We start from the raw sequence: 72,089 nt of genomic DNA on the forward strand, positions 1-72,089 counted from the left end.
ATATAAATTTATATGTATATCCTAATGCATTTCAACAAGTCATGAAAATTCGACAATGAGAAACAACACCTTGGTTCTGAGTACTGCATCATCATCATGGAAAATTAATCACAATTTTCATTTTAGAATTATCTCAAGAGTAAAATACAATCTAATAAAATTTATCATTGGCAAAAGGATAACAGGTGATGAGCATCTAAAGAAAATCATACAATAGAAGAACGAAAAGAACACTTTTCTTACGATAAATTCTTCCTTACTTAATCATCAACTAGGAAAATACCAAAATTCTACTTAACACAGAAACACGTAAATTTCATAAAACAATCAATCTGTCAAACACCATCAATCCGCGATTTAAAACATAAGAACAAAATTAAATTTCATAAAACAACCCAAAATACTCAAAAATTGATTCTCTAGGGATTCCTACATGTTCATTCTAATATCTAAGCGTGAGTAACTCATCCTTTACCTCCAGGGAGTCGCTCAAGTGTTCTTCGTTAGCAATGATGACGTTTCTGGTGCTCTCTAGAGCTCATCCTCCGGTTGCTTTGTTAGGATTCTTGTGCACTAGAAGAAGAAAAGAGAACATAATGTATTTTTGTAAAAGCCACTATGGGTTAAAAGTTAGTTTATATAGTGGGGGAATTGATGACATAATCTTATTTTATTTATTTATTTAAAGGAAGTAAAGGGGCGGTTGTTACAGCAGCACCTCTTACTGAGATTTCCAAGAAAAATGTAGCATTTAAATTGGGGGGGGGGGGGGGGGGACAAGAACATGCATTCACTGCACTTAAGGGAAAAATTGATGCATGCACCAATTCTTGCATTACCTAATTTTGACAAATCCTTTGAAATTGAGTGTGATGCGTCTAGGGTTAGGATAGGGGCTGTTTTAATGCAAGAAGGACATCCCATTGCTTACTTTAGTGAAAAACTGAATGGGGATGTCCTTAACTATTCCACATATGACAAGGAGTTGTATGCATTGGTAAGGGCATTACAAAATTGGTAGCATTACCTTCTACCTAAACAATTTGTCATACATAGTGACTATGAATCCTCGAAGCATCTTAAGGATCAAGGCAAATTGAGCAAGAGACATGCCAGGCGGGTGGAGTTTCTTGAACAATTCCAATATGTCATCAAGTACAAGAAAGGTAAGTCCAATGTTGTTGCTGGTGCACTTTCAAGAAGGTATGCCTTATTCTCTACTCTTGAAACTAAATTCATTGGGTTTGAGCACATTAAAGAATTGTATGACCATGATCCAAATTTTGCTTCTCAATATTCTGCATGTGTACATATTGCTCAAAATGGGTTCTTTCGGCATAATGACTATTTGTTCAAAGAAAAATGAATATGTGTGCCTAAAGGGTCCATGAGGAGATTGCTTGTGAAAGAAGCCATGCGAGGGGGATTAATGAGGCATTTTGGGGTTCAAAAGACTTTAGACATGTTGCAGGACCATTTCTATTGGCCGCATATTAAACATGATGTTCATAAATTTTGTGAACAGTGCATTGTTTGTAAGCACTCAAAATCTAGGGTCATGCCTCACGGACTTTATTCTCCTTTGCCTGTTCCTGAATCTCCTTGGACTGATTTATCTATGGATTTTATTTTAGGTTTGCCTCGGACAAGGAATGGTAAGGACTCTATTTTTGTTGTGGTTGACAGGTTCTAAAAAATGGCACATTTCATACATTGCAAGAAGAATGATGATGCAAGCCATATTGCTAATTTATTTTTCAAGGAAGTGGTGTGTCTTCACGGACTACCAAGAAGCATTGTTTCAGATCGAGACACCAAGTTCCTTAGTCACTTTTGGAGAACATTGTGGGGGTAAGGTTGGAACAAAGTTGCTCTTTTCCACTACATGCCATCCTTAAACTGATGGCCAAACTGAGGTAGTAAACAGAACTTTGTCTTCTCTTCTTAGAGTTGTGATTAAAAAGAATATAAAGAGTTAGGAAGAATGTCTGCCTCATGTTGAATTTGCATACAATAGGGTTGTACATAGCACTACACAACACTCTCCATTCGAAGTAGTGTATGGTTTTAATCCCTTGACTCCTCTTAATTTGTTACCATTGCCTAACATTTCTAATTTTAAGCATAAGGATGCACAAGCTAAAGTTGAGTATGTGAAAAGATTGCATGAGCAGGTGAAGGCTCAAATTGCAAAGAAGAATGAAAGCTATGTCAAGCAAGCCAACAAGAACAAGAAGGAAGTGGTACTTGAATTAGGTGATTGGGTTTGGGTACACATGAGGAATGAGAGGTTCCCTAAACAAAGGAAGTCCAAACTTCAACCTAGAGGAGATGGACCTTTCCAAGTACTAGAGAGGATCAATGACAATGCTTACAAGATTGATATTCTAGGTGAGTATGGAATAAGTTCTTCATTTAATGTTGCTGACTTGATTCTATTTGTTGCAGGTGATGATTCTGAACATTTAAGGGCAAATGCTTTCCAAGAAGGAAGGAATGATAAGAATCCTGAAACTACTCAAATAGAGGGACCTATGACTAGGAGTAGGATCAAACAGTCAGTGGATACCCTCCAATAAATGGTAGCAGACATACTTAACAAGGTCCAAGTGGAGAAGGATGAAGGCCCAGAAGCAGAGGTACTACAAAGCATATTAATCGTTGCTAAAGACCCATACTAATTTGAAGACCCATACCAAATATGTTCTATTTTTTATTTATAATTTTTTCATTGCAATTTTGGCCCAAATTGATTTAATGGCCAATGTCTATTTCTATCTTTCGTTCAAATACAGTATATGTATGGATTTCATTTTCAATAAAGGAACTTTTGGCATTTGATAAAATTTGGTGAGAACTTCTCTCTGGGTTCCTTGTTGAACCAATTTCAGACTTATCAAGACTTATCTTCCCTCTCCGGAAGTGGCGTCTACTCTGACTTATCTTCCCTCTCCGGAAGTGGCGTCATCCAAAACTCTGTAGCCTGTATCAAGCGATTCACTCCTAGTAAGGATCACATCAATTTGTTGAGATGCTTAGGAAACAAAAGACCAACCTTAGTTCTGATTCATCATTGTTACAACTTATTCTATGTGCTACTTCAACCAAAATTATGCATTTTCTAAATGGCATGTGCAAACTCCAACCTAGAGTGATGGTGATTAATGAGCAAAAATCAAATGTTAATGGTTCTTTGACAGAAAGAGTTGACAAAGTATTGGACTTTTATGGTGCATTGTTTAGTTTCTTGGAATCAACTGTTTCAAATACACAACAATTAGAGAGAATCTTAATGGAGAGGACTCTACTAAGGGAAGAAATAAAGAACATTGTTTCATTTGAAGGAGCTGAGAGAAAGGAGAGGCATGAGAAATTTTACACTTGGGTTCCAAGGCTAGAAATGGATGGGTTTGAGAAGGGACATATTAGCCATCATGGGATAAGGCAAGCAACAAAACATGGTTTAGAAATGGTTGGTTATGGAAATGGATATAAGCTTGTTTGTCTGGAGAATAATTGTTTGTTTGTCTGTTGGAATGATAAGCCACTTTTTTCTGTATCAACCTGGACACTTTAGAAGATCAATAACATGGTTATGTAGTGTGAAAGTGAATTACTATGGCATGCACATTTGATAAGCTACATTGGGGTTCAGTTATTCGCTAAAGTGTGTGAATCTTCAAAACTTGTTTTATTATCATATCTATATCTATGATTTTATATAGACTTAATTGCAAATTTTACAACTCAATTTTTATTATTTTGCAAATTTTATTATCGAAGTTTTATTTCTGCAAATTTTTTCACTCAGGTTTTCAATTTTTGAAATTTTACCACCATTGACGAAAGATAGATGATTTTGACTTTTGACATCGGTTGTAATTATCACCAATGTAAAAAGTGACTTTTTACATCATTTTGTTAGTGTGATAGAAAAATGCACAAAAGTAAAAAAATTTAGATGATAAAATTTATGGAATGTTGAAAGTTGTATGATAAAATTCCTGGAAAAAACTTCAGTTATAAAATCCGCGAAATTAGGAAAGTTGGGCGGTTAAATTCGTAAAATAGTGAAAGTTTGACGATAAAATTTGTAATTAAGTCTTTTATATATTGAAAATAAAGAAGTTTAACTGACCCTTTGCCATGTGTTTAGGAATTTGTGTAAAGGGTTTCATGTTTTCTTAATTTCACTTCATGTGTTCAGTCAGGAAAATCAACCTACCCGTGTCTGTCAGGCAATTTTCTTCTATTATTTAGGTGACTCAATTTTAGCAACAAGCTAGTTTTATAATTAGGCCGATTTATAGTAATAGAAATTTGCAAGATGCTAATGCTATGCTATGTATCTCTTAGTATATATGCATAAACTGAACCAATAAATAAAAAACACACCTATGAGGAGTGAGAATCTACTTATGTCAAGCAACACGTGTGAAGAAAAGCAAGATTCAATGAGAATGAAGAGTGCAAAGACATAAGGTAAAAACAAACCAACTTGTCTACCTCATGTTGATTATTTTTCAATAAACCTTATAAAATACCAAATGAGCACCAAAACACATTACGTCAGATTATCAAGAGATTTTAAGGAATACCTGAATCCATAGAGAGCTTGATCAACACGCAACGGAATCTTACAGTGGTCACGGACAATTGGTTTAATGAACTTCCTCAACCAAATCACCTTCTTCCTTATGGGACCTTCGTTTTCTCTTTAGATGGGGAGAGGGGAAACTGCTTATTGATTTGGTGTATTAGGGACCATGACCATGTCTTATGTTTTAAACCTATGTGCCAAACTGGTTTCCGCTCATTAAGCCCATATCAATTTTCTGTTGGCAGTCTAATGGGCTCACTTAAATAGATCACTTTATATTGAACCCATTTAAATGTAAATAACTAATATAAATGTTATAATATAATATGTAGCCCATATTAATTAATTAGGAATTATAAAATTCCTAACAATCTCCTACTTGGGCTTCATATTAACCTTAGACATTTATATCACAAAATTCTTTAGGCGCACAACCGTATGTTATTTACTTTTAGACTCCTTTTATACAATCTGGTCCATCTCATATAGCAACAGGAAACCACTGCAGTTTTCATCACAATTTAGCTTGACTAAGCCACAATGATCACCACTGTTACTCATACTCGATTACATAGATCAAATATGGATAAACGGCATGGAAATTACATACAATGTGATCTTAATCATGTCTATTTCCAACTAGTCCAAACTTTATTCTTTATAGAGATCAATCCAAAATGCAATATAAACATTGCACACAAAACAAACTCAAAATAAAATGATAAACATCAACTTTATTTCTGCAGAAAATCCAAATAACAAAATGTTTGTAAACTGTAAGATATAAAACATGAGTAAGACTCTCACTAAACTAAGGTACTGTCAGGAATTATACCCATATGAGCAGCGTGCTCGTGAAAAAAACTTTAGTGTCATACATTTAGTAAGTGGATCAACTAGCATGGAATGAGTTCCTATATGTTCTATACAAATATGTATTTTCTAAATTCTTTATTCAATAACCAAATACTTTATGTCAACAAAAAAAATACTTTTACTTAGTTGAATCCTTAACAAGGCTGCTAAGATATTGTCTCAATAAACACCTGATGGCTACTTAATGTTGGCGACAACAGGAAAGCCAGTTACAATAATTTAGCAATCATAAATTCTAGTATAATGTCCCATAGCAAAATATTAACTCCACCAACATGGTCAAATGTGAATCCTTATGTGAAGTGATTGCTATTAAGACATTCTGAAATAATCGAAGTCATAATACCCAATGATCTCTAAACTTCTAGACTTTCGATATGAAAACATGTAGTTCCTTGTTCTCTTCAATTAATGCATAATTCACTTTACTACTTTCTAGTGTTGCATACCAAGATTACTCACATATCACCTTAGGACTCCCACAAAAATAATTTCAAACTCTAAATTTTATACATGCAGATTTGGGATTCACATATGAGTAATTTAAACCATAGTAGTAATAACAACAACAATTAAAGAAGAGAACAATAAACATGTAATGCACAAATAATCTTTATGGTAAATTTCAAGACCCAAACAAGATACCTAACACACCATTAATCCTTAATCTTTGGATTGAAAAAGACTAACTTCAAATGGAATGCATTGATGAAACATTGGTGATAAGTCCCGTCAAACAAAAGTTGTCTTTGGACACTCCATTGCTCACATGGAAATCTTATATGATGATTATTCCGGTCAAATAATGATTGTCTTTGAACATTTCATTATTCACATGGAAAATCACACTATTTATAATCACCATATGTTTACCATTAAAAGCATGTAATTATTTTGTCAAATTGTGTCATCCTTTGGGCCGAGCATACTTCACATGAATAATTCCATGAAACATCCATGTAAATTCAATCAAATTAACTTATGCAACAGAGGTTACTTTGGCAGTATGTTGTTTCAATCAATTTAACCCAAAAATACAAGACAAATTAATATAACAAATGGGAGGTCTTAAAATTACACAAATTTTCTTAAAATTACACATTTTAACCAAAAAAATCCTTTAAAGATACTGGAGAAAAGGTTTCTTTATAGTCAATGCCTTCCTTCTGAGTAAAGTCTTTAGCAACTAGACAAGCCTTATATCTCTCGATATTACCCTTTGAATCCTTCTTGGTTTTAAATATCCATTTACAACCAATAGGTTTCACACCTTCAGGCAACTCAACTAGATCCCAAACTTCATTGTCATTCATAGACTTCATCTCATCCTTCATGGTGTCAATCCAATTTTGAGAGAAGTTGATTGGATCATCCTCTGTTAAACCAACACCATCCTCATGTTCTTGGAGAAATATAATATAATCATTTGAGATTTCACTTCTCCTCTCTCTAATGGACCTCCTTAATGAAATTTCTTGAGGTTGTTGAGGTTGCTCTAGAGGTATTTGAGGGAGAACCTCATTGTTGTCTTTTTCTGGAACAATGTCAATAGTTTGAATATTGTCTTTTATTACTGGAGTTGTGTCTTGAACAGTAATAGGTACGAGGTAAATAACAGGTTCTTCCTCAAAGACAACATTCCTTATGTTCTCTTCCTTCCCAAACTCAACTTCCTTAAGAAATCTCGCATTTCCTATCTCGAAAAAGGATCTTAAGGTGAGATTGTAAAATTTATAGCCCTGAGAGCGTTCAACATAGCCAACAAAATAGCAACCAATTGTTCTTGAGTTCACCTTTCTTTCATATGGCCTATAAGGCCATGCCTCAGCTGGACAACCCCAAATGTGCAAATGTTTAATGCTTGGCCTTTTACCAATCCAAATGTTTAATGCTTGGCCTTTTACTTGGCACCCTATTAAGGATGTAAACTACGGTCTTTAAGGCTTCTCCCTAAAGTGACTCTGGCAAAGAGGAATGACTAATCATACTTCTCACCATATCCTTAAGAGTTTGGTTTCTTTGTTATGCTACACCATTCATGCTAGGTTAGTGTATTACGGAACAATTCCACACTCTTTGAGGAAAAGCGCAAAAGGTCTTGGACGTTGTTCTCCTGATCCATCATATCTGCCATAGTACTCACCATCACGGTCAGATTTGACAGCCTTAATTTTCTTTCCAAATTGAAGTTCAACCTCAGCCTTAAAAGTCTAAAAAACGTCTAGGGATTGGGATTTCTCATGTATCAAATATAGGTAACCGTATCTAGAGTAGTCATCTATGAACATAATGAAATATTGTTGTTCATTCCAAGAAGTTGTAGGAAAAGGACCACAAATGTCTGTATACACTAGTTCCAAGACGTCTTTAGCTCTTTCGACACCTAATTTCCTTATGTTTGTTCGTTTTCCCTTTATGCATTCAATACAAACCTCAAAGTTTGATAAATCCAAAGGGTCAAGAATTTCATCCAACACAAGTCTTTGAATTCTTTGTTTAGAGATATGGCCCAAACGCTTATGCCATAAGGTGGCTGAATTCTCATTCAATTTTCGTTTTGTACCATGTGAACTTATTTGCAGTATTTCATTATAGGAACTAACAACATGAAGCATGTAAAGATTATCAATTAAAGAACCAGAGCCAACCATATTTGAATTTTGGTAGAGACTAACTTTATTATTTCCAAATGAAAAAGAAAAGTCAAATTTGTCCAAACTAGAAATAGAAATCAAATTTCGTCTAAAAGACGGTACAACAAAAGTCTCAAACAAATCTAAATAAAATCCATTTTTTTAACTGTAATCTAAAAGTTTCAATAGCTTCCACTGCAACCTTCTTGCCATCACCCACAAAGATAAATCTTTCATCATCACTTGGTAGTCGACTCCACAGGCAACCCTGCATAGTCATACTTATGTGAGTAGTAGCACCAGAATCTACCCACCAAGTATCTTTAGGTACAAAAGCCAAATTAACTTTTGAAAAAACTATAGTAAGAAGTAACATGTAAATTCCTCATTCTTATTTTGTTTCTTTTGTTGAGAAGTCCCTTCCGCAGCACCCTTAGTCTTCTTCCTTTTCTTATTCTGAGAGGTCAAAGTCAAGTGAGCACTTTCAGTCCTATCTCTCTGTAGCCTCTCCTCCTCTTGCACACAGTGAGATATAAGCTCATTGAGGGACCATTTGTCCTTCTGAGTGTTATAGCTCACTTTGAATTGCCCAAAGTGTGTAGGAAGCAAGATCAAAACCAAGTGCACGAGCAGGTCTTCACCAAGCTCTAACTTAAGTGACTTGAGTTTTGATGCGATATTGGACATCTCCATAATGTGCTCCCTTATGTTTCCTTTTCCTTTATACTTCATGGAAATGAGCTTAGCCAAAAGGTTACTCATCTCCGCCTTTTCATTTTTGGTAAAGTATTGCTCAATTTCCTCAAGGAATTTCTTTGCACTTTGACCCTTAGAAATAGAGCCCTGAAACGCCTTTGGAATAGAGCGCTTCATGATCATGAGGCACATTCGGTTGGACCAATCCCACTTCTCAATTTTTACCTCAATAGAGGTTTCCGGAGTGGAAATGGGTCGTTCCGTCCTCAATGCCAAGTCCAAATCCATACAACCAAGAACAATTTCTACGGCTTCCTTTCAGACCTTAAAATTTGTCCCATTCAACATTGGGATAGAATTCACTTGGGCAACATTTGCGGCACTGGTAATATTAACTAAAGAGAGAACAAAAATAATAACATGTTCACAAATAATCAAACAAGTCATATAAAGTATATATATAACAAGACATACAAATATTTCCCATAACAGATCCATCACAAAATACCCAGCACAACATTAATTCTAGTCTTTGGACAGAGAAATTAATTTGTAATTGATACTCTCAACACAATGATCAAATATTGAAAATTAGTTCTGTCAAATAATAGCATTTCTTGGTATCGACTATTATTAACAAAAAAAAACTTTATAATTGTCACATATTTGTCATTGAAAGTATGTTATTATTTGGCCAAATTGTGTCTTCCTCTAGGCCCATCACAATTCGCATAAATAATTTCATATTAACATCCATGCAATTTAATTAAATTAATTTATGCAATAAAGGTTACTTTGGCTACATAATGGTTCAATAAATTTAATTAAAATTGCAGGACACACAAATAAATGGAAAGGACTTGTAATGGTTAAATTTGCACCAAATTGTGATAGCAGTAAATGTTTGAAAAACTACATCATGGTAAACTAATTACGCACCTGAAACAAACATATCACAGTATTATCACAAATTTATACTAATCACATGAATAACATAAATTATCAGCTTATCACCATTTCATGAAAAAAAAAACAGTTGGCCAAAAATAATAATAATAAATTATTCATATAAGACAAAAGACCATTGTCTTATTACTGATTCATATAAACAAAAAAAAATATATTTTTAAAATTGTGCCACATACTAAATGCCAACACCAGATACGTAGAACCTTTATCCCCAATAGAATAATATGACAACAAATGTGACATAAATAAAAAAAAAGTGTACAACCGCGTAAATCAAATGTAGAAGCCTTTTATTAATTCTAAAGAGGAGAAAAACTTTATGGCCATAACAGATAAATTTAGGGGTTTTACAATTTTATTGATCAAAATAGTTTCTCCCCAAAATAAAATTAGGGTTCATATAACTAAAATAATCCAGATATAATACATATCAAATAGAGCTTTAAATCCCAATAATCTAACAGTAATGGTGGCTTTGATATCACTTGTTGGTTATTTTTCAATAAACCTTATAAAATACCAAATTAGCATCAAAACACATTACGACAGATTATCAAGAGGTTTTAAGGAATACCTGGATCCATAGAGAGCTTGATCAACACGCAACAGAATCTTACAGTGGTCACGAACAATTGGTTTAATGACCTTCCTCAACCAAATCACCTTCTTCCTTATGGGACCTTCATTTTCTCTTTAGATGGGGAGAAGAGAAACTGTTTATTGATTTAGTGTATTGGGGACCATAACTATGCCTTATGTTTTAAACCTATTAGAGTTCTCATTATCCCCTAATGAGTCAAACTGGTTTCTGCTCATTAAGTACATATCAATTTTCTGTTGACAGTCTAATGGGTTCACTTAAATAAATCACTTTATATTGAACCTATTTAAATGTAAATAACTAATATAAATGCTATAATATAATATGTAGTTCATATTAATTAATTAGGAATTATAAAATTCCTAACACCTCATACTCAAATAACAAATGAAAATACTCTGAATTTTATTAACAAAGATGATAAGAATTCTATTAATTAGTTTTTAAACAAAACTTCATAAAAAGCCAACACCAAAATCAAGTTTTACTTGTAATGTGAGAATTACCCTTACTTATGTATATTTTAATATGAATATATCATTGGTTGATATAGGATTTTCAATACATTTCTTCACACCAAAAACTGAATATCTTGAACATAAAATTTATAGAACTAAATATTTGTGTGGTCTGAACTGCTTGATAGCAGATGACCCAATCTATCCAACACTAATAGTTAGGATGAACTCTGTTATCATCTTAGAATGTGAATTTTAACCTAATTCAATCCTTTAAAAGTAGCAATTAAGATAAGGATTATTTTCATTTAATTTGTCCATATCACTAGTCGAAATGAGATCTCCTACAATTACAATGATTCAGATGTTAATGTTGGCCCTTTTGATCTTAGCAGTTCTGTGAGAGCAAACACCACGTTGAATGGTTTACCTAAACCGATAGATATCTATGCTTCTTAGATTGTTGTGAACAACTAGTTTTCTTATGCTTCTTGGATTTAGAAGTACCAAAGTGTTATCTTTTGTTCAACCGGGAAATTGAAATTTGAAACAGAGGAATCTGCAGTTGGGGGTATATTGAATCGGCTGAAGAAAGACAGAATTTATTGATCAGTTTGATTTATAATACACTATGAGTCTATGACCGTAAAAACCATTCAGTAGAATTTAGATGGCTCTTTAAAGAGAATGTTTACAAATTAAACTGTTTCTTTTACCTTTGGATTCACAGAAGAACAAGATTGATTTGTAAGGGTACATTCAAGTTTCGTCAAAATCTGTCCTACACTCCTACTCCCTATACTTTAAAAAAAAAAATTACTCTTCCTATTTTATAATTGCTGAATTTCATCTATCACCTTAATATATTAAATTTTATAAAGAGAGACAAAATTCACAAGAGGAAGGATCAAAGTTGCTCCAAAGTCACTCCAAAAGAGTTATTTTACATTCTCATTATTTATCTTCAAATGTAATAGTTTTAATGAATAACTATAATCTTAACCATTAAGTTTTTTTTTTTTAAAAAAAAATGAATGACAAGAATGGGTGGAATAACTTGGTTCTTCAATTCACAAATTATGACCAAAATCCTAGATATTATTCCTTCCAAAAATGATGAAGAAAAAAAAAATGAAATCATAGAATATTGAATGATGATTAAAAGTGCATGTCGCAATGTAATCAGCTGAAATTGTTGAACTACTCAATACATGTTTGATTTGCACTTAAAAACAAATACAAGAAATAAAAATCCCAATACCGATACGCTAACAAAATTACTTTTAGGTTGACACAAGTTAGACCATATCACTTGCTACTTCTAACTCTAGGTGCCACAAGGCATACATACTCCCATGGTCTCACTACAAACGGCTACAAAGGGATATAGTTCGGATATTTGAACAGAATTATAAATTCTCTGGTATCATATTTTATTTTTATAGATAAAAAAAAAACACACTAGCCATGCCACACTGTAACATTGTACTCGACAACAAAATGTTGAGGGGTAGAAACGGAATTAACGCTATTAGCAATGGCATAGCCAGTGGCAAATCTAAACACGCCAGTGCCACCAACAATGGGCAACTCCCTATTCTGCTCCGATATGGGATTCCTCCCAAGCATGCTCAACGTGCTTCCAGCATAAGCTCCTTCGGTGAAAGCGAAATTGGTGAGCATGAACATCCCAAGGTCCTGAAGAGAGGCCAAGCCAAACAGCCCCTGGGCTCTCCCAACGTGCTTCGAGCTCAGCTCTGGTCCTTCGGTCATCGCATCGTCCATCACGAAAGTAGACCCGAACCCGTTCGGAACGTTCTTTGGGGTGTCCACGATTTGCACAATGGTGGGGTTTTCGTTGTCTCTTATGTCGTGGTAGTAGAAGTGGAGATTGGACAGTTTTTGTAAAGGGTTAGGGTTAGGGTTGTTGTTGTTTGAGGGTAGTTCGATGTGGGATTGCTCGGAGAATGATGATGAGAAGAGAGTGAGGGTGAAGAGAAAGAAGAATTGAAGAGGAGCAGCCATGGTTAGATGCTCAATGAGGACTGGTAATTTTGGTGAGTATAGGACTAAGGGTTCCATTTTAATGCTGTTGCATTTAATTATTATTATTGTACGTTGCTGTTGAATTTTTTTATTACCCACGTCGATCACGAGGGACCTAAAATACAAGATGTATTGCTTTTGGTTGGGAGATTTATTAAGTGGCAATAGTTGAAACACGTGTCCGGAGTAAAAACATACGTATACATATAAAATTTATTTATAATCATTATAACAATTAAAATAGTATTTATGTATAATAATGATAAAAATAATAATTTTTCACATTAGTGTTATAAGGATTAGTAACATGTTTTACTCAATCAATTTAACATATAAAAATTGTACTATAAGAGCAACATATGCTTTATGCAAATTAATGTTATTAGAAGTTTGTCGGCTAATATAATTTTAAAAAGGTTAAAACATGGTTTTAGTTTTTATAAATATAGAAATGTTTAAAATTTATTATTGTAAAATTTTTGGTATATTTTTTGTTCTCATAAAATTAAAATATATTATTTTTTATCTGGAGTTAAATTTAGATGAATCTAAACTTAAGTATTTAAGTTTGGTGCATGATGTATTTAATGAATTTATAATAAATTTTGATATTATCTTAAAATGTAAATTTAAATATAATTCAATCCTAAAAATTAAATCATGAGTTATCCTCACTTATAATATATTGATGTTATTTCTTACCAATGTAGAAGTGTGAATTTTCTCAATAAAGTGACTCAAATTTAAAAAAAATTGTAATTTAAGTGAATTATAAATAAAGGTAGACATAGATGGATGGAGACGAGGAGCACGCGTTTGCTGTCCTGCTAGTCTTGAATTCTCGAGAGTCCCATTCCGCTCGAGCGCCTCGTGTTGCAACAGATAATATAAAATATAGAAACATCATTGATTCGAAGCAAACTAAAACGAAAAGCATCTCTACAAATAAGTGCTTTATTGGCATTAGATGGCATGCCACAATGGTTGTCCCTCTTAGGCACTTTCTTGTTTTCTCTCTCACCCTCATATCCATCATCTTCCACACCCATGGAGCGTTCTCTGAGCAATCAATAATCAAGTTACCCACAGACCAACCAAGGGTAGAGAAACTGACCCACTTGCATTTTTTCTACCACGACATCTTAGAGGGCAAGAACATCACGGTGGTGAAAATCATCGAGCCATCAGCGAGCGAGGTTCGTGAAGCAACTGGGTTTGGAACCACTTTCATGATGGACAATGTTTTGACCGAGGGTCCAGAGCTGAGCTCGAAGCACGTTGGGAGGGCTCAGGGGCTGTTTGGCTTGGCCTCTTTGGAGGACCGTGGAATGGTGATGCTCATTAACTTGGCTTTCAGTGAGGGTGAGTATGCTGGCAGCACTCTCAGCATGCTTGGGAGGAACCCTGTTCAGGACACTGTTAGGGAAATGCCCATTGTTGGAGGCACGGGCGTGTTCAGGTTTGCCAAGGGCTATGCCATTGCCAAGAGTCTTTGGGAAATTTCTGACAATGAGCATTTTGTGGTGGAGTATCATGTCACTGTTTCTCATCCTTAGATCTTATATGTCTTTTGTTAAGAGTAATAAATTTTAGGCTTAAATATCTTCAAGATGGTATGATAAATGAATAAATTTTATTGAGTTTTAAGTAGATTTGTTGTTGTTTTGAATGTTTGATATATTCAAAATTTTCTCGAGTTCTTATAATTAATTAACTGTTAATATATTATCTTATAAATTGATTTTTTTTATATTATGAATGATTATAATAATATCACGCTATTACTTGATTGACGACGTTAAATTTTTAAAATAAAAATTTTAATATATTAAAGACTCAAGTTAAAAAAAATATTTATTAGAATATTTTTAATGTTAAATCTTAAGGATAAATTTAAGTTCAAGAACATTTTTAATGTTTGAAGATCCCACTATCCCCAACAATTGGCATTTCTTTAACACTTTGCGACATAGGGTTCCTGCCAAGAACACTCACGGTGCTACCATTATATATGTCCTCATTGAAGAACAAATTCATCACCACACTACTAAAAAAAGGCATTCTACATCGGTTCTAATGGTCTTTCTACATCGATTATGACGCGTGATGGTAACACAGTGTCGTTGAATACCAACATAGATTGGAGAATCGTCTTTGAAGGGCGACCTTTCTACATCGGTTGTGTAGTTCAATCGATGTAGAATGTGAGCTTTCTACATCAGTTCTAAGGTTGGAACCGGTGTTGAATGGTAGGGTTTCTACATCGGTTATCAGTCAACCGATGTAGAATGGGTAATAATGACAAGGTTTCTACATTGGTTATAAGTCAACCGATGTAGAATTTGAAGGATTTCTACATCGTTTATTACTGAAACGATGCAGAATTGATAGGAATGACAAGGTTTCTACATCGATTATAAGTCAACTGATGTAGAATTTGAAGGGTTTTTACATCGTTTATCACTCAACTGATGTAGAATAATGAATTTTTTTTATTATTTTTGTGAAATTTATAATTTCCCCTTCAAATATTGATATGATGTTAAAGTGCATGATTGTGGTTTACTAAATGTAAAATACAGATATTTGAGCCAGTAATAGAAAAATCACAAACTACGTGCTAATTTAACTTACTAGAGCTAATTACTATCTTAAATTGTATTAGTATATAACTACTATATATATATATAATTATATATTGTGCATTCTTCCTAATATTTCAACTTTTCAACTCAATGCTAATTTAAAAATTAAAATTCTATACTAGGAAATAATAGCCACGTACGTTATCTAACTTTCAAACCAAACTATTCTATGAATAAATTTATTAACCTAAAAATCCAGCATCTTCACATAATAAATTAAACTACCAAATCACCAATAGTCTTCAAACACTAGTTAACACGAAACTAGCAAGGGGTCTAGCTAACTCAAATAATACCATTAACTAATGACGTAACAATTATAATTCATTGACTAACCATAAGAAAAAATTGACAGGACATAATCACGTGTTTTGTTTTTCGTAATATGTTCTTTAAATCCCATCATGCAAGCGTAAATAATGAGGATTCCCTACCCATGTTCACGTTAAAAGAAAAGCCCAATTGAGGCATTATCAAACAAAACTATACCAACAAAATTTGCTTATCAAACAATTCTAAATCACGGGCATAATGATTTTCATATCTGAAAAATACCATTATGATGGATCCTTAATATTTATCATCAGAATGAAGCATCCTGCTACGAAAGTGCAACTGACTTGGTCAAGATCTTTAGCAACCACAGTGTTTCTAAGTGCCGCAAAGAAAGCAAGCTTCATTCTTTCATCTTGAACATTCACTAAATCAAAAAGGCGTGGAACCCCCTCTAGAGTGCTTACATTCTTTTTCAACTTCAGAAGAAGATCAACTTGCTTCTCCTGAAAAAAGAAATGATATCCTAATTATATTTATCAAACAAACATCCATTTTAAGTATTATCAGCACACCAAAAACATTACCGAACCAAATAGATCATCAATCATTGGCAAATATTATTCAATCAAGGGTATTATTACAGTTTGCTTTTACTCCCCAACTAGAATTTAAAAGGTTCCTAGGACTATACTCCCTCCAAAACCAATATAAAATTGCTATTATCACTGTGTTTTTAAATTCAACTATTCAAGTACTACCTCCAGACCTTTTTATAAGAAACAAGTTTAAGTGTAAACTACTCTAAAACTTGTTTCTTATAAAAAGGACTAGAGGGAGTAGTTTAAAACCATTAACGACCAAGTGGCCAACCATGCCAAAAACTCAAGCTGTTAGTTGGAAGTTAATGAGTGATTTCACCATTTTCATATAAAATCTTTTTAAAAAAATGGTGAAATTGTTATCACATTTTTGTCACTATAGGTGAAAATAAACATTAATTGAAACAGAAAACACTCTTATACCAACATGTCCTTAAATTAGCAAATATATCGTAGAGCATGAACTCAGTCACAGTTATACAAATCCAAGGGTCCAGAAGTAAAAGTGAACATATTTAATTCATGCCATTCAAAATATTAAACAACCATTTAGAGACAAAAACAAGTTGATTAATATAAAAATAAAAAATACCAATATCATGAAAGTAGCAATTATTCTATTAATATATCTGGATATTAGAATGAGCTTATTAAATATGATTTCTGAGGTAGGTATTTACATTTTTGAGTGAGACTGTTCCCCACCACGAGTTTACTTGCTCTCCAAAATCCAAAGAAGAACCAAATAATGAATAGGCTGGAGAACTTCATGAAGCCAGAAAAATTGTAATTGGAAAACCTCCCCATCAATAGCACCTAAATCACCATGTGACCATATATTCCTTCTATTTGTTTTGTTTCCTTGGCTTTCAGGATTGCTTTAAGAACTGATCCCTGACTCTTCTCAGAATCTAGAACAGACTTCAGTTCTGCAACTTTCTGTCTAGCACTTTGTTCAAGAGGAATCAATTCATCTTGCTCTTTGATACATTCCTTTAAAAAGAGAAATTATATCACCACAAGACTCAGAAAGAAAAAAATGTTAAAGGAATAGAATTAAAAATAAGAATGAAAATTGCTTACTTCTTCAATTTGGTGAGCTTCTGAAGCTTCATGCTTCCTCTTTTCTATATCACTATTGATTTGAGAAATGCTGGCAGTTTTTGATTTAATTGTTTCTGATATGCTTTTCATATGCTTTTGAGCATCTTCAAAGGCTTCAGAAGCACCTTCATGCTGCAAATTAAATCAAGAATAGTCTTATATTAAACATACACCTATTGGAAAATATAAAGAGATTCTGCTCCACATGTATAGAGTAATTCATTATAAATAAATAAGTGCATCCCCCAAGAATCTCGAGCATGCATGCCAGAAAGATGCCCTCTTAATTAAAGTGAAGCAGAAACTTTGGTTTGTGTTACTAGTTTTCTATGTATTCCATTTTTTGAGTTTAACCCTTTTTTGGCTTTGTTGTTGCTTATCAGGGTGAACTGTCCAGAGAATGCATAAAGAGGGAAAAATTGTGACCACAAAAAATGTCCAGAGAATGCATATTTCTCACCTGTGCACAATATCCTAGCTTCATATCAACTCCCCATCCATGGACAAGGTCATTCTGGAGAAAATACAAGTGATACTGATGAGACAATACTGAACACCAACATAATGGACTATTTGATCTATTAGTAATCTATAAGAAAAATAGATTTCTAAAAATTTCATCAAGACAAGGTCAAACTTCACTAGGAACTCAGGAAGCCCACCAAAACAAAATGCAAGCAAATCAAGAGAATCAGAAAAAAATTCTTTACAGCAGCCAAAGCCAAACCTCATTTCAGAAAACCTATTTGCATTTTGCCAGCATTTTGGTAAATTGAAAAACTGACCCAACTGAAAAAAACAATAATAAAACTTTGGACAAAATATTGAAGTTGTCCACAGTAAGTACCACACAATAGTACAGTTGGAAGAAACAAAAGTTTTGGAAAAGTTTGAAAGGCTTCTTCAATGTGTAGTTGGAACTTAGATTTAATATTCCTATGAACCATGGAAGTAATATTACCTGTATAAGATGCCAAGTGCAGTACCAGGCAGATTGAGAGAAAATAGGAGTCATACCTTCCACAAACCTACACAGGTTGTTTTGAAGTTCTGTGTCATTCACAACACAACAAGCATGCCAAGATTTATCATAAATCGCCACAAAGGAATTTGTCTTATCATATTTCTTGTGATACTTTCAGAAGTCCAGAGAAAAAAACATAGTATATTATAAGGTAATCAACAAAAACATAACAAAACCAACAGCATTTTTCATCCTCTGACATAATTAAAGAGAAAATTCCAGTATAGCATCATTTCAACTTCAACATGAGGGCACCCAAAGCAATTCGAAGATAACATTCTCAGAAAGCAATCTTGCAGAAAGACCTAGTTATAGGTTGCAGGTCATTCCATATATTTCTATGAATCACTCTATTCAATCATATTTTGCACTATCATCCTAGAAGCACCTAACAATAAAAAAACAAAAAAATATTATAGTGACTAACAAAATAAAAGAAATGAGTCATCTGTGGCTGACATGAAACAGAACATAAGACAGTAGCACATGTCCCTTTTACCTAAGAAAATAATTGTTAAAACAACATCATCTACATGATAGACATACTTTCCTTTGATATAACTCAGTTGGCCTCACAGTGATTTGCTTTGATTTTATCTTAGCAAGTGCTTATGGATAGGCTAACAAAAAATCACCTATGAAATTTCTTGGTTCTAGCTCTAATTGTAATTCTATGGTGTATCTTTGTTGAATTTGGGTCAAGAGCTGGTTGAGATATCTCCAAACCTTCTCTCTTTATAATTTCAACATATCTGCAAAAAAAAAAAAAAAAGAAGCCCGTGTTAATTCTTTCTTTGATTTGATGAGACAAAAGTTGTAAGAGATGTTACTGACTAGTCTTACAATTAGAATAGGTTTAAGAATATAAACCCAACAAAAAACCTCTTTTGTCTGTTACCACCCTTGACAAGCAAAGATTTCTTAGCAACCTAATGTAAGCTTAACAAACCTAATAAGGATAATATAATCTTATAATGTATGGCAGAAAATTCAAAGTCAATTTTCATTCAGCTATCAAATTTTAAAATGGAAAAAAATAAAAATAAACTGACTTATCATCATGTAATCAAATAAAATTGGATTCTTTTTTTCATAAAATTAACACCAGTATTGCATATTCCTGCTAGCCTATATCAAGGCAGACTGCACACATATATCAAAATAGCAGCAGCAGTAGGAAAGCAAAGAGGCATCCTTAATACCTTGAAGGTGAAAAATGCTCCACACCTAGATCCTCATCCCAGAGAAAGATATAATCATAAATAGAGACAATATCTGGATGTAGAAACCTTTTTGCAAACCACCTGACAAAAAACTCATGAATTAATATGTAAGTTCGAAAAAAAAATCAACTACATATATAAGTGAGTATGCATACAAAAGAATATAAAATTAGTAATAAAACTACAAATCTTGGGAAACTATCACAAGAGAACTAGCAGTCTGATATGTGCAGAGTTACAGCATACCGAATACAGATACCATAACAAAACCATGTTAAAAGAGCCTAGGGTGAAGCAGTGATACATTGCCCAATTCATCATATATAACCAGAAGATAGCTAATCCCATAGCCTTTCCTAGGCATTAACATGATATTGTTAAATGATACATTTTCAGTTTCAGTGGTGGTTCCCAACAGAAAAATGGGAAAAAAAACTAAGAATTTGATTTTAATACATTGAGAGCAGCCAAAATGTTTACCAAATTTCCTTGGCACTTACATAGCCTAACCAGCTCATCCTGAGTCAAAGAGACATTTTGCTTTTTCAAAAAATCATTTACTTAATGAAGATATAATATGCCTCATTTATTTATTATTACAGTTTCCTCAAAATAATTAAAGCAAACTCCCTTAAATGAACATACTTCAGAGGAAAAAAAAAGACATTAGGATGACAGGTCTCATACTTACCACTTTGTTTGATTCCGAGCAATAATGACTAGATTACTTCCTCAAAACCAAAATACATGGATCAACAGAAAATAATAAGCATATAGTTCAAGATACATAACACCAATCATGAAAATATAACCATGTAAGATGGCAATTAATAATTAATAGCCATGTGAGATTAATTGCCATAAGGTACAACTAGGAAAATTTTGAAACTTGTAAACCCCCTAAGTAAGATTAATATTAGTATCTTTGTATAATTGCATCTGATAATCCAAACTGCCAAGTACCAAATCTAACACACTCCTTAGGCAAGATCCCGTTAATCCTGGGTGTGTACAAAGCAAAAACACTCCTACCTTGTGCTGAAATTCAATTGGCAGCAAGTTTAAAATTCCTGGCCTTTTCACAGAAATCTCAATCAGTTAGCACAATGATTTGTAATGACTTAATTTATGTTATGAGCAGCAGAGGAAAACTAAACCAAGCCTTAAGATCACCAAATAATTTTGTTCATAAACATTAGCAAGACTAAAAAATAACAAAAATTGAACAAATTTGTCTTGAGTCTGATTATTTTGAATTACTAGTAGAGAAATTTTAAAACTAATCAAACTCAATCAAGCATAACATAATTACCATAAATTACTAATATTGTTATCAACCTGAATGTCAACCCAAATTATATGGATAAATAATCACTATGGAAACAACAATCACCATGACCCATTATCCTTGAAAACAAGATTCTCAAATCAAAAGCTCTTTAAAACACATAATACAATGTGAAGCCGAGAAGGAAATAAGGGAAGCCTTATCTCCCTTGAATGAAAATGAGGGAGAAGTGGAGAAAAAACCCCATCAAAACATCAACATATATTAATGAAACTAATCACATCCAGCTTCACCTAAGTGTTTTATCCAATATTTAAGTTAAGACATTGATAACTAGTTTAATCTTTTGAGAGGAGGGGAGGCGAGTGTAAAAAAATGTTAAAAATAATTTCCTGTTCCAATCAAGATTGTTCTAATTTATTTGGTTATTGTACATAGTGAAAAAGGGATATTACTCAATATATTGCAAGCTTTATTAGGCACTTTGAATTAACAGAAAACATTTTGGAACTTCAAAGCAAAAACAAACCTGCTGTCTCCTCAACTTTTCATTTTCCTCTTCCAAACGCGAGACTTTGTGCTCCAATTCAATTGTGTAAGCTTGTTTATAGTTATCATTTAGGTTAAGGATATTTACTAAGGGGAACTGCTTGAAACTAAAAAACTATAACATGGCATTCAAAAGAAAGATAACACTCACTTGTTTCCTTGCTCTTGAATGGGCAACAGGTATAACCATAAAACTAATCCCTACATATGCAATTTAACCTTAAAATTAGAAGTTTATTTCGACAGAAGACAATGCATATTCATTCGTGGACCTTAACACTAATTTCCATTATATAGTTCTCTCAATTAGGTTCCAAGCCTACAATCCAAACAAACCCTAATTTGTTCTCTGAATTAGATTCTAAGTCTACAATTCAAACAAATGCAAATACTAACTAGAGAACTCACCTCGCCAAGCTGCGGCGCCAGGCCAAGAAAGCTTGCATTTCGCTGGCGTTCAGCTCATCAGCGGACATGTTGGGAGTCCACAGTGGGTGGCGAGGAACGCGGAGGTTGCTGGCGTGGAGCGCCTCTTCTTGCTTCTGCTGCTTCCTCGCTTCTTCTGGTGTCGTCGTTTCATCAGGCACGGAACCTGGTGGGCGCATGAATGCGGAACGAAGAGAAAGAATACTCACAGGCTGATAAGAGTGGTTGAAGTGGCAGCAACGAGTTTGGGGAGGGGTTCTAGGGATTGCTTGACGACGGCGTCGATGTCGGAGACTTCGGTGAAGGATTCAAGGAACGTCTTCCTGTAGAAGCGAGACAGCAGGGCTCGACCTAGCCCCGTTTTCTGGATGTCGTTCTGCTTCTTCCCCATTTCTTCTACACAAGAAAAAAAATTAAAAATGAAAAGCTTGGATTGAGAAAGAGAGAGAGGGGAAGGTGGTTAAGGAGGGGTTATCCATTACAGGCGGGGAGGGAAAGGGAGAGGGATTGAGCTACCTCTCTCTGTGAACGAGACGACACTGTTCACATTAGATATTTATGGTTTATTCAGACAGGCGCGAGTAGTAGTAATTTTAAGAAAATCAAAAAATCATTTAAAATATTAACAATTCAAACACGGTGGTATATAGAAAACCGATGTAGTTTGCTTAGAAACAAAGGCGATTTTACAGTAACCGTTGTTGACATGTGAAAAAGTTCATGTAAATTTCAAAAATGTCACCGTGATATTTACTACATCGGTTAATAACTGATGTAGATTTGACGATGTTAAATCATCTTTTTGTAGTAGTGCCATGAGCAACCCAAGATCATGTTGAGAAGCTTTAGCATATATTCCCCGAGATCTTCCAACAAGCTTTGAACTTGGACTTGGTCCTTCAGTTAGAGGGTCATCCATCATGTAAATAGTCCCAAAACCAGTCCCAAAACCAGCAATGGACTCATTAGGAGGCTCAACAATTTTCATAGCAGTTGGGTGTTCCCCCATTTTGTTGTTATGGAAATAGAAGTTTATTTATGTGGTTATCTATGACTCGGGTGTAAATCTCTTTGGTGTTTATCCCCTCGGTTCTCCAACAATTTTAAAAATATTAATTTTGTCCTCATAAATATTTTCATATTAATTTGGTCACTCTAAAACTAAAACATATTTTTGTTGATCCTCAGGTATAACTTTGGGACTATAATCTTATGTGCCTAATAAATTTACACTTATAATTTGATTACAAATGAATTAAATAATTTGTGGCGGTTAAAACTTTCCTAAAATGAATTAAACAATTTATGGTGACTAAAAATCCAAAAATAAAGCAATTTTTTTATCAGTTTATGGGTACTTTCTTGTACTTTTTTATGAGATTAAGGGAAAAGATGAAATAACAATGCATTTTGGTATCTTGTAAGCGTGTCTAGAAAGATCTAATACAGTTACATGTGATAACTAACAAAAATATGTTTTTGATTTTTATAAAGACTAAATTAATACAAATTTTTTTATAAAAACAAAATTAATATTTTTCAAATTTTACATGGACTTCAAACGTATTTTACCCATTAATTTTTACTTTTGTCAAAATACACAACAAAAATTTGTTTCTATGGTATATCTTGATCATTCTTGTTAAGATACATAACATAAAGTTGTTTTCGTTACACTGCAAAAACATATTTTCGTCAATGGTATTTTCATAAAAACAAAAAACTAAAAAAAAAGGAAGAAATAAGAAGATAAAAAGGAATGTGTAAATATCATTTCCCGAAATAAATAAATAAAAATCTTAACTTTAAAGCAATTGTGCCATAGTTTGGGCTTTATATTTTTGGCTAGGAAAAATTTATATTTAAATATACTAATATAATACCAACTAAATTACTTAGTTAATTAAATCTAACACTCCCCTAATTATTTATTTTAAACTTTTACTAGTTGTTTTCATATAAACAAGCAAAAATTCCTATATCTTTATTAGACCACCTTATAAATCTTTAAGCTTACTATTTTTTTTTTAATTCACGCACATTTCGAACCTATGTACATCCGTGCATCTTTTAAAACTAATTACTTTTAATTATTTTAGATTAGTTAAATGTGTAATATAACGACACTGGTTACAAACACAAATATACATTAACCACAAATAAAATAGTTGCAAACGAAATGAAATCACAATTTCTTTATTCATTTTGCAAAAAAAAAAAACAAAACAAAAGATGCCCACTAATATTCAGTTTCACTAAAATTTTTAAATCTTATGCACCAATTTCAATTTATTCAGGTTTATAAATTTATCCCTAAATTTAAATAAATAAAAGTTCTTTCAAATTCTAACATAATTAAAATAAAAATTTCAAAATTAGAAACAATTACCAGTAATACACTAATAATTATTAAAATAATGTTATATTTTTAATATTAGAAAAACTTAAAAAGAGAAGATGGTACAATGGCTAATAACGGAGGGACTAAGTTAGTTAATAATTTATAATTTAAGGGACTTTTTTTTTTAATTTAAGAGACGAATTTGATTGATTATTAGAATTTTAAAAATTTAAATTATTAACAATTTATAATTTTTTGAACTATTATATTATTTTATTAATTTCATGAACCAAATCAAAATTCACTCTGTATGTATTATAATATATAATATATAGTAACTCTTCAATCAAATTCATACGATCACATCACATGCATATCAAGGAAACATTTACATACATTATATTGCTCTTAATCAATATTAACCGCCACATCTATGAGTGAAAGTATTATCATTAATTTTCATCAATAAAACAACAGCATTGTTATTTAAACTTTAAAGATGTATCTTCTCTTAAGGATATTAAAACCGAAGAAAAGAAAGACTTCAAACTCAATCAAAACCACCTTAAACAAACACCTAAATATATTTTTGGTCCTTACGATGTAGCCTTTTTTATATTTTTCATTTATGTAAATTTATTTTTTATTTTAGTATTTATAAAATATGTTTATTTTATTTTTCATTCTTAAAATATTTTAGATAATTCCTTAAACAGTAAAAAAAATATTATCTAAAACATTTTAAGGACAAAAATAAAAATAAACACATTTTACAATGACTAAAATAAAAAAAATAGATTTACAACGAAAATAAAAAATATTAAATTATAGAAACAAAAAATATATTTAAGCCAAAACATCAACCTATTGCTCAAACATGGAGTATAGATACATTGTACTCAACAATTGCAGCACCAAAATCAGCATTATACATATATGTGGTAAACACAATAGAACTCCTTGCACATCTGAAGATCCCACTACCCCCAACAATAGGGATTTCTCTAACATTTTCCAATGCAGGGTTTCTCCCAAGAATGCTTAGGGTGCTGCCATTGTAAATACCATTAGTGAAGAAAAATTTGTCACCATGAGCAACCTAAACTCATTTTTAGAAGCCAAAGCATATATTTTGTGAGATCTTCCAACAACCTTTGAACTTGGACTTGGTCCTTTAGATAGAGGGTCATCCATCATGACAATAGTCCCAAACCCAGCAATGGAGCCCTTAGGGGCCCCAACAATTTGCATAGAAGTGGGGTTTTCCCCGTTATGTTGTCATGGAAATAGAAGTGGAGTTAGGTGATTTTTTCCATGGGTTTTGATGATGGGAACATCGGAGACTGTTTTGCAAACAGAACTTCATTGGTTGTGGGTAAGGAATTTGACATGCTAACAATGAGATGGCAGGCAAAGAGGAGAGATAGAAGTGAAGCCATTTTAGTACAATTTTTAGGTATTGTAGCCAATTTTTAAAGAATTTATTATTTATTTTTTTCATTTTTATTATTTAACATCAATAATTTAGGAATATATTTTTTTTATTTATATTATTTAATGTCAATATTTAAATTAACACATACATGTAAAATAAAAGCACAATGTCAAATATGTCAATAGTGACAAGTGTTGCTAAGTCAATAGTCAAAATATCTATTGGTAGAGTGCCTCTGTTGGTCATCATCTTGTTGCTGCTATTCATTTGGTTGGTCATTGTGTTGTTGCTGCTAGTAATCTGGTTGGTCGTTGTCTTGTTGTTGTTGCTGGTCAGGTTGTTGATGTCGATGAATAATGTTCCACGCTTCAGGAGGTATGAACTGAAGTACAACTTATTGAAATACACACATCTCCTCCTTTGATTGACGAAACTCCTCCCTTAGTCGATTAATCTTCGTTGAATCTTGAGTGCGACGGCAAGATCTTTGCATATGCTGCATGAAGCTGTCATCTCCACATTTATAACTATGAGAAAGATCTCCAATATCATAAAGTTGTCCCTTACGCTTTGGTCATGAACCCAACAATGAGTCCTAAGTCTGTGTTCTTCAGCAGGGTCTAAAGGAGTGATTTGTGATTCACTAACATTTGATGCAACATCAGACCTAACTTGAGATAATCTAGCCTCAAAATCTTCCTGTCATTCATAAACAATCATTATTTCATAAATATAATAAACATTTAAAAAAATAAAAGAGCATGCAAGATAATGGTCTCACATGTGTCTGCCTAAATCTATCATCGAAAAATTGACCAATATCCTCTCGTAAATGAGTTTGCTGAAGGACCTCATCAATGTATGCAGATCGACCAAGCTCTTCTGACTATTTAGAAACATTATAAAATAAACATTAAGTGGTAAATTAAAATAGTACAAATAAGTATGTAATATAATTTTAATGTACATACCAAATGAATGATGTGATCCTGTAAGCTAATAGAACCCTTGTGTGCATACACCCACCCTTTTTATGCCCAATTTTTTTTTTGCCTGTGCACACTTGGAACAATAACCAAGTGCATTCCAATGTGATAACAAATCATTCTTGACATGATCTCCAATCCAATATAGCCTTTTATTTTCGTTTCGGGCATCCTTGAACATCTCAAAAAGTCTATGAGAGGCTTTCGAGTTAAAATATTTCTTAATTTCATTTTCTTCCTCGGGTCTCTAGACCAATTTTCTCTAAAGTATCACAAAGTTATGAAATGGCACACAGTTAGCAAAATACCAATTTTACAATTTCATATCAAATAAAACAAAATCAACAATTGAACTAATTCATTAAGTGGTGAATAAGTTATCTTAAAACGCTGAAAAAAGAGTTCTTGATGATCTTTTAGAATTGCTCCCCGTGTAGGCCATGGGTTAGCAAATTGTTGGCTAATAGACAATGTGATAGCCTTTACCGCAACCTTAGATGGATGAAACCTAAATAGAATAATTCATGAAAAATTAAAAGATAAAATGATATGATATATAATGATAATTATTTAAATTTTTCAATACTTACACTCCATTGATAAGTGTAAGCGCAGGACGATCATGGGGGGGGGGGGATCTTCCATGGCCAAATTTGGAACACCATCATCAGTAGACATGGTCGCTATAGTCGGGGATGTGGATGGGGATGGTGTGGATGTAGGTATCGGGGACAGTCCACGTGCATCAATCGAAGATGGAAATGGTCTACCTTCAGTTGGAGGTGTAGATGATATAGGTGCAACATCCGCAAATCTGATTGGCATAGATACACTAGACGAGGATTAGGTAGATGATGACAGACTATTTATAGGTGGTAGTAGTTTAACCACATATAATTTTTTCTTCCCACTTGTCCCTTTCCCACTATTATCATGAGACGAGGGTCGGGAATGATCAACACCACCTGATGACATATCTATATATAGAAAAATAATATTACAAATAATGAATCGAATAGAATGGGATGAATTAAAATTAAATAACTAACATAATTTCATTTCACACCAAAAATAACGAATCAAATAGAATGAGATGAATTAAAACAATCACGCCGGTGTAATTAGGGGTCCACGATTTTGTGCCAAAACATTACATTAACGTGTGGATTAGTAACATTTTTCAAAGAATTATGTATGGCATGTTGCTTTCATGGTGAATTCACAATATCTCATGCATCCTATATAACAAATTATGGGAGACTTTCTTGGTATTTTTTTACTTATCTATTTGTTTTGAAAGGGGATTCCTAAACATTTTATCACAGTTAAAAATTAATAAAAGCACCCTGATTTATGAAACCTAAAAGTTTGTCCTTATGAATTCACATTTATACCCATTAATTATTTAAGGAATTATTTGTTCACCTAAAAATACAGAAAGGCAGCCAAGTTCTACAAGATCTTACAAAATCAAAGCAATTAACAATCATAACAGATTATCCACTGCAAGTAAATCAGTGTCACCAAGAATATCATGGTTCAACAAACTAATCCACAACAATTAAGGGTATCAATCAGCAAGAAACTAGGAACAAAAACACTGATCAACAACACTCATAAGATAAAACCCAGAAAAAGAGCAATCACAGTGCCTCCTTGATTTCCCAAAAACCCCCCAACAAACAGAATAATTAATCCAACATAATTATGATAATAATTTCAATTAGATTTTCAGGGCAAGCATCTTAAGTTCATGTAAACCACCAACAACACTAACTCAAAGTGAATCCCAAAAATTAAAAGTTAGGAAAAAAAAGGAACTTGAATGTCAAACCTGAAATTTGAAGCAAATGATAGAAAAATTAAGGTCTGTGTTGAGTTCTATTTTTTACAACAACTTATTAGCTAGCATAGTTGTTTTCTGTTTTCTGTTAGTTTTCTGTTTTTGTATAACTGGCTTAGTAGTTTGTTAGTTTTCTGTTTTTTTTTTTGTTACTTGTACAATTGGCTTAGTAGTTTGTTAACTTAGCCAGTTAGCTTTATATATCTAGTCCCTTTGTATTTTTGTTAGAGTTGAATAATGAGAATTTATGAGCACAATGCTCTTTCTCTTTCAAACTTATTCTTTTTACATGGTATCAGTTGAAATCTTCCCTCTCGATGTGATCTTTGATTGATCCTTCTTGCAACCATTGTTGTTGTTGCACTTTCTTGATCTTGAATCGCAATTCTTCAAGCTTCTTCCTCGGTTAACCATGGCTGAAAATGCTGACCCAATTGTGAACAATGCTATTGTCAATAATGCAGCTCTTACAAACTTGTTGAATCCCTATTATACTCATCCAAATGAGAATCCCGATGTGGCGATTGTTGCTCAGGTTCTCAGTGGTGGAAATTACCACTCATGGTCGCGTGCTATGCTCCTTGCTTTGAAGACCAAGAAAAAGGTCAAATTTGTGGATGGTTCTTTGCCTCGTCCTGCTCTTAATGATCCCAATTTCACTCTATGGGATCATTGTAATACCTTGGTGGTTTCATGGCTTCATCATTCTCTTGATCCATAAATCTTGCAAACCATCATGTGGATGGAGAATGCATCGGATATCTAGAATACTCTCAGGGAACGTTATTATCAAGGAGATGTATTTCGAATCAGTGACTTACAAGAAGAAATTTATCTGCTTAAACAAGGTGATGCTAATATCACTACTTACTTTACAAAATTGAAAGATTTAATCCAAGAATTGGACAACTTTCGCCCTATTCCTTCATGCACTTGTGCTGTTGTTTGTTCCTGTGAGCTCATTCTTATTATTAAGAGTTACAGAGAAGGTGATTATATGATTAGATTCTTAAGGGGCCTCAATGAGCAATACTCTACAGTTAGGTCCAACATAATGATGATGGACCCCCTCCCTGATTTAGACAAAGTTTTTTCTATCCTCATTCAACAAGAAAGGCAATTGGTTCTTCAATTTGATGATTCTAGAGTTTTTGCTCAATTGGATACCAACAATGGTACTTATGGTTGAGGCAGAGGTCGTGGAAGCCATACATCTAGTGGAAGAGGTAGAGGCAGAAGCACACAAATGTGCACTTATTATAACAGATCAGGTCATATGGTAGACACTTGCTACAAGAAACATGGTTACCCTCCTCACTTGCATAGAGGAGGTGCTATCAACCAATGTTCTATGGATGATCAAGAAATTGAAGATGATCTACAATCTCTAGGATAGAAAGAGGTATATGCAGATGCATCATCTGTAGCTTTCACACTAGAGCAATATAAGGCTCTTCTTTCCTTGTTGCAGCAAACCTCTTAAGCCTCTTCCTCTCACACCACTAATAAGTTAGTTAGTTCTCGTAAGAATGGTAATTCAGGTATAATCTGTGCTACTCTTGATGCTTATAGTTCCAATATAAACTCTTGGGTTCTTGATAGTGGAGCTACTGATCATATGTGTTTTTCCAAAACTAATTTTCAATGTCTCAAAAAATCAGACCTACACTTGTTAAACTACTTGATGGATCTCAAATTCAAACCAACTTGGCAGGAACCATACATTTTAGTGATCAATTTTACCTTATTGATGTTTTGTATATTCCCTTTTTCATATTTAATTTGATTTTAGTTTCAAAACTGATTGTCAACCTTCATTGTTGTATAAACATTCACCCTACTGGTTGTTCCATACAGGACAACTCCTCCTTGAGGACGATTGGAACAGCTGAATTGAGAGCTGGCTTATACATCCTATCTTCACCAACAACTCAGTTCTCCTATAATTGTAACATCAATACCATTCCTTCTAATAAATGCAATGTTTGGCATAATAGGTTAGGACATCTCTCTCATGATAAACTTGTCAAAATGAATAAATTTTACTCTTCCATTGATTGTACAAACTCTTGTAACCCTTGTGACACTTGTCATTTTTCAAAACAAAAAAGGCTGCCTTTTCCTGACAGCATCACCATTTCCTTACAATGTTTTGATTTGTTGCACATGGATATATGGGGTCTTTATGCTCACCCTTCATTGCTTGGTCATAAATATTTTCTTACCATTGTTGATGACAAAAACAAATACACATGGATTATTTTTCTGAAATTAAAATCAAAAGTTTCAAACCATATTAAATAGTTTATATCTATGGTTGAAAATTAGTTTTCTGTCAAAGGGCATTAGATTAGACAATGGCCCTAAATTTTTCTTGCAAAATTTCTATGGTTCCCAAGGTATTCTCCATCAAACTTCTTATGTGGAGACACCCCAACAAAATGGGGTTATAGAGAGAAAACACCAACACCTTCTTGCTCTGGCTAGAGCATTACTTTTTCATTCCAATTTTGCCTAAATTTTTTTGGACACAAGCTATCTCACAGGCTCTTCATATAATAAACAAATTGCCAACTAAATTTCTAAATAAAAAATCTCCACATGAGGTTCTGTTCAATTGCACACCATCCATCAACACTTTAAAAGTATTTGGATGTTTATGTTATGCCTCAACACTACAGGCTAACAGAAAGAAGTTTGATGCCAAAGCAAGAAAATGTGTCTATCTAGGTGTAAGATCAGGGGTCAAAGGTCATTTACTTTTTGATCTCAAAACAAGAGAACTTCTTGTCTCTAGGGATGTTATTTTTTATGAAAATATATTTCCTTACTTGAATAGTCACTCACCACCATCTGCTGACTCCACATAACATATTAAGCATGTTCCTCCATCATCTCCATATGATTTTTTGCTTGATATGCCTCATCCACCAGACCCTTCCCCACTTGAGATAACAATATCAAACCCTCCACTTGATTCACACCATCAATTAGCTTTACCTCAACCCTCTCTCCGCAAATCACAAAGACAGAAACAACCTCCTTCATACCTTAAAGACTATCATTGTTCTCTAACTTTTGCAACAACTCACAATTCTGTCTCTCCAGTTTCCTCTACCATCAGGTATCCTATTTCCAACTACATTTCTTACCACAGACTTTCACACCATCACAAACATTTCACACTTAATGTATCTTCACAATCTGAACCTACTAGTTTTAAGGAAGCTATATGTCATGAAAGTTGGAAATAGGCTATCCAATCTGAATTATATTCTATTATTAAGACTAACACTTGGTAGCTTACTCCTTTACCTCCCAATAAAAAGCTAATTGGCTGCAAATGGGTTTTCAAAGTCAAGTTCAAAGCTGATGGATCCATTGACAAGCACAAGGCTACATTAGTAGCCAAGGGTTTTACACAAACTGTTGGTTTGGACTACATTGAAACCTTCAGTCCTGCTGTGAAAATGACCACAGTCAGACTTGTGTTATCACTAGCTGCTTCTCAGGGTTGGCATCTCCATCAACTTGATGTCAACACTGCCTTTTTGCATGGTGATTTGAATGAGGAGGTATATATGAAGGTTCCACCAGGCTTGACAGTTGACAATCCAACTCTAGTTTGCAAGTTGCAGAGATCTTTGTATGGCTTAAAGCAAGCCAGCATACAATGGAATGCCAAGCTTACTTCTACCTTACTTGATTCAGGATTTCAACAATCCAATGTAGATTATTCTCTTTTCACTAAAAGGTCTCCCACTGGTCTCACTATTATCCTTGTTTATGTTGATGATTTGGTGCTTACTGGCACTGATCTTGCTAAAATCCAACAATTGAACCACTCCTTGGATGCAAAATTTAGCATTAAAGACCTTGGAATGCTTAAGTACTTCCTTGGTTTTGAAGTAGCCCGATCCAACTCAGATATTGCCTTGTATCAAAGAAAATATTGCCTTAATCTCTTACAAGACACTGGTCTGCTTGTTGCCAAACCCTGTTCCACACCTATGGATCCCATACTGAAACTTCACAAATCCTCTGGTGTCCCTCTCTTCGATCCAACTATTTATAGAAGACTTGTGGGGCGATTATTGTATCTTACTCACACAAGGCCTGATATTTGTTATGTTGTTGGAAGATTGAGCCAATATTTACAATCTCCAACAAATATCCATATGCAAGCTGCACAACATACTCTCAAATATCTCAAAGGAAATGCTGGAAAAAGGCATGTTTTTCTCCTCTTGATCTTCCACTTCTTTAACTAGCTTTAGTGACTCGGATTGGGGAGCTTGTCTTGACACCCAAAGATCCATAACAGGTTTATGCTTCTTCTTAGGTACCTCCCTAATATCATGGATGAGTAAGAAACAATCCATTGTGTCTAGATCATCCTCGGAAGCTGAATATAGGGCTCTAGCTCAAGCATCTTGTGAAGCACAATGGTTACTGTTCTTATTAAAGGATCTTCATATTGAGCATCCTAAACCAGTTGTTCTATATTATGATAATCAAGCTGCCCTGCACATAGCAGCAAACCATGTATTCCATGAACGCACAAAACATATAGAAATGGATTGTCATGTGGTGAGAGATAAAGTTCAATCCGGTATGATCCACCTTCTTCCCATCTCAACTCAAGAGCAATTGGCAGATATACTCACCAAATCTTTACATGTTGGTCCCTTCAACCTTATTCATTCCAAGTTAGGAATGCTTGACATTCACATTCCAGCTTGAGGGGGGGTGTTGAGTTCTGTTTTTTACAGCAAGCTATTAGCTAGCATAGATGTTTTCTGTTTTTGTACAGCTTGCTTAGTAGTTTGTTAGTTTTCTGTTTTTTTTTTTCTATTACTTGTATAGCTAGCTTAGTAGTTTGTTAGCTTAGCCAGTTAGCTTTATATATCTAGTTCCTTTGTATTTTTGTTAGAGTTGAATAATGAGAATTTATGAGCACAATGCTATTTCTCTTCCAAACTTATTCTTTTCATAGTTTAGGAATCACATAGCACGAACCAAAAGATGCGGGGGGAACAAGTTATATATATTAATCATGAGAATAATAATAATAATAAAAGGAGTGAATGATTAGCAATAAATAATTTATTATTATTATTATTATTATTATTATGTATTCATTCACCAAGGAGAAAAATCAGGTAAGGTACATTGCATAAGACAAGAGGTAGGAAGAGGTCCAAGGACAAGATAACAAGTGGCAAACCAACTTGGATCTTAAACTTTGACCCCTTGAATGCATAAAACCGTCCAAGAGAAATTATTGTTCTAGGAATCATGCAATACCATACCTAAATAATTAACTTACAGTTTTTTCTTGAAAAAAAAACTTATAGTTTTACTCGGTTATATATGAAGACAAAATGTGTATCTATTAGAAATTTGATGTATGTATTAGAAATTTGATGTTTCTCTAAATTACGTATCCTCCTGAAGCTTAAGAGACCTCAACACATTATATGAAATTTCCTGTGCTACCCATTTGTATTCAAGTGTTCGCACTACCGGAATATTGCCATTCGTGCATCTTTCACCGTTTACAAATTATTTCATTCACAATTTAAAATAATACATGAAAATTAATGAGAGGCTGCTATTTACATTTTTCAACATCATCAAAATATTTGTTCCAACTTTACTCATATGAAGTAGTTAAGAATGATGAGAATGATAATTATAAACCATCAAAGTATTAGTGTATACCACCCAACAAAAATGCAACATTATTACTATTGAACATTCACTGCTAAAAATGCTGCATTCTACGATGCGAAAATGACGACGGTTCCCGTTGAACCGTATTAAATTTGATTGCGGTGGCAATTTTGTAATATAGATTACTTTAACAAAGACAGGCATATAAAAACCGTATTAGAAACCTACATTCCACGACGGTTTTTCGTAAGACCGTCGTAGTTTAATTTCTCTTCCAACAAAACTACTTGTGTCTCATTCATTCACACACTCACTCACGGTCACGCTCACACTCGCAGTAGAGAAAAAACCCTAAAATTCCATCGCCGCGATGAACATGCATTGACGACGATGAAGACCTTGACCTCGGGGACGTCAAACTTGACTCGAGTAGCGGACTCTGAAGAAGGTGGTTCACTCTTTTTCAGATCTAATCGAAGAAAGAAATGGACGAAGCGTTGAAACTGTCATGTGCGAAGGACACGAAGGAGAGGATCACGGGTGTGGAGTGCCTCCACTGACTTCTAGAAGCATCCAGAAAGAGCCTATCTTCTTCCGAAACATCCATATGACCTTTATCCTCTGTTGAAGCTAAAAATGGTGGCGAGGAACGCCAAGAAGCTGAGAAATGTTAGAACCTTGTTTTTGATTTTTTTTTCCTCTTCGATTTTGATTTTTTTCTGTTGTAGTTTTTGTTGTATTGCTTTCTCTATTTTTTAAATGAGATTAGAGTTCTAATTTTGTGGTTTTTGAATTTTATTTTTGGATTGTGTTTTTCCAAGTTGCTACATCGAGCTTGCAAATGGAGGTTTGGTTCCTGTTAGTGAAGCTCTTAAGGTTTGTTTCATAGTTCAATGATTTTGTTTTTTTTTTAATTTGTAATTCATTCTTGCAGTGATTTTATTTTCCTAAAAAATAAAATAAAAATAAACTGTTGAAAACGCGATTTTAGATTGTGTTTTCTGCAATTATTCTTGTTTAAGTGTTGAGTTAACAGACTCGATGGACTTTTATCAAATCCAGATAATACAACTTGTGACACCCTCTACCCCTCACATATATACTTATAAAGGAATAAAAATCCAATATTAATTAATAGTATTTTTTTTTACATTTGTAAATACAAGTTTTTCAAAGGGATAAAAGGCTCACATTCACTTTCTTCTACAACATATTCAAACTTGTCCAAATAAATAATAAAGGTATCTCGGTTTAAGCAAGACCGTCTAAGACTTCATACAATTAATATAAAACCCTATACCCCTATGCCACATCCTATCAGAGTGTTGTGTCTCGACGTCCTTCAGAACAAGGTTCCTTAAATCAATTCACCTAGTCATCTGCTCCCCCGAACACAAAGTTCAAGATCATCACAGGATCCAAACACAAACAATACACGGGGAGTGAGTTATCACATTCCTAATTAATGGAGAAACAAGACAACTAGATATACATATCATATAAACTAAATAAAATTTACTTACACGTAATTCACGTAATTCCACCACTTTGTCATTCAAAGTTCACTTTTCATCCATCAATCACACTTTTCAATCATCAATCACATTACACAAAAATCACATTCTCTGATCAAGACATAATAACACATCAATTTCATAATAAACAATTAGCAAGCGCATGAGACAGTTATGCTAAGACTCAAGCCTATATGCAATGTGGTACCATGTCAGTGAAAAACCACCCTGGGCGCTTAGGAGTACATAACAAGACACACCACACAATGGGTTTGCCAGGTCACTCTCACTAAGTAAGATCATAGGGAGACCAGTCAGGGTCACGATGTTTTGCGAGAATGCTCCAACCATATGGGATCAGCATAGGCTTAAAGGAGCACTCAAACCCGGTGACCCTCAAGGCCTACACTCCGAAGAGTCCGTTAGGGCCTCTCCCTCCTGATTCAGGTTCAACCCCTAAAATCATTTTAGCACACAGACACTGCTAGTGAATTATACAATACCCACGACCTCACACTCGTGTCTTAAGCACGTACAACATATTGCGCTACAATTTAACACTGGTTCCTAAATAGGAAACCTACATTTTCTCTTTAACACTGCACATTTACACTTTTCTCAAGATAACACTGGTCGGGTTATTGTACAATTCACAGCTTACAACACAAATAATGTCACATCAAGAGTTAATCACACACTTATTCACAACCAAAACCCATTCACAATTTCACATCTCATAATGTCACAATCCACCATCACATGTTTTCACATGTCTCACAATTCAACACCTGTTCTACTTTACACTTTTACTCAATCTCAATAACAATATTATAATCTCAAGGCAACATATCATTCCACAATTCATCACATATTTCATTTATAAGCACTGCTCATGAATTATACAATACCACGACCTCACACTCATGTTTCAAACATGTTTAACGCAATTGCGCTACAATTTAACACTGGTTCCTAACTAGGAACCTACACTTTCTCTTTAACACTGCGCATAAACACTGGTCGGGTTATTGTATAATTCATAGCTCACGATATAATTAATGTAACATCAAATGTTAACACATCCACTTATTCACAATCGAATATCATGTCCACACTTTAACATCTCATAACATCACATCAACCATCTCATAACATTCCCAACAATATTCATAAGGTACAACATACACATGTTCATAAAATTTAACCATAATATTCTCAAATTCCAACACTTAATAATTTTTGGAATCATACTATAACACTCTACAATATTATTTACATAAATTATTAATATAAATAACTACCTCTATATATATAAACTAGCATACATCATATTAAATCACAAATTTCAAAGTAAGCTTTCAATGCACAAATTCTAAATAATTATATGAACACTTTGGCCAGTTTCAATTATGATATTAATTTTTTAAATTATATATAAAAACCTAAATAGCAAGAAAAAGAGAAAATACAAAATCAATATCTCTCTAAATTTCTCCTTACTTTATTTTATCAATTCATATTAATTAGAAAAAGTACTCAATTTATAGGGTTCACGCTCAACACAATAGCATATCAATTTCACAACAATTGGTTTGTCAAACATATATAATTCACTGTAATAATTATAAGGATAAAATGAAATTGCAAAAACACTCAAAAACTCATTCCAATTGATATCTCTAAGGATCCCTACACATGTTCTCACTAGTTCCCAATTGTGAATAACTCATCCCTTACCTCTAAGCGGACTCACGTGTCTTCCGACAATGATAGCGGCATCTATAGTGGTTCCCTGAGATTCCTCAAGTTTTTCCTCCGACTGCTCCGATAGAATTCTCGAACGTCAGAGAAACGGAGAAGAGATTGAAGCCTCCGCTTGTACTATCTTCATGCGATTCCTTTTTCTCTCACCACGAATATTATCTCACAAATCCCAGCGGTGAGAGTGTGCGAAATTGAATTTCGAGCAACATATCCAAATTTCATGAAAATCCAACGGTTAAAGAAACCGGGATCATAGTTTTACCGAGACAGTTTTTGGTTTCTGCGGGAAAATAAAAAGCTACAATGCGAAGGGTTTTCCTTTAAGATCAGACATGATTTTAAAATTCCCAACGGTGAGAATTCTCGAAATTGGGTTGCAAACGTGGTGCTCAAATTTCACGACGATCCAACGGTGAATGAGTCCGAGATCATCATTTTTTCTGAGACAGGTTTTGTGGGCTACGGGAAAAAGAAATGATTTTGAGAGGAGAAGGGGAAAAACGAAAATGAGATGCAGAGGAGGCTGAGGAGTCAATCTAAAAAACCTAGCATGTTGCTATTTATAGCTAGGGGCATTTACGACCTATTATTTACTCTATTTATTTATTTTTATTATTTTTACTAAAAAAATTCTTAAATTTATTTATGAAAAAAATGGGATGTTACACAACTCAATTCTGCCCAATTCAAGTTCGGTTAATAAAAAGGCATGTGCAGTGCATGTGTGTACAAGTTACTTTGATTAAAGCTTTGCTTCTTTCCCTCCCCGTGGAAGAGGTCTTAAGGGATTTCAAGGGTCGTAGAGCTACTTTGATTAAAGCCCTCACCACCAGTTCTTACTACTACTTCTTTATTTCTTCTTATCCTTTTTTCCATTTCAAATTTTATTTTCTTTTATTTTATTCAATTTAAAAAAATAAAAATAAATCTTTTGTCTTGGCACCCTAATGTTTGTTTGTTTGGCTCTTTATTTTTCCCTCTATTTTTTGCATCTCTAATTGAATTGGTTTTTGTGTAGTTCCCCCAGATGTTTAAGAGTTCTACCAGCAGTGTGATTCCAGTAACGTTTTGTTTTGTAGAAAAGAAAAGATTGTATTTTTATAATTTGTTTTTGGTCTATGTTTATATTTTGTTTTTTCCCCCTATCCGGAACATTGAATTGAACTGATTTCTGAAGTGGAGACTGGAAATTTTGTTTTTGTTTGTTTGAATTTGAAGAGGGGTTTGAATTTAGTTGAGTGTTGAGGCCGTGCGGTTTTTGAACCTTATTTTTTGAAAGTGTTACTTTCAAAGTTTTGTAAATGGCTACTAGAAGTTATATATATATATATATATATATATATATATATATATATATATATATATATATATATATATATAAAAGCAAAACTGTATTTTTTTGAACTTTTGTGAAACAGAATAATAGCTGAGTATTTAGGAGTGCCATAACGTAATAATGTATGATGCTCTTCATATAACTAATTCGAGATTTGATAGACTTGGAGTTTCAATCTTGTACATTACAATTAGTGATCTTCGTTCTTCTGTGGAGATCTTGTTCGTTCATGTCACTTCTAATTAAGGAACAAGCTTTCCGCAGCTGAACACCCTAGCTAGTTAGCTTCCACCAATTTGAATCACCAATGGCTTGCTCTTTCTCTAATGTCAAGGTTCTCTATGCTTTTGTCGCCGACAAATTCTCCAACACTCTCACCTGGTACCACAATCGTTAATCTCTTTATTCTTCTCATCTACTACATAGCTTTTTATAAAATAAAATGTTATAATAAATAACTTACAACTAACGTTTCTCTTTCTTTTGTTGAATAACTTGTTGAGCTCTATTTTCAAAAGCCACAATGGTTGGCTTAAATTTTGGCCCGAGGGGGTTATTTCTTGTTCTCTTTATGAAAAGGGGGGATTCTTGTTCTAACGGGTTAATAAAAAGTGAATAATGAAGTGAGGGATTAATAATTGATATATACTTCCTCTATCTTTGTTCCTTTATTAAGCAAGTTTGATATTGTCCTTGTTCTCTTGGATACAAAAAATCCTAATTGGGATGCAGTAGTTTTATCTCATATTCTTTTTTGGGGTAATCTTTATCCCTGTACAATGCATACAACTTCCTGTGGTTAAGATTATAATATTTGTATAAAAACTAATATCTAGGCAGAGCATATTATAATGTGCTTTAAGCTTGAAAGAGTATGGAACATTGGAACGTTATTAATAATTATTAAGTAATAATTGCATCTCCTTGTTTCCCCTAGGTCAATTTTCTCTGCATCCTATAATGTAGTTAATTTCGTGGGACATAAACCACCTTAGAATACCCACAGACCCACGTATTTGCTTTGCATTATACAGTTGAAAAGGTTGAAGTGTTTAGAATGGGGAGGGTGAAGAGAGATTATGTTCTGTTGGTTCTTGGTTGATGAATGACCAGTCATGCTAACTATTGGCATGTGTAACTTTCTCCTAGTGGTATTCATACATATGAATTTGAGGATAATTATCATTATGTATGTGCTTGCGGCTATTTCTTGTATTGTTGTAATATAGTTTTGAGAATGTCCCTGCGGCTATTTCTTGTTCATATTCATTTAGGCACAAATTTGAGAACAAGGTTAGAGAACCTCTTCTCTTAAGCTGTGGTTATTAAGTAAAGTAGAAAAGAATCCAAAACCTGGACTGAGATTCATGTTCAATGATGCTCTATTTTTTGTGATATAAACTTTTTTTTCAATTAATTCTTCTAAACATGTTTCCTTGGTGTCACTGAACTCTTAAAAAGTTAAGGTTCAAGTTAGAAATACTATACATATAGCTAAAATTTTAGTTAATAAGCCTAAAACAATAAAAGTTAAGCAAAGTTAACGGAACTTGAAATTTTATACTTAACCCAAACTATAGTAAGTATATTGATACCAAAAAAAAAGAAGAAGCTTAGTAGTAACCTGAGATAGAGTGAAAGGGTTATTTAGTCTATGTAACTAGAGGAGGATTAATTAGAATTTGATACATAAAGTCAAGTAGAAACAAAATTAGATAGACTACTTAAACTGGGACACAAAGGACCTTTTGTGTACATTTGCTACTGCAATAATATGTGATTCTTCTTATTCTTTGAAAGTTTTTAAACTACTATGGCATCAAGTATATATCATTCAATCTGTCTAATTGTTAGTTCGGGTACGTTGAATGAAGGAAACAACTGATGGTAATTTTGTTTAAGAAAGCACTAGAAATTCTAATGGTAATTTATTATTTCTCAATACACTTTCTTTTGTTGATCAGTTAGGTATGGGTGGGGCTGGTCATGTGTGGTCAACATGTGAAGGAAGCCATGAAGAAGTGCGGAGGCATTCAGTGCGCCTATTCCTAAAGATAAAGTTATGGAGGCAATTAAAACTATGGAAGATGATCTGGAGAATGATGATAGTTTTCTTCCACCTTCTGGAGAATTGAAACCTAATTCTACTTATTCAGATGATGACGATCATGAAGATTCTAGAGATGACTCTTACTACTTTGAGAAAGAGGTTAGGATTTTCACCTTTAAACTCATGTCAGATGCATTGTGTGGATATCAGGTTTTTAAATACTCCATCATTTGCAGGTTGAAGCAACCTTTCTCAGGGTTGTGCATGAAAACATACAAGAAAGCCATTTGATCTTAGAAATCAATTCTTTGAAGTAAGTAATATACTTATATGTATTCTTTAAAGTTGAATGTTGACCCATACCATCTCATCTGATTTTCACACACACACACACACACACGGAGGAATGGATTCTCTTGTTAAAAGTTCACAAGTTTTTGTCATGTTAAAAATTTGTATTTATTTCTCTCTTCGTGGATGACATTAAGGTTGTGTTTGGGTAGATTACTTAAGCCTAAATAAGCTCATGACATGAGAGCTTATATCATAAACTTATCATGAAGCTTACAGACTGATTGTAGCATAGAATTTCTTGAATTTTGATGCATTCAGAAGGTATTAATTTATAGTAACATTGGTTTTATTTATTTGGTAGGTTGTCATACAATAAGCTAGCTGCTGATTGTGCTGGAGTTGTATTTTCTGCCATGATGAAGTATGCTTTAGACACCCCCCATAGTTCAACCGGTGAGCTTTCCTTTCTTTAAATGTAATAAGGAACCTGGATGATAGTTTTTAATTATTTTTATTTTTTAAAAAAATACATTCTAAGACGGTTCTAAAAAAACCCGTCCTAGAAGAATACCCTTTTAAGACGATTTTTGGGAAAACCATCTCAGAATCCTCAAATTTTTAACATTTTTTTCTTTTTTAAAAAATACATTCCAAGACGATTATATGAAAAATCGTCTTAGAAAGTTTACTTTCTAAGACGGTTTTTCAGAACCCCGTCTTAGAATCTTCACTAATTTTCAATTTTTTTTAAAAAAAATTATTCTAAGGCGATTCTTTTAAGAGCCGTCTTAGAAAGTACACTTTCTAAAACGGTTCTTTTTAGAACTGTCTTAGAAAGTAAACTTTTTAAGATGGTTTTTTAGAACACCGTCTTAGAATCTTCACTAATTTTCAATTTTTTTTAAAAAAATGATTCTAAGGCGATTCTTCTAAGATCCGTCTTAGAAAGTATACTTTTTAATACGATTTTTAACTAACAATCGTCTTAGAAAAGTATCTCTTTTTAAGATGGTTTTTTTGGAACTGTCGTCAAAAGTCTTCAACTTTCAACAATGTTGACTTCAAAGACAGTTCAAAACCATATTTGAATATGCATTACAACCGTCGTATAAGGCCTTTTTTCCAATAGTGATTTTACCTGTACGTATGAAAATGACTAGCAAACAATGAAATGCGTAGATGAATCAAATTTAGATTTATATAACATTTTGGCACCCCCGATGCTGTTTTTTTTTATTATTATTATTATCATTATAATTATTATTAGTTGACAAAAAAAGATTTATATAAAATTAAAATGATCGGTGGAATAGATGTTTGAGAATGTGCTTAAATTTCAGGTGGTGTCCTCAATTATGAAAGAAGATCAAAGAAGGAAGTAACTGACCAAGAATTTTCCTTGTCTAAAACACATAATAATATACTAACAGAATGCTAAAACTTCCTTGCATTTAGGATTGAGTTTTCCAACTCATTATTAAAGGAGTGCCCAACTCATTAACACCTGATATGGCCTCACCCATATGCATTTATGGTAAGTTGGTTACAGGCACAATATGTACTACTGTCCAGTTCGTAGTATGAGAAAGTATGAATTTGTTTAAGAATTAGATCACGTGCACAGTTTTAGATTCGAATCAATTCTGTAAACAATGATTGAAACTTTTATTATTATGCTCTCTTTGATCCAGGTATATAAAAACCCAAGAGGAATAATTTCATCACATATTTGCTTAACTAATAAGCACATTTTCCAGTAACTACTATTGAACTTATGTCTGATTTGAGACACATTTATCATTTTGGAGGAACCAACTACATAGTAAATGGAGACGTACATGGCATATTCCCAGTACAGAAGAAATAAACTTCTTTAAATCTGTCAAACAGTTTCTACACTTCAATGTGATGTATTAATACAACAGAAGCATGCCAAAAAAACAAAACACATGTATTGACAAATATCTACAAATGCTCTAAAAATGATGCAACAATACCATTAAACTACATCTATAAATGATTTACATAATTTTTTCCTTGTTAGTAAAACATAGTATTACAACCGCAAAGGAGAAAATTAGTGCATGGAACATCAGGAAGGCTAACTTGGAAAGGGAATGTGATAGATATTATGGATTCAATCAACATTTATGAAGTAATAGTTCCTTCACATTTATACCTCATTTATGACGACCTTGTGCGTGACGTGAAAGGATGGCGGTGACGGAGGCCTGGGAACCTTGTGCGGCGATGGCGTGACGGTGGGTACAAAAGCTTTCAAAAATCACCAAAGGAAAGTGATTGAGGAGCTTTAGGGTTGGGTTCTTAATTTTGGGTATAATTTTAATTTTAGAAAAATCTATCAGTAATATTTAAATTTCCAACAAAATTAAATCAATGGATAAAAATTGGTCGGTAATTTATACTTTCTGACAGAAAACTTGTTCGTGGGTGAATTCTATCGGTAATTCAAACATTTTTCTACAAAATACACTCCACTGGTAAATTCTGTCGCTAATTCAGACATTTCCGATAGAATATATTTCGTGGAAAATATTCTGTTAGTAATAACGATTTTTTTTAAAATTTATTCTTAAAGAAAGAACATAAAAATTATAAAAGAGAAAAGAGAAAATAAATTAATAACAATTTTATTCGCTTTATCTTTTTAAATTTGTAGAATGTTAGATATTTTGATTTTTTTATCATGAAATTATGTATTTTTATCAAAATTAATAATATTTTTCATCTATGAAAATATTATAGGATATTTTTTACTCACTAAAGAAATCTTTTGAATCCGTCACAACGTCCGGTGTAAAGTTTTATTAAGAGTTATTTTAAGAGTAATATGCTTGAAGTCTTGTATAATTTGTTGGTTCCTACAAATGTATTAATTTTTGTTTTTAGTTTCTGTAATTTCTTATAAGAATGATACTTTTTCTGTTGGTGTTTAGTTGGGGAAATTAAGATGCAGGGGATTTTACCTTTTTTGGCTGCTACTTAACTGTAGATTTGATGGCTACTTATCTGAAGTTTCCGAAATTGTCGTTGATCACAAATTATATGATTGAAGCAGCAGAAAATTCAACAATGTTCTGTCACAGTGTCGCAGAATTAGGGATGGTAAAGTTTATCCAAACTCTACATGCATTTACAAAAACATTCATATAGGGACGTGGATACAGGTAATATAATACTCATCCCATTCCACACACTAATATATATATATATATATATATATATATATATATATATATATATATATATATATATATATATATATATAAAATGATGTATTTTTTTTAATTTTATAATCAATACTCTTATAATAATATTAAGTGATTAAAACATTAATTTTATGAATCATTATGTTTGATATTATTTATTTATAGCTTGGGTCTGTACAAGTAAGTAGTATGTTTATTTGTTTTTAATATTTATGACAAAGTATTTTTTAAATTTAAGAATGTATTTGTAATTTACTTGTTGTAATTTTTTTGATTATTTTTTTAATTTTATACATAATAAAACATAAATTATGAATGAAATATGGGTATATAAATACACAATAGATACAGTAAATGAGAATTAAAATTATTACATGAATATAAGACCAAATACAAAAATTATTTTTAAATATGAATATGAGAATAGATTCTACACTACAAGATCATATCCATTAGCATCCCCACGGATAATGCTCACGAGATGATAGCGTGTGCCTCCCCGTGCCACCCTTTTTGCAGGTTTCATCGATGATGCTTCTTGTTTCTCACTTTTAGTACATACATCAAGCATTTCCAAGTTCAATGCCATAGACCATAATCTAGCAGCTCTGTTAGACGAAATAAAAGCAATAGCCTGAAACTGAAATGATCTACTGTATATATGATGAGGTCAGAAGTAGTTGTGTTTGTGTCACACTTGACAGAATCATTATCTGAGGACACTCATCCGACTCTTGCTTTTCTTGAACAAAACTTATTAGTGGACACTTTCATTAAAATAACATTTAGTGAGAGAAGCTGAGAAGTATAAAATACCATAAATAGTGCAGATCCTATAGAATGTGTACTCTCCTACCTATTTTGATCATAAACAAAAAAAGAAGATATTTTTCATATTTATGGAATAATTAATTCTTTTTATTAACAGTTTATGAGTCTTAATTAAAAATTAAATATTTTCAAAATATCATTCATTTTTCAAAATATTATTCATTTCAAAATATTATTCATTAAAACTTAATATAAAGTATAAAAAAATTGTTTATCTTATTAAATGAAAGATGTTTTAAAAATAACTTCATTAAATAAGACATTACTAATTGAGATTTATTTATATTTAAAACAAAAATAATTTATTATTATTATTATTATCTATATTTAAGGTTGGACGGAATAATATATACTAAACTAACAAAGTTATTGATCAATATAAGACTTGTACAATGAACCTAACCACACTAGATCATTTTTTATAATACTGTTAATTATTTCCTTTATTTTTATTCTTCCTATAAAATATCCTTTTTTAGGGTAAATAGTCATTTTGGTCCCTGAAAGTGTAACTCGCTGTCAATTTGGTCCCTGAATCGAGATAAATTTCAAAATAGTCCCTGAAAGTGCAATCTGTTAGTCACGTTAGTCCCTGTCGTGAATGGAGTAGTTAACGTCGTCAGTTTTCGCTGATGTGGCACGTTTAGTGCCACACAGACATGCCACGTAATGAGGGATCAAAGTGACATTAAACATTTATTTATTTAAATAATGTTTTTTTAATTAAAAAACAATCAAAAGTCACGTTTTAGATTTTTTTATCAAAAACTTTTCAACTCTCTCAGTAAACAACAAAAACACTCTCACTCTCTCACCTTTTCAACTGTCAGGGACCACAACCCATTTCAACTCTCTGGAGAAGACAAAACCACCATCAACCCTCAACCATCAACCTTCTTCTTCCTCGACTATCATCATCCATCGTCGTTGATCACTTCTCGTCATCGTTCGTTCTTCATCGTTCGTCCTCGGCTTCCATCGTTGATCGTTCGAAAACTAGGTTTAAGGTATGTTGCGCCTTCTCTGTTTCTGAAAATTTCCATAATCTTCATCGTTTTTTCTTCTCCATTTTCATCGTTGAGCTTCATTGTTGATTGTTTTTTCTTCCATTCTGATTTTTCTTCTACAGTTTCATAGTTCTAGGGTTTACAGAAATACCCATTTCAAATATAGATGCAAGTTAATCTTTTAGCACTTCATTGTTGTAAGTTTCGTATTGCATTGATATTGGAACTTTATTAGTTGGTTTGATTCTATTTATGTTTCAGATAGGTTTTTAGGGTTACAAATTAGGGAAAATTTGGGGCTTTTATCATTTGGAGCCTTTCATTGTTGTTATTTATGTTTCACTGATATGTTCATTAGAAATATGAATAGTTGCATGCATTGCCTTGAAGAAAAGTGTTGTTCTCTGTTTCAGTTAAGCTTGTATTACTTGGTTTAATTTTCTTCTTCTACTGAGACAGTGGGTTATATGAAGCTGAATATTAGATTTAAAAGTTATGGAATTGTTAATGCTTGTGATTTTGACTTATAGTTACTGCATATATGTGTTTATGTTATTGTAGAATGGTTGATATTGAAGTTCAAACTCAATCACAAGTGATACAAGCTGATAGTGAGGGTGAGGCTGATCCTACTTATTCACCTTCATATTTAAGTGGGGATGACGATATATACTTGGATGATGAGACTCTAGCATCGTTTATGTCTAAAAAAAAGCAAAGGCAAGTGTGCAACCTCCTAGTGATGAAGATAATGAGCAGTCAGACAAAGATTCGTGGCACTCAGAGGAGTTGAAGAGCCCAATTAGTACATATGACGAGGATGATGAGAAGGCTGTTTTCCCAATTTTTAATCCAAATTCAACCTTTGGTCAAGTTCACCTAGAGATGGGGATGGAATTTGAAAACCTTGACTTGTTTAAGGATGCACTTAGAGACTACACAATTCACCTAGGAAGGGAATTTGTTTGGAAGAAGAATGATCGTGAAAGGGTTAGAGCGAAGTGTAAGGAACAAGAGTGTAAGTGAGAGATTTTTTGTTCTTGGAACAAAGGTGAAAAATGTTTCCAAGTCAAAACTTTCAATAGTGAACACTCATGCGCTAGAGTTTTCAAAAACAAAACAGCAAAGAAAAAGTGGATCTCTAAGAAGCTTGAGGCAAAGATTAGGCAGCAGCCAACAATCACATATATACAAGCCTTTGACTACTTAAAGGAGGAATTTGGAGTGCAAATTAACGACACCAAGCTATTTAGGTCATTAAAAGAAGCAAGACAGTTGGTGGAAGGTGATGTTAACCAACAATACGCAAAGATTTGGGACTATGCTCATGAGTTACTTAGGAGTAACCCGGGGTCAACAACTAAGATTGATTGTATTCCTATTCCCAATGCTCCACCTCAGTTTCAACGTTTCTATGTATGTCTAGAAGCTTGTAAGTTAGGTTTCAAGGCTGGGTGTAGACCATTCATTGGTCTAGATGGTTGTTTTTTAAAAGGGTTATTATGGGGGAAAACTACTAGCTGCTGTTGGACAAGATGCAAACAACCATAACTATTGTATTGCTTATGCAATTGTGGATGCTGAGAATAAAGACAACTGGAGATGGTTTCTCACACTACTGAGGCAAGATTTGGGAGATTGTAGGCAGCATGGGTGGAATTTTATGAGTGACATGCAGAAGGTACGTGTTTTAGTTTATTGTACTATTATGATTTTTTATATGTTCTTTGAAGGACCAAACTGACAGTAAGTGAAATCTTTCAGGGACTAATTGCTGCTGTTCATGAAGTATTCCCAAATGCACCTCATAGGTACTGTGCTATGCATTTGTGGAGGAATTTCATTAAGCAATACAAAGACTTGGAATTGAGGGGTGTAGTGTGGAAATGTGCAAGGGCAACCACACCTGCTCAATTCAATGCTGTGATGGAGAGGTTAAAGGTGAAAAATGAGAAGGCTTGGCGTTATTTAGGTAAGTGGCCTAAGGAGGCTTGGACCAAAGCATATTTCAGCACTGAGTGCAAGACCGATAACATTACCAACAATGTGTGTGAAGGATTTAATGCAAGCATCTTGAAGTATAGGGCGAAGCCCATTTTGTCATTGGCGGAGGAGATTAGATGTTACATCATGAGGACAATGTCTAGTAACAAATTGAAGTTATTGAATAGACAAGGTCCACTATGCCCAATCCAACACTCTAGGTTGGACAAGTTGAAGATTGAAAGTAACAAATGGACACCACACTAGACGGGAGATGGGAAATATGAAGTACATTGCAACTGGAGGTCGCACGTAAAGGTTGACGTGGAGGCACAAACATGCACCTGTAGATTCTGGGAGCTTACAGGTTAATATTATGCTAATATTCTTACTTTGGATGAATTAGGAATATTATATCACTTGTGTCTACTATCTTGGAATTATTCTATATACAATAATTATTTTTTGCCTACTGTCTTAGGAATATTATATCACTATATACAATAATTATATCACAATAATTTTATATACATGAACAATAATTATTTTGAAGCTCCAAATACTTAGTTTTCATAATCTCAATTATTTTGCTCCAAATAATTATTTTGCCTACTGGAGAACAATGAAAACAATGCTTTGAGTGTTAAGTCTGCACAACTACCCTTAATGGTAGCCTTTCATTTTGTATACATGAACTTTCTTACCCTTAATGCATTGCTTATTTTTACCTGTTCAGAGAATAGAACTTGTTTAATATTCTGTTTTTGACACATAAAAGATTCTGCCCTTCCCTTGTTTTTGACATTAGGTATGCCATGTGAACATGCCATTGCATGCATTGCACATCAGGTAAGAAAACCTGAGGATTTTTGTCAAGGGTGGCTGACAATGGGATCATACAATGCCACATATGAGCATTTCATCAAACCAACACAAGGTGAGGAATATTGGGAACCAACTTCATATGATAGACCAACACCTGCACCAATTAAGAGGCGCCCAGGGAGACCTAAGAAACAGAGAAGGAAGGACACTACTGAGAACCCTTCACAAACTACAAAGTTAAAGAGATCATACCCAATCATAACTTGCCAGAGATGTGGTCATCAAGGTCACAACACAAATGGATGTTGCTATCCAGGTGTTTCACGCAGACCACCCAATTGGATTCCACCACCACCCGATGAGGATGTTACACCACTTATGGTTTCGTGTCCCATGCCAAGTAGTCAGCTTGTGATGATGACATTCATGCCAACTCCTAGACTTCCCCCAAGCGAACATGGTCAGAATCAAGGTTGAAGAAATTTGAAGACTAGTTATGAAGTTGTAATAGAGTAATTAGGATATGTTTTGAACCACTTATGCAATTATGCATATCTTTTGAAGACTAGTTATGAAGTTGTAATAAAGTAATTATGATATGTTTTGAACCACTTATGCAATTATGCATATCTTTTGAACAAATTATGAAGTTATAATAGAGTAATTAGGATATGTTTTGAACCACTTATGCAATTATGCATATGTTTTGAACAATTTATGTATTGAAATATTCTGGTTAAATTTCTGGTAAAATTTTGGTTAAACTGCAGGGACTATATTTCCTGGTTAAGTTTCTAGTGAGGTTGGTAAAATTCTGGTTAAATTGCAGGGACTATTTTGATTTCACGTGTAACTTTCAGGGACTAAGTTGACAGTAAGTGACAACTTACAGGGACTAAAACAATATAAACGTATATCTTTCAGGGACTAAAATGACAGTTACGCATTGATTTTCTGGAACCAATTATACAGTTATGCAGCATTGTTTTTTGACAGATTATGCCCTTATGCAGAACTGAATCTTATGCAATTTTGCAACAAAATGAACATACTAAGACAACAAAATAACATTCCTTAGATTAGCATTACATCAAATTGATTAAAAGCATTCAAGTAGATAACAACATGAACAAACTAAGACTCAAATTACATCATTACACTTAATATATATATTCCTAGTACTTGTGAATACATACAAACACCACCATTGACAACAATTGGATTAAGAACATTCCATAGACAATTGTTCTAAACATATTCATTTCAATCCCCATACAATCAAGCTTTGAGTTAACTTGAGCCTTCCACATTGTCTTATCTTCCTCTCTTCCAAATTGTCTTCTTTGTTCCATGGAAAATGTCCCAAGTGAATCATCAACTCCAAGTGCTTCAATCAATTGATCAACCCAAATAAAGTACCCACAATATCCAACTTCATCCTGAAAAGCCCCAAATAGAAACCCTAAATCGAAACCCCCAATGTGAAATCAAAACCCTAAATCAATAAATGTGAAATAGACATACCTTATTAATTGAACAAGTGAAAAACGCCCTTCCTCTGCTAATATTTGTTCCAGCAACACGCCTAACAGCCCTTCTACCACAACCACAAAAAAGAACAACTTGTGATGAAACTCTTGTTCGAGATGATGATGCATTGCTCCTCTGCGACATTGTTGATAGTAAGAGAGAACGAAATGGTGCGATTTTTGAGGTCTATTGAGATTATTAGAAGTGCAAATATGGAGGAGGAGGAGAAGAGGGCATAGGTTCTGTTTAAGGGTTATGTTAAAGAAGAAGAAGAAGAGGAGGAGGATATATGAGGGTTTTTTACTTTCGTTTTGGTCCCTCATTTCATTAAAATAAACGAAATTAGAAATAAAAAATCCACATAATCATGTCTGTGTGGAACTTAACGAGCCACATCAGTGATAATTGACGGCATTAACTACTCCATTTACGGCAGGGACTAACGTGACTAACAGATTGCACTTTCAGGGACTATTTTGCAATTTATCTCGATTCAGGGATCAAATTGACAGCGAGCTACACTTTCAGGGACCAAAATGACTATTTACCCTTTTCTTTATCATACATGAAACAACGTATCGGTAAAAGAAAAGTTGCAATCTAAAAGTTGATATCAAGAGAGTGGATAAGACTATTGAATTCCTTTTAAGTCCAAAGTAATGGCCGTCAATATTATTCTCGTTCGTGTAATTTTGCTAATTGTGTAGTGTTATTAAATATTGTATTGCTTTTCTTTTCCTTTATTTTAGTTTTAACTTTTGAGCCATTAAAATCGTTTATTTTTCTATCTTCAAAGATATTGGGAGGACAAAAACAAAGCAAGTTAAACAACTTGTTTTTTTTTTATCTAGTTGGAGTTTGTAGTGAATTTTCTTCTAAATATTGTACTATATTAATTTTCTTAATTATATTAAGATCTAGCTAGTTTAGTTATAATAAATTTGTTTTAATCCAATGTAATATATTATTCTATTGAGTGATGTCATGTGATAATTTCATATTTTTTTCTTAAAAAAATATTAAATGATATTATTTAATCAATAATATGTTTTTATTTGAGATAAATATTCAATTTCATTCTTAAAAGCGTTCGTAATTCAAGGACACATGAATCTTGAAGTTTTTTTTTTCTCCATGTAAAAATGGGCGACATATTAGTCATGTTACTTGGGACCATTTTTTTCATCTTCTTCCCCAAATGATGACTGCACATGGCTCCTAGATTTGGGCTATCTCTTTGAGCTTGCCAAAAAATGTGACTTTCCCAAATTGGTCCTCCATTTTTGCTCTCTCTCGAAGGTTGAAGGGGGCTGGGGAGGGGTGTGAAAAGATTCTATCTTTTCCACAAATATTGTTTTGTTCTCTGAAGGTGGTTGTTGATAGCAATGACACCAACCTACCTCCTATGCTTGATATTCCTTCCCTTAGGATATTCCTTTCTTTGGACAACTTAGCACAATAGTTATAACCAATTAGGATATTGTTGTAATTCTATTATTAGGATATTTTCCTTTTCTGTTATGGCCATTTGGAATGCCATATATTATCTTTTGTTGAAACCATTATAAATATGGCAGCAATGAAATAAGAGGGAATGGAGAATTATGAAAGTAATTGTTAGTGTAGTATAGTATAGCTAGCTTAGTTTTCTGTTCCTAACAATTTGGTCTGACCTGCCCCTTCCCTGTCGTCCTCCAATGGCAGAAGTCAACCTTTCCTCGTTCAGTTTGGACCGCCTCGAGGCTGCCATTATCGATCTTGATGCAGCTCAACTTCGTTTCGCAGCGACCCAAGCCTCCATGATCTTCAAACTCGATGCCATTATCTTGAAACTGGATACCATGGTATCTAGCCAACGCTCCCCATTTTCTTCTTCGGTGCAGCCACCACCAACAGATGCCCCAATGCCGACTCCCCTTCCTATGACAACTCCAATTCCATGCCCTGCACCCATGCCACCTAGTCTAGCACCCAAGTCAGCATCACTCCCCATGGCAGCTTCCCATGGAAGCTCCGTAATGAAGTCACGCATGATCATGCCACCTAGTCCCGCACCCAAGTCAGCACCACTCCCCATGTCAGCTTCCCATGGAAGCTCCGAAGTGAAGTCACGCATGCTTGAGCATGCCACCTCCACCTCTTTTCGTCGCCGACAATCCCGTCTCTCCTCTCTCAGTTTCTTTCCCTCTCACTCCTGTGACGGCCATAGGAACGTTCACAGTCATGGTCTATCGCTTTGTCTCTATCGGGCTCCTTCTTGCACTCGCCGTTCTCTCCGTCGTTCGCGTCGTCGCCCCTCAACCTCTTGCTCTGTCCATCATCGATGTCGACGTCCACTGCAACACCCGCCACCATCTCCACCACTACCACTACCGGAACAGGTCTGCGCTTCGTGGACAGTGGTGTTACGGCCGTCCATCTCCTGACCGTTCATCCCGACGTTCACCACTCTTTTTGCTCTACGTCACAGAAATTTAGGTGGATCTACTGTTAGTTGTGGATTTTGGACTGTTGAAATGGATTCCAATGCTACATTTGGAAATGCTTGCCTGCTGCCAATGAAAGCCACATCAAATGGTGTGTTTCAGGGTGACAACCCACTTGATTTCGCGCTTCCCCTGGCTATTTTGCAGATATGCACAAATGTTGGCAAAACAACTCTGTCAGCTATAGCAATTAACGATATAGCTGCCTGGGTTCTACTTGCTCTGGCTATTGCCTTATCAGGTCATGATCGATCTCCACTCATGTCATTGTGGGTCTTCTTCGTTGGGGGTGATTTTGACATTTGCGCAATCCTTATTGTGCCTCCAATTTTCAAATGGATGAGCCATCGATGCCATGAGGGTGAACTAGTTGAAGAGGTATACATATATGCTACCTTAGTTGTTGTTTTGGCTGTTGGGTTTGTCTCTTTGCTCTACGATGTAGGCCACAACCCCACCCTCTCGACCTTCACGTGTTGCAAATCCTAGAGGGTTATCATTGGCAGGACCCAAACCAACAATTTCACTCACGTACCTATTTTTTTCTACGCCTACCCCTCGTATCTACTTGGTTTTATTGCCCAACCTTGAGGACAAGGTTGGTTTTCCACCGGTAGGTAATGATAGCATACGACACCAACCTACCTTTGTGACTATGCTTGATATTCCTTCCCATAGGATATTCCTTTCTTTGGACAGCTCAACACAGTAGTTATAACCAATTAGGATATTGTTGCAATTCTGTTATTAGGATATTTTCCTTTTCTGTTATGGCCATTTGGAATGCCATATCTTATCTTTTGTTGAAATCATTATAAATATGGCAGTAATGAAATAAGAAGGGAGGGAGAATTATGAAAGTAATTGTTAGTGTAGTATAGTATAGCTAGCTTAGTTTTCTGTTCCTAACAGTTGCAGAGGAGGTTTTTAAGGGTGGAACATTCGATTGAGGGGACATGGAACCCAATATGGAAGATGACAACAATGCATCAGACTTCAAGCATGAGTGGTGGGTAGTTTGGATTTGGGTTTGGGCGGTGGGTGAGTGGTAGGATTGTGAAATTTGTAGAAAGAAAGAGAAAGGGTCATTGGAAATATCTTTTCACCGTGGCATGCGAGGGTTCAAGAGAAGGGGAAGGGAAGAAAGAGAATAGGGGAAGAAAGGAGGAAATAAAACATGAAGCTTCGTTGTCATCAATCACCTCCAGCAACAATGAATGGTCTGGTACGTTTGTAGCTTGTCCTGTGCATCACCTGATGATGAGAATGACGAGGGTCATCAAAGAAGAAAGGTGGCAAATTTACGTAAGGGGGCTTATTTTAAAAACTATTTACGGATTGGGATTTGTTTTAAAAGTAATGACGGAGGGGGTCTGTTTGTGGGTGTAACCCGCCATTGCCACTGGCGGCAAAGGTGGAGAGAGTAGGTGGTATCGTTACTGGTAGTGGCGATATAGGTGGAGAGAGAACAGTGTCGCCAATGGGAATGGCGACACCCAAGCTGGGACTCGCCGACCGTGATGGCGAGATAGGGCAAGGGCAATCTCGCCGTTAGCATTGGCGAGATGCTCCCTGTTCATGACTGGTGCCGCTAGCCCTTCTGGCGGGATTGGCGCTGTTCATTTCAGGTGTTCAGAGGCACATGCATTGCTTTGTTGTTGTAAATTTTGTTTAAATAAAGCAGTTGCATGATACTCAACGTATGAAGTTGCAAATGCTCTCCTTGTTCATGATGAGACTAAACATAAGGTCTGAAATAGGGTTCAAAGCTAGCTGTAGATGTTCACAGGTTGCGCATGCTCTCCTTGTTCATGATGAGACTAAACATAAGGTCTGAAATAGGGCTTATAACTAGCTGTAAATGTTCACAGGTTAGGGGTTCAGAGATGCTACACCATATTCACATGCATACAGTTTAATGGCGTGTAAATTAAGAGATAGCTTCAGCTTTCTTCTTGTAAATTTTGTTTAAATAGAACACTTGCAATGATATTGAATACTTGCAAAATTTCATACTGAAAGAGAGTAAGAAACTGAAGAGAGGAAGAAAGAGGTTCGTTTGAAGTTTCAAATTTGCTGATTGTATAGTAAGTATTTTATATTTATTTAAATAAGTCTTATTTAGTTTTGTTTATTTGTCATGTATAAATTTTTTATTTTGAAGTAATAAAATTTGGAGGTCAAATTGCATTAATTTTGTAAATTAGATTTTTAATTTAGAAATTATTAGCAGTAATTATTTGTAAGCCTTTTTTTAACTGTTTTTGTGAATGAATTTAATTTCCGTATTTGACATATAGAATTGTTTTGGTATTATTTGAAATATAATTTAATTTAAGACAAAAACTAATTAGATGCTATTTCTTAACTATTTTCTGGTTTGTTTAGAGTTAAAAACGAAGTTTCATTTTACTTGTGATAAAATATAGTATAAGTTAACAACAAAAAAATTGTAATTTTAATTATAAAATATAGTATAAGTTAATAAAAAATTTGTAATTTTAATTATGTTCCGTGTAAAAAATTGTAATTTTAATTATGTTCCGTCTAAAATTTTTTGAAGTGTAATCCTTTCATTTATAATCCTTTTATTTTGTGTCTGAAATTTTTGGTAAAGTTGAAGAATTTTTCATAAATTATTTAATTAGATTAATTTTTTTTAGAATAAAGTATGAATGTGTAGTTTAAGTTTAATAGAGCAAGCAAATAAATAGTTTATATTTGTATCATTGACAAATATTTAATTGAAATAATAATTTGATTTGTTAGACTAAAATTTGAAGGTAAAGTTTAAGTGAATTTTTTTTAATTAGAATTTTTTTTTTAAAATTAGTATGACTAATTATTTGTAATCCTCTTTGTTCATGGTTTTTGTGGCTTAGAAGAAATTTGACTTGTGACCCTTCCGGTTATAAATATTATATGTGAGTCTTTAAGTTTTTGAAGGAATTTTTTTTGAATTATTTAATTTGACGTATGAGTAATTTTGTTTTTTTTTTTTGTTAGAATGACGTCTCAATGTTTATTTAAGTTTACTAGAAGATGCAAATAAATTTTTTTATTTTTATGATTCACAAAATAGTTAATTGAAGTAATAATTGTTTTATTTAGAAACAAATTTTAACACGTGAAGTTTAAGCCAATTTGTAATTAGGTTTTTTACGTTGAAGTAATTTTTTAATAATGTTTACTTATTTTAATTTGTATCCCAAGTTTAAGTTTAAATTTAATTTAGTAGATGCAGCAAGCAGATACACTTATTTATTTTAAAAAGACTGTTGTTATGATTAATTATTTTTAATTTTGTTGATGTAGGTATATCATGAATTCAATTATTACAGTGTTGTATTTCAACGGAAGAGTATATGAAGACAATGATGGTGTAATATTTGAAGGCAGTAAAAAGGTCATTCAGATTAAACGCGGAATTAGTTTCAATGCTTTGAAAAAAAAATTGGAGATAAGGTAAAGTTAGAAAATAATGAAATTATTTCTACTATAAGTTGTAGATTTTTAGTTTCAGGAAAATATGTTGCGTTGCAAATTTGTGATGACGAAGATGTTGAAACTATGATCGAAAGTTTTCAACAACAACAACAAATGTCAGTTCTAGAGTTGTACGTAGAAAAGGATGTTGCTGGTGGTTCTATGTTTCATGCTGCAAATTCTGTTACGTCATGTGGACGTAATGTATCTCATTATGAGTCGGAATTGCCAAAAAATATAAGCAATTTACATGTTGATGAAGATGATGATGATGATGATGATTATCTTGCATCTAACTCATACGTTGAAGAGTCTTTCGATGAAGATGATAGTGATGATGGAATATCTCATACAGACGATGAAGTCACTGACATCGTTGAACCTGTTAGGGGTTAGGGTTAGTTTTTTATTTTAGGGGTTAGGGTTAGTTCTTATTTGTTAGGGTTAGGGCTAGGTTTTTTATTTTAGGGTTAGGGTTTAGTTCTGAACATGTTAGGGGTTAGGGTTAGTTTTTTATTTTAGGGGTTAGGGTTAGTTCTTATTTTTTAGGGTTAGGGTTAGGTTTTTTATTTTAGGGGTTAGTTTTTGAGTTTTATTTGGTTTACGGTTCATTGATTATTATAGTTTGATACGCGACATAAATATTATCCATAAGTAAGCCTTAATAAACTGAATATCATACATTACGCCATGAATGTCAAATTACAAATATACAACAAAGGCTTAATAAACGAAGACATGCAAATCATTCATTTTGGTGTCCGTGATGTCGTGAGGATGTGCCACATGGTCGATCCCATCTTCGTGCTTGGCGATCAGGATTTCTTCTGCCCCGATGCCTCCCCGCTTCTTCTTCGTCAGCCTCCGCAGAAAATGCGTGCCGCAAATCAACACCGAATAAGTCACCCGTATTAGGTATTTGTCCCGGTACATTCCATTGTGTTCCTAACGGGGCATTAGGTGTTGGAATTGGGCCATGATATTGCTGTGAAGGGGTCATTGTGGGCCATGAAAAATGAGCTTGTGTTTCCGCAACACCACCGAACGATTGCTGGCTTGCAGAAGTATCAGTGTGATGACCCTGAAAAGGATATTGATACATCTGGGTCGGATACTCAGCAAATGTTTGTGGCGTGTAATACATTCCATGGCCACGCTCCGCCATTTGTTGGGAATATTCTTCCGCTTCAACAATGTCCCTTCTTCTGTCTATCCCCTGAGTTTCAATACTTGACTGAAGCATGTGAAACTGTTGTGCAGGAAATTGACGCTCTGATGCGGGACCATGTGACACTGGCTCAGTGACTCTCTCTTGCTCTTCGGATAAAATTGTAATTTTTTCCACATAAGGCACGAGATCATCAAATGTGCATGTATTCCTCCCTTGAGGAGACACCATGTATTGTAATGCCTCCGCAACTTCACCCTGCATTTATAAGGGTAAGAAAATTAATGGCCATCATTAAATAAAAGTTCAAGTTAAAATTTGAAAAAAATTTAAAAATACCAATGTAGCCGTCTTTGCATTTGCTGGGTCAACAAACATCTTTGTCTTTCGCCTATACCAGACCATGTAGTCCGAGTTAAAACTCAATAGGCCTTCTTGTCGGGGATAAGCGTCGACCCTAAATGCATGGCGATTATTCCACTGATCAATCATTGGGGCGAACAATTGCCCCCAATTTTCGTCATGTTTCCCTTTCAATGTTAGCCATGAATGTTTAAGGGTTGTGAAGGAGACTCTGGAATTGGCTGTTGCATCCCAAATTGTCTCAATACTCTGTCCGGTTGGTGCCACTCAATAACTTGGAAACAAATTAGTGGCACCACCGCGTACCACGCGAGACTTCCGACTAAACAAACGGGAGGCAACAATGATATTACGGTTGATGGGTACGGCTCCCACACAAACTGCATATAACAACATAGTTATGAACATTTTAGTAAAATAACACATATAATTTTTTATTTTACAAATAGAATAACATCTTCTTACCTCATGACGTTTCATAATATCTAACTTGCGACGAAAAACTCTCACATCATCATTGCCGATATATTGGTTTCCACGTCGCAGCCACCTACAAAGATTAAAATTTAATATATGCTAAAACCATTTATTCTATTGAAATGAAAGACGCTGCTAAAAATTACTAACCTATGCCCCAGTGGTGTATTTTCTACTTGGGAAGGAGTCCTCTTTGGAGCCAAGGTTGGACATCGTTCCCATGCCCACATTTGTAGTAAGATGCACATACCTCCGATTGATTTAGTTTTATAATCGGTGGCATTGCACATCTCTCTGTATAGAAAACCAAGTACGGCAGCTCCCCATGCATATCTGCCACATTCTTCAAAGTCACGTAAAAATTGAAGGTATCTTAGCGAAACTTTGTTACTGCTTTTATCAACGAACAAGACACCTCCAATGAATCTCAATATCCATGCACGGGCAAACCTTCGTACTTGTTCTTCGTCGTCGTCATTATTTATTTGGGCAAAATGGTGAGCCAGCCAACTTAATTTAACCACACTACCTCTAATTTCATCTTCTTGTGGTCTGACTCCCAATAATTCCTCACATAAATCAGCCCAATCAAGATTTGTTGGACCGATTAATGGTAAACCATCCACACTTATACCTAACAATACAGAGACGTCTTGGAGAGTAATAGTACATTCTCCGCATCTCATGTGAAAGGTATGTGTTTCTGGCCTCCATCTTTCAATCAGAGCACTAATTAATGAGGCATTTATTTTTAAGTACCCCATCTTGATAATCCAGGCGAAACCAGATTGTAGAAGAAAAGGAAAAATTTGCTCAGGAATTTGTTCTTCCCCTTGATACGTGGGGACAGCTCGTCTGATATGTAATTTCCTATCTTCTTCCCCATTCCAAACATGTTCTGAAACATGTTTAGGTTGCATCCATAATACATCAGCATCGATGGGACCAGACTTAATGTTAACATGTGATGAAGATGATGATGAAGATGCCATTGCTACTACAAAAAAAAAATATAATACATTATTTGTAGATAATATAAATTAAATTAAACTACACACATTTATAAAAACATTATTAAATATCTAACAATAAATTTGAAAAAAATCAAACTCGCCAATTTTTAATATATTCTATACATAAATTAAAATACATGTGAACAAAACTTTAAATAAATAATTTTTTTTCTACAATTAAAAAAAATAATTGAATAAAATATGGACTAACAAATTATTTATAATACAAACAAATATTGAAATGCAAAAAATTATTTAAAAATATATATACAAAAATTATAATAATGTACAATCTATCATATATTTAATAACATAAATTTTCTAAAACAATTAATATTAACCTACAAACTAAAACTAATAGTGATCATATATATATATATAACTAAAAACTAAAAACTAAAAATTATTAACTCAAACAATATTAACTTATTAATTCATTTATTTAAAACTATACTATCTATATATAACATACAAAAATATATAAGACACAAAAATATAACACTAATAAAACAAATTTACGCATCTCTAATATTAGAATTATTTATTTACGTGTAACATGCTTAATATTATAAAAACTAAAAATTTATGTCTACCTAAAATTTATAAATATGTATGCTAATATTAATTTATACATAATATTTCTACCTTATCTAATATTAAGTGTGTGCCTAATATTTCTAAGGCTAATATTAAGTGTGTCGGAACGTTTGGCTGTGGCTTACTAAAATATCATATATATACTACAAACTAACCTTCAAATATATACTACAAACTAATAACAGCATACTTATTTTTATACAAACTAACCTTCAAATATATATTACAAATCTAAAAATATATACTACAAACTAAATAATATTTTTATACTAACTAACCTAACCTACTCTTCAAATATCTGTTACTACATAAAAATTAATAACAAATAACAGCATACTTATTAATTTATTAATAATACTAACTAACCTAACCTTACAATACCTATTAATCTTAATTAACCTAAACTTACAATACTTATCTAGCTAACCTATTATTTTAAAAATATTAACAAACAGAATATATAAATCACTTATCTAGCTAACCTGTTATTTAAGAAAATCACTTACCAGCCAATTAGGAATTATGAACTATGGAAGAAAAAAACTCAGCAAGAGCAAGCACCAACAGCAAGCACGCAGAACACTCAAGAAATTCAAGAATGGAGAAAAGAAATGTGAATCCAAAGTTTACGTTCAACTTATTTTATAGGAAAAAAGCGTATACAATGGTCAAAAGCTCTCTGCATCCCTAAACGCTATGCTGCATCCCTAAACAATGGAGAGCAGAAACAAGCCCTGCAAGCCTGAAAAGTTGGTTCACGTGACATGGCTGTCTCGCCAGCACCCTGGGCGAGTCCCACTGCACTGCCAATCCCGCCAGACCTTCTGGCGGCAAGCCTCTAGCCCTATCTCGCCATTACGATGGGCGAGTCCCACTTCTCACTCCTACGTGGCCTATGTCGCCACTAGCAGGGGTGATACACCCCTCTCTCCTGCTTTGCCGCCACTGGCAATGGCGGGTTGAGCCTTGCCGCCAGTGGCAATGGCGTTTTCCGCCTAAAAACCGACCCCCTCCGTCATTAGTTTTAAAACAAACCCTTATACGTAAATAGTTTTTAAAATAAGACCCCCTTGGTAAATTTGCCAAGAAAGGTGCTATAAAAAATTATAATTTTAAAAAATAACAAATTAGTCCATTTATAATTTTTATGACAAATTGATCATGTCGAGTCCGCGTTACATTTGACAATCTTTTCTCATAACATGAGTCAAGAGTCCTTACTTGTCACATTAGACGTTAGATTAAGCGGCCCAAAGTAGAACCAATATGCCATTATTTTTACACATTTAGGAATAAAAAATGTTTTTGATCTTTCAGATACTCATATATATGTGAATTATACCTTCAAAAACAAAATTGAGTTTACCCTTTAATTTGATTTAAGTATTAATAACATAATTAATCATATATAAAATAATTCAAGTGGATATTTGGTTTGATATATTAATTGAAATACTTAAAATTAATACATGTGTTTGTCACATGATATTAATTCATTATTTTGTTTATAATTATCTTTCACCAAATAATTCTATTAATTTTTATCATTGTTTCTAATAAATTAACGTTACTGCATATAATATTTTTGTATGACAATTTTAATATATTTAATTAATTAATTTAAAATTTTTTTATAAAAGAAAGTTTGGCCACGTGATAAATTCAACTTTTTAACCAAAATTAATTATTAATAAAGCCACTAAATACTTTGTATTAATAATATGGTTATAAAGAATATTAAATGATATTATTTAATTAATCATATGTTTTAATTTGATTTAAGAATCATTTGTAAATAATATAATCCAAGTGAATATTTGATTTGATATATTAATTGGAAATGCTTAAAATTATTACATGTGTTTGTTACATGATATTAATTCATTAATTTATTTATAATTATCATCTCCAATGATTCTATTAATTTTTATCATTACTTCTAATAAATTAATTGATCTTACTGCTTATATATATATATATATATATATATATATATATATGATAATTTAACATATTTAATTAATTAATTAAATTTAAAAATTTATTTGTGATTACAATTGCATGCGTGGTTATAGCATTTGCGATTGCAGACATTGTGGCTAGCTGTTGTGATCCCCATTGCGACCATTATGACGTAAAATTGTTATATGTTTGCACTGAATGTATATAGGAATTATACAATTATTCTAGCAATCGATATATCTTTTATTTTTTTAAGAAATATCTTCTATTTATTAAATAGTATAAATTTTCATTCACTTTAAGATTAATTTGGTCTCTCCCGACACCCCCATACAGCCACACCTATATTTGATCATTGAGACTTACATGTTAGAATATAAGAGATTGGAGTTTGCATGTCTTTTTTTTTTTTTAAAAAAAAAAAAAAAGTGAAATAGAATGGTGTCAAGGTTCCATTGTGGCTACATCACAATCCCATTGTGGCTTTTTGGGACCAAAAAAGTGAAATAGAATGGTGTCAAGGTTCCATTGAGGCTACATCACAAACTCATTGGGGCTTTTTGGGACCAAAATTAAAAACCATGGTTACATTCATTGTTCTGAATCAATCTTAGTTAACTGCAGCATCTATGATGAAAGTAGTATGATTAATTACTTTCCATTGATAAAACAACAGGACTGATATTTAAACTTAAAAACTACTCACTTTTAAGAGGGATCTCGTCTTTAGGACATTTAAGGACACACTTAAAAACAAATTAAAGAAATCAAACAGAAAGACTTCAAACTCACTCAACCTCGAAAAAACCCTATATAGAGAACGCAGCTTCAAATTCAACCTATTTCTCAAACATGAAGGACGGTCACGTTGTATTCAACAATTGCAACACCAGCCTTATAATCAAACATATATGTGGTAAGCACAGCAGAACCCCTTGCATATTTGAAGATCCCAGTACCTCCAACAATTGCCACTTCTCTAGCTTTTAGGAGGGTAGGGTTCCTTCCAAGAATGCTTAGGGTGCTGCCATTGTAAATACCCTCAGTGAAGAAAAAATTCGTCACCATGAGCAACGACCCAAACTCATGTTGAGAAGCCAAAGCATAGATTCACTGAGATCTTCCAACAAGCTTTGAACTTGGACTTGGTCCTTCAGTTAGAGGGTCATCCATCATCACAACAGTCCCAAACTGAGTAATGAAGCCCTTGGGAGGCCCAACAATTCTCATAGCAGTTGGGTTTTTCTCCGTTACGTTGTTATGGAAATAGAAGTGTAGTTGGGTGATTTTTTCCACGGGTTTTGTGGATGGAGACATTGGAGACTGTTTTGCAAACACTTCATCACTATTTGTGGGTAAGGAACTTGACATGATAACAATGAAATGGATGGAAAAGAGGAGACATGGAAGTGAAGCCATCTTGGTACAATTTTCAGGTATTGTAGCCAATGGTGGTAGCAGTTATATACAGGCTGCCAGAAGATTTAATTAATCTATTTCATTCCAACTATATATGCAAATGTACAATCTATTCCATTCAATAAGATTTTTATAATATTGTTAAACTATTTCTTAAAATTTATTTATCAATCATTAAAATTATGAGTAATTGAAATCAATATTTAGATATTTATTTTTCATTACTATTATTATTATTATTATTATTATTATTATTATTATTATTAGGGACTAATTTAAATTAATATTTCATTTACAGTTTTTTCTTTTGATGACATGAGCACTTATGGATAATTTTAAACATAAATCGTACTTTTTATACATGAATTATTCTCTTAATAAGTTGTGTTTTTATAATATAAAATTAATTTCTATTTTTCATTCTTTAGACTCATTTTCTCTAGGACTTACATCCCTATCCTATATATGAAATTTTATACTTAAACCTGAACATTTTTCTTGTTTGCAGATTTTCCTAGAGAGTAATCTTGCAAAATTTTTTTATGATTGCGTTTTTTTCTTCAAAATTTGCTATGACTTGGATAAAATATTATTATCTATTTAAATGCGTTGAAAAATACGTTGAATTTTTCAATATTTTCTACGGACTCTTTTACAAAATTCGTTTGTATAAATTTACTTAATGTGTCTTGCAGATTTTTCATAAAATTAATTTATAGATAAGTTCTCTAATCTTTTTTATTAGAGACAATCAATGGAAAAAAAGTAGTATATTAAATTTAAGGAATGTTTTAACGAAGTGAAAATAGATATTTTTTAGGTCATTATAATATCCGTGTGAAGTATTTATTATTTATCATCATTTTTATATGATTAATATGTATAAGAGAATTTGATTGATCACAATTAAAGAGTCTCTCTTCCTAATTACTGCTTTTCATTCACAAGAAGGTAATTAATAATTAAAATCACTCAAAAAATAATATTATAAAGATCATTACAGTTAATTATATATTATTATAATCTTAATGAATTTAACCCCTTAAAAAGATATCAACAAACTGCGCTACTGCATATGCCCTCAGAGAATAATTAGCATTACAATATTATGGTTGTGGAGGTTTTCCAATTATTTCCAATCACATTTGTCCACGAAATGTTGGTCAAGAGGAGAGAAATTATTATAATTTGCTCTAAAATTTAAATGCATATTTTAATAGCAACTTTTTTTTAAAACTAAATAAGAGCAACTTGTTTAGAGTTTTTAAAATGGTCGTTGATCCCAGAAATTATATAATTGAAGATGCAGAAAATTGGACTGTCTCCGGTCCTACTACCATAACTTTCTACAAATCCCTTTACTATTTTTTTATGGTAAATTTTAAATATATTTTATACTTCCAAGTTCCAAGACAATATATATTTTTACTTTTCATTTAATATTTTGATAAAAAAAAAAAAGGTAATATGAGGATTTGTAGCAAAATATAATAAGAGGATATTGTATGATAAATAAATTAATTATATGAAAAAATTAATTATAACTTGAAAGAATATATGAAAAAATTCTAACAAATTTAACATTACTCGTCGCAGAAGGATACCCATGCCATGAGATGATAGCGTGACACTCCTTTTGCAGGTTCAATTAACACATCAAGATGACTATTGTTTCACTTTATGTATACGCATTTAAGTTGAATGCCATATATGGCGTACGGTTCTGTTTCACGAAATAACGATGCAATATCCCAAAGCTCAGAAGTGTGTTTCTCTCTCTCTCTTTTTTCCTGTTACACCGTCTACTACTATATTTTTATTTTTCGAGTACGAAGCATGCGTTTGTGTCACTAGACAGAATCATTATCTTAGCACGCGCATCCTGATCGTGCTTCAATAGAAATGGTACGATTATTTACTATTTAGTCTATCCACCCTCCAAAACATTTGAAAAATAATAATAATTCCTTCTTTTCATTTTGTGTATAATTTTAATGCGTTATATGTATATGAATACGAAACATAAATTTATAATTATTTTAGAGTTTAAATATTTTTTAATCTATTAGTAATGGCATCCTTTTAAATTAGTCTCTCTTCAATTATATTTTTGCTTTTATTGCTTGAATTTAACATAAAACAGTGCACCTTTAGACAGCTAATGAAATATAGAATAAATATAAAAGAAAGAGAAATAGGCGACAAATATAAGCATTAATATATATATATATATATATATATATATATATATATATTGTTTTTTTATGAGTTTTTTAAAATAAAATATCAAATATGTGTTTTTGTATTTTAATTTATTTCTACTACAAATAAGATAAAAAGAAATTGACAACACATTATCATTTAAATAATTTAACAATTTTGAATGAATTTTGTAATTTTTTAAAAAAACTAATTTAAGACTATTGACAACTTGTTTATTGTGTTTTTTGTTTTGGCCTAAGCCAACCAATTTTGGATATTACTAGAAAATAAACTTTTAACATTGGTTATTATTTCAACATTGGTTATTAATCGATGTTGAAATTATCAATATTAAAAGTATCAACGCTAACATTGATTTTTGAAAATCGATATTAAACTAAACTACACAACATCGATTTTTTAAAAAATCAATGTTGTTTTCTGCTTACCAACGTTGATTTTTAAAAAAATCGATATTGTCAGTCAACCACAACATCAGTTTTTAGAAAAATCGATAAATCGATGTCGTTTACCAAAAAAACAACATTGATTTTTCTAAAAAGCGATGTTCTGTTTTGAATTATTTTTTTAATATTTTTTCTGATTTTTTAATTACCAGCTATAATTGTACATAACACAATTTATCATTCAAAGTTGTAAAAACTCTAAAAATAAACATAAGTCATCCTTGAAAAGAAGTAAATGAAAACTAAATATAATAAAATTAGAATATTCAATATACTTTTTTATATTAAGCTATGTTTCCACAAAACGATAAGTTGACAAAAAGATTCCTAGCAGAAACATTCCAAACATCATTTCCCTCCAAATGTACCACCAAGAGTTATAAACAAAAATTTACAGATATTAGTATAGTATAATGTACTTAAATTATAAACAAATCTAAAATAATGTACTTCCAAATTTTGTGATTGTGCAAAAGTCCTCCATCCATAGCTAATTTTTGTAGACTTCCTCCAATGATTATAAACAATCCTTCATTCCATAATCCCTTCCAAATTCAGATAGGTGAATCCCGCATCTTTCATAAATGAGTACATGGTACTCAGCACATCCTGAAATTAGCATCAAGTTTATCTTAGATATGTATATAATTTTAAAATTTGACAGACAAAGGTGTTTTTGTACTAATTATATACAGTGTTGAGTTACTCACCAAACTACTGCAAGTCACTTTGTACTCATTCAGCAGGACTTTAAAAGTGACTGAGTTAGGAATTTGGTGGTACAAAGAATGTCATTTAGGACAAACTTTTGGTTGAGAGCTACTTTGAAGATGGTCAGGAAGAAAACACTCTATCCAAAATAGGTCATGGTCACTTGATAATTTCCTTTGAGTCCATAGAAATCTCTAAGTTCTGTCTGTCCAGCCAATATAATTGGGTTTACCAGATCTTGGTTGTATGTAACAGAGTGCATGTCGCCATTACTATGTAACAGATTCCAAGTATGCTCTAGTTGATCTTTCCATCTTACAGAAAAATGTTCTACTCACTTCACCATAAGGCTACATTTAAAGTAAACTAATATAAGAAATACTGATGCGTTATATCATGTCATGTTTATTTGAGAATAGTCTTGAAATTCCTAACATGATCCTTAACATGAACTGTGTTGAACATTTCCTTATTTTTTGTTAATCTTCATCATTGTCTCAGTCATTTCATTCCATTTTTTTTTATCTTCATTGTTTCTAAACTCCATTTATAATTTAAAAGTTACTATTATTAAATGGTGAAGCATAAATAAACATATAAAAAGAATAACATCTCAATAAGCTTAGTATACAATTGTATCAAAAATATGTTCTACACATATAAGCAGAGTAATAGAGATGGATGAAGTATATTATTCTTCTAACATGAGGAAACACCCTTCATACACAGCCTGCACATAACCATGTCCATGACAAACCTATTTTCAATCTTTAATCAGTTAGCAACTATTAATCCAGTATTGTATAGTCTCTAATCTAATATTACCCTTTGGCTTAATAACAACAAAGGAACAAAAAAAATGAACTGATAGCATTTTTATATCAATTTCTGCATATACATATTATGGTTTAAACTAAAAGTACCAAGAGCTAAACTCCTACCAAGAATTAACAACCATGAATAGATCACCAATACTAAAGAACAAGGAGTTACTCAACAATGTATGCATTTTTATGGAACCAATGAGATAACTTAAGACGCAAATAATATATACAAACTTAGCACGAGGTCATTGAGCTTGAAAAAACAAGAAACAATCATGAAGGCTAAAATTTGGTAAATACATCAGTTTAGACATTTTATTGAGCAACTAATTTGGGAGAACAAAATAAAACATATACCAACAAACAAGCAAAATTATTAAACCAGTAACAACTTAAAGCTCAGAACCAATATGTTGCCACAACCAATATGTAGCCACAACTAGAGTTGGGATATGGTTCAAGCTCTCCAATGCAACTCCACCTTCACCATCGAGCTCCACATCGGCACCACCACCTTCCTCACCATGGCCTACATTCTATTTCTGTTTTTGTTCCTTTTATCTGGTAATCTTTATGCTAAATTAACATTTGTTTAATCTTAATTACAAGTTAATAAGCAGGGAAGAAGTGGAACCCTAACATAGAATTGAAATCGAATTTGTTCATTTAAGTTGCCAAAGGTAAGAGAAAGACATATTTCATTGCCAATACCGACACCGAGACCGATAACTCTCCTTTCATAAACTCGTCACCGCCATGGAGAGTGGCCACCGAGAGCGAGAACACGACTGACAACGAGTGTGAATGAGGTGTGAGCTTCAAATGAGTGAGTGCGGTTTTGGAAAACCAATGTTAATGAACTCATTTTATTTACAATTATGCGACCACCCTTTTGTTACCATCGGTTTTATTGAAAACCAATTTTAAAGTGCCGATGTTAAATGTTTTTTTTTCTAGTAGTGACAGGCTTAAGCCAGTTGCTAGCAACTTGTTTTATGTGGTTTCTATTTTGGCTTGAGCCAGTCAGTTATGGGCAAGCTTAAGGTGGCTTAAGCTAGCTATTCTAAGATAGCTTTCCTAATGGGATCCAAATGAAATTATATTGGTTTTGTGAGTTTTTATAAACATATTAAAATTTATTATAATTTAAGATCTTGTAATTCACATTTCATGTGAGGACTTTGGAATTTGATGGTAAGAGTCCATGATGTTGAATGTCTATGTTTTTTTGAATTAATGGAGGGTTCATGAGTGGTGATATATATATATATATATATATATATATATATATATATATATATATATATATATATATATATATATATATATATATATATATATATGAATGAATTATGATATAATGAACTTATAAGATGTTGAAATTGATGATCAATATTTGGTTGATATTGAAAATGTTATATTATATGTTAAATTGATTGAATTGTTGTTGAAGTGAATTAGTTCTTGTTGAGATGAATGTATTATTGATGAGATGATGATGTATGTGATGTGATTTTTGGTGGTAGAATTGTCCCTATATACTAGAAGGAGTTAGTTTCATATTTTTCGATAGATTTTATAGAAAAATGGTTGCTTTGAAAAGGTGAGTTCCACAGGATTGATGAAAATTAAAGCGACCTGGGAGTCTTGCTTGGTTGGATATCTTTCAGATTACCCACCCCTATGTTTTTTTACTTTGAATGGCATGTCAAAGTGATGAAAATTACATTCCTAAAAGGCTTAGTTGATTCTTTTAGTGTATATAGAATGAATTGTTGGTGGTGATGAAACTTGGTTCCTTGAGACAAACCATGAGTGAGATGGTAGGTATAGAGGTGTCATATCTCAATCTCAAGGAATCCAAGTTTACTTGTTGTTAGAGAGTAGGCACATAAACTGAGGGTGTTTGGTGTGCCCTCAACCTAGTGGCTAATTCCTATATATATGTTAAGGCAAAAGAACTCTTATTGAGATTAGGGTCCATGCAAACCTTACTAAGGTACGCCAATATCCACACTTACCTATATTCAATAAATCACCCTTAATTTGTAGGATCAACTATAGGACTCCTCGAATGGTCGGAGATTGATGAGTACTATGTTAAGGGATGTTCCTATATTGATTGCTCATGTAGTGTAAATCTTCATGGAGTAGAGTTTGACTTTGGTGTTTATCATTGGTGTACTTGATGATGATGATGATGATGATTGATGAACTCATGATAATGATACTTGATAGTTGATGCACAATGCCGATTATTGAATTGATTCATGATGGTTGAGTATGCATGAGATGCCCTGCTTATTTGATTTGAATGTTGTTTGTTTTATTTACTTTCAAGTACCATGATTCAAAGATGATAAAGTTTATGTAATGGTTAATTGTTAAGTTTTAAATTGTTTTAAATATGTTTGTTTTTTTTATAAGCTTATCCATGCGTTGTGGCATATGTGATTGTGATGATATCAAATTTCAAGTTCTTGAGAGTAGATGACTAGGATATGGATTTTCCTTTGGAAGCATCACAAATGGGCATGCAAGGATGTGAAAATGTGATTATCCTATTTCCTTTTTTTAATGTTTTTCTTAGGTATAGTGTGGACTAGCTTAGATGTTTAGGATATATACCTTTCTTGGAATTGTATATGGTTGTATGTTGAGTTGTTCTGATGTTGTATCTTGTGACATCATCTTGGAGTGTTGTGAGACACATAGTTTTATTTGGTTGATTTTATTACATATGGTGCATTATCTCTTTATTGTGATTTTTGGCTTTTGGCTTTCGAAACACAAAAAAATCACAAGTAATTTTATAAATAAATTTATGAAGAGCTTGAAATAAAGTAAAATAAAATCATCGGCTTGTTAGTTCTCTAGTCATCATGTAGTGGTAATGAGTCATTACAAATAATGATTGCGATATATTTAATTTAAATCTGAAAATTTTAAATATAAAAAAAAAACTCAAAAGTTATCCTATTAAATGCACTAGTGTTAATGACTATTTAATCACTATTGTAGGTGGGAGAAATGATCTAGAACTACAATAAAAGCCCTAGAGACTTAACTTCATTAATGATGATATAGACCTCCATTTAATAAGATAGGTTTATATCTTTGTGATTTAGTTACTAGCAATCTTCTAGTTGGATAGTAAGTAGTATTTGAATCATCCTCGATTAATAGGGTTGTTAGCTTTATGCTAGCTATTCCACCTTGGGCATACTATATTGGCTTGTTTGCCTAGGTTTAGATGGGGTAACGGGGCCTAGTTGGACTTGGGCTAGGCTAGGTATAGAATAGTTTCCTAACCCCAAATTTGATGGCTTATAATGAATAATATAGTGACCTGTTGATAATTGTCTTACTTTCACCTTTATTGAGTCTGGGTTAGGCCAAATTCAAAATAGTAACCTCTAAGTCGAAAGTTCATGGTGCCATGAAATGTTGACTTACATACGTTTGTCTAATACTTGGAATCGATATTTAAGACTTGAGCCTAAGTCGATGTCCGTTTGAGATACTTTGACCATTAAAATTAATGGTGGACTAACGACAGTGTTAATATTGTGATGGGTTGAAAATTAATATTTAACAATGAAAAAGTAATTTAATTATTTAAAACGTAAAAATATATGAAATAAATGTTTTAAAATTGAGGAATATACCAAAACTATAGATTTTCTAAGGTTCTTTTTGGGGTGGTTTTCTGTTTTTAGTTTTGAAATTTTAAAAAATCAAAACCGGTTTTACTTTTAGTTTTTAAAAAGCTATTACAAATTGAAGAGGGATAAAATGAGTCAACCATTCTATAATGAAAAAAATGCAAATTAAAAATATTGACACATAAAAATAATTAAACTTGTAGCGGTAGTGGTAGGCGATGATTGCAATGGCGGTGAAGGAGGTGGTGATGACGGTGATAGTGTTGGTGACAGGGACGATGCCGATGTTGGTGGTGATAACAACGACAATGGAGGTGGAATGATGGTGATGGTGTCAACAATGATAGAATTTTGGTGATGGTGGATGTGACAAAGGTAATGGTAATGACGACGACAATGATGGTAGTGGTTGTAGTGGTGGTAGTGAGAGTGTTTTTTAAAATTAAATCAAATTTGGAAAACATGTTTTTTTTTTTGTTTTGAAAATGAATGTAAATTTATTTCAAAATTGAGTTAAAAGTCATTTCAACTTGATTCTTTTCAAGCATATTTTGTTTTGAAATTGCATTTGAAAACTAAAAGCTTGTAATC

At 33.1% G+C, this 72,089-nt stretch overlaps 6 protein-coding genes and 2 pseudogenes across 6 annotated transcripts; 2 read left to right on the forward strand and 6 right to left on the reverse strand.

Moving 5' to 3' along the window:
- Positions 1-11,985: 11,985 nt before the first annotated feature.
- Positions 11,986-12,920, reverse strand: LOC114373775 (dirigent protein 21-like). The gene has a single exon (XM_028331314.1). It carries the CDS (start codon positions 12,913-12,915, stop codon positions 12,295-12,297), a length of 621 nt encoding a protein of 206 aa, XP_028187115.1. The 5' UTR covers positions 12,916-12,920; the 3' UTR covers positions 11,986-12,294.
- A 750-nt stretch (positions 12,921-13,670) lies between these two features.
- Positions 13,671-14,529, forward strand: LOC114373150 (dirigent protein 21-like). Its single transcript, XM_028330685.1, has one exon. It carries the CDS (start codon positions 13,671-13,673, stop codon positions 14,433-14,435), a length of 765 nt encoding a protein of 254 aa, XP_028186486.1. The 3' UTR covers positions 14,436-14,529.
- A 7,689-nt stretch (positions 14,530-22,218) lies between these two features.
- Positions 22,219-23,022, reverse strand: LOC114372994 (dirigent protein 1-like). The gene is made up of 2 exons (XM_028330553.1): positions 22,899-23,022; positions 22,219-22,409 (listed from the first exon to the last, which is right to left on the reverse strand). The coding sequence occupies exons 1-2, from the start codon at positions 23,020-23,022 to the stop codon at positions 22,219-22,221; spliced, it is 315 nt and encodes a 104-aa protein (XP_028186354.1).
- Positions 23,023-25,225: 2,203 nt separating this feature from the next.
- LOC114376088 lies at positions 25,226-25,793 on the reverse strand (annotated as a pseudogene).
- Positions 25,794-38,517: 12,724 nt separating this feature from the next.
- Positions 38,518-43,025, forward strand: LOC114373940 (translation initiation factor eIF-2B subunit epsilon-like). Its single transcript, XM_028331518.1, has 5 exons — positions 38,518-39,289; positions 40,873-41,117; positions 41,195-41,271; positions 41,614-41,705; positions 42,593-43,025. The coding sequence occupies exons 2-5, from the start codon at positions 40,971-40,973 to the stop codon at positions 42,688-42,690; spliced, it is 414 nt and encodes a 137-aa protein (XP_028187319.1). The 5' UTR covers positions 38,518-39,289; positions 40,873-40,970; the 3' UTR covers positions 42,691-43,025.
- A 14,176-nt stretch (positions 43,026-57,201) lies between these two features.
- LOC114373638 lies at positions 57,202-58,331 on the reverse strand. The gene is made up of 2 exons (XM_028331144.1): positions 58,138-58,331; positions 57,202-58,056 (listed from the first exon to the last, which is right to left on the reverse strand). The coding sequence occupies exons 1-2, from the start codon at positions 58,288-58,290 to the stop codon at positions 57,376-57,378; spliced, it is 834 nt and encodes a 277-aa protein (XP_028186945.1). The 5' UTR covers positions 58,291-58,331; the 3' UTR covers positions 57,202-57,375.
- A 20-nt stretch (positions 58,332-58,351) lies between these two features.
- Positions 58,352-59,634, reverse strand: LOC114372995 (protein MAIN-LIKE 2-like). The gene is made up of 4 exons (XM_028330554.1): positions 58,789-59,634; positions 58,627-58,711; positions 58,468-58,541; positions 58,352-58,382 (listed from the first exon to the last, which is right to left on the reverse strand). The coding sequence occupies exons 1-4, from the start codon at positions 59,628-59,630 to the stop codon at positions 58,352-58,354; spliced, it is 1,032 nt and encodes a 343-aa protein (XP_028186355.1). The 5' UTR covers positions 59,631-59,634.
- Positions 59,635-62,782: 3,148 nt separating this feature from the next.
- LOC114375594 lies at positions 62,783-63,666 on the reverse strand (annotated as a pseudogene).
- Between the last annotated feature and the right edge of the window lie 8,423 nt (positions 63,667-72,089).

The sequence above is a fragment of the Glycine soja genome, chromosome 11 (genome assembly GCF_004193775.1).
Source record: "Glycine soja cultivar W05 chromosome 11, ASM419377v2, whole genome shotgun sequence".
NCBI lineage: Eukaryota > Viridiplantae > Streptophyta > Magnoliopsida > Fabales > Fabaceae > Glycine > Glycine soja.

Excerpts from the sequence above, each read along its gene's own strand:
- LOC114372995 (XM_028330554.1), bottom strand. The coding sequence starts at position 59,630 with ATGGCATCTTCATCATCATCTTCATCACATGTTAACATTAAGTCTGGT. Across the intron at positions 58,712-58,788 it reads AATACACCACTGGGGCATAG|GTGGCTGCGACGTGGAAACC; the intron begins GTTAGTAATTTT and ends TAATCTTTGTAG. Across the intron at positions 58,383-58,467 it reads TTAGTCGGAAGTCTCGCGTG|CCAATTCCAGAGTCTCCTTC; the intron begins GTACGCGGTGGT and ends GGGATGCAACAG.
- LOC114373775 (XM_028331314.1), bottom strand. The coding sequence starts at position 12,915 with ATGGAACCCTTAGTCCTATACTCACCAAAATTACCAGTCCTCATTGAG.
- LOC114373940 (XM_028331518.1), top strand. The coding sequence starts at position 40,971 with ATGGAGGCAATTAAAACTATGGAAGATGATCTGGAGAATGATGATAGT. Across the intron at positions 41,118-41,194 it reads CTTACTACTTTGAGAAAGAG|GTTGAAGCAACCTTTCTCAG; the intron begins GTTAGGATTTTC and ends CATCATTTGCAG. Across the intron at positions 41,706-42,592 it reads CACCCCCCATAGTTCAACCG|GTGGTGTCCTCAATTATGAA; the intron begins GTGAGCTTTCCT and ends CTTAAATTTCAG.
- LOC114373638 (XM_028331144.1), bottom strand. The coding sequence starts at position 58,290 with ATGATTGATCAGTGGAATAATCGCCATGCATTTAGGGTCGACGCTTAT. Across the intron at positions 58,057-58,137 it reads ATGCAAAGACGGCTACATTG|GGTGAAGTTGCGGAGGCATT; the intron begins GTATTTTTAAAT and ends TTATAAATGCAG.
- LOC114372994 (XM_028330553.1), bottom strand. The coding sequence starts at position 23,022 with ATGGGGGAACACCCAACTGCTATGAAAATTGTTGAGCCTCCTAATGAG. Across the intron at positions 22,410-22,898 it reads AACTGAAGGACCAAGTCCAA|AAGAAATGGGGAAGAAGCAG; the intron begins GTTCAAAGCTTG and ends TTTCTTGTGTAG.
- LOC114373150 (XM_028330685.1), top strand. The coding sequence starts at position 13,671 with ATGGATGGAGACGAGGAGCACGCGTTTGCTGTCCTGCTAGTCTTGAAT.